Below are 70,828 nucleotides of genomic sequence, written 5' to 3' on the forward strand. Positions count from 1 at the left end.
TGCAGTGAAAGTTTTCTAGTTGAAGTGACATGCAAGATCTTTGATGATTTCATTGATGACTTATGGAGGAAAGGAACACTGGTACGGATACTAGACAGTACAACAGGGGAGATCAGTCTCCATCCTCAATAATAATAGGGAAAATAATCATAATTTATGCTCTAAAACTTCCAGGAAGAATTAGAAACTTTTGAAAACTCACAATTTTCCAAGTTAATAAAGTTAAGTACAAAGTTGTCAGTAAATGGACAATTTAAGTTAACCATTAGAAAAATTGCATCCTTAACAAATATAAATCTGTCTAAAAATGGCACTACATATGTCTTAAAAACACCTAACAGCGCCTAGGCATCCTTGTCTTTGGGAGCATAGTTGCAAAGCTAGATTATTGAGCACATCGTCTGCAGAGGCTAATTGAATAAGAAATCCATAATCAAAGGCCAAATCTATGGTCCCATTGGATTCATATTATCATAGTTGGAGAGGACTATGAGAACAAGCATAACAAATAACAATCCACAATTTGTAGTAGGCAATGGCTCCTTTTCACACTGATTATGAACTAAAAGGGGAGAATGGGGGTGGGGGCTTTCAAGATAACGTCTCTGGAGAAAGGGCAAACCTCTCTGGAAAGTTCTATAACTTGGTTGTCAATGCAGTTATTGTTCATGTTGGAAACTCAAATAACAGTCATGTACATTACATGTACAAAAGCTGCAAAAATATGTTACATTCTCGGTAGAGTTCGTTTGAACAACCACCGATTCTCAATGAAACATCAGACTTATCCACAAGTCAAATGCTAGGCACTTGATTCCAAATCGTCAGCGATAGGCAGAGCAAAAACATGAATGAATAGACACAACAAGATCCACCAAATCAAACAAAAAACATAGTAAGTGACCCTCATGAGACTTCAAAAGATGATGCACACACTTTTTTCTTTGACTGCAGAACGTTTAAGCTCATTTATTCCTACTGGCCTTGATATGAATAGAACTAACGAGCACTTCTCCATAAAACTAAGCAGAATAAGCAAGGCAATCGACAATTCACTGTCAACATACTTTTATATCATGATAAATCTCTACTCGATGCTATGTCACCCATAGTTTAACTTGTAAATTAGCATGAAGGTTTCCATGAAGGAATTCATGCAATATCTTGATTTTCAATTGGAACACCCACTATAAGGCTAAGTACAGCAGGAGTGAAACATGAGTGCAAGTTTAAAATAGGAGCACATGCATAAGAATGCTAAAATTTTTCTAAAAGAAAAGCACCTCACCTGTTTAAATTTATGGAGTACAAATTATATACCACAAGAAAATATGGTTTTTTATATCAGAACAATGCCATGGCCCATCGTCACTAAATCTGTCACTGTTGAGCTCATGTATAGATAGAAAAAAGACCATACTGATGAGGCAAAGACTTGTAGAATAGTAACAATAGCCTTAAGGATAGTATGAAGAATGAAGATTGAAGTAAAAAATATCAGCTAACAATGGCTAGCATTGCAATGCAGTGCAGCCTCTTTCAAAAGAGTAAACATATCTACACCAGACCTGTGATAAGGAGTTTGGAGTTCAGTGGGTAAGAAACATAGTGTTATACCATATTTGCAGCCAGTAATCGTCAAAGGATATCAACTAAACCCATTCTTTGTCCTTTTTCTTCTTTTGCATAAATATTTCAGATTAAACACAATTTTAATATGATTAAAACAAAACTAGTTGTGATGGAGAAGAAAAAAGAAGAATAGACTCAATAGGAACATGAAGAATTTGGAGACTAAATGTCAAAGTTCATGGATTCTCATGAACTAGGACATGAAACTTATTTACACTCGAAGCAATGAAGTGCCAACCAAGGATAGGAATCCTAAGATTAAGCTCATAAGGTAGCTTGCGGAGGTCCTGAAAATATTCAGTGGGAAGGTGCCAATAAGTTTATTGCAACATGTTATTGCCTGATCTCATTAAAGAAAAGCAGAAAGCCCTGGATGCCCTTGTTTTCAGACCAATAGAAACAATTGTGTTTCCAAAAGAGCGCTTCCTCTAGAACATATCACCTTGAAGCTACTTTTTTTCTTTTGAAGGTTCCTTTTCTTGTCATTTGCCTTCTAATTTTACTTGGAACTTCTTCCTCCAGTTAACCTGCTTCTGTCCCATAAATTTCATGCCCTATTAAATTGGCATCTAACATTTTCAAATTTAAGGCAATTTATGGGATACTGCAGGTTAAGTGTTGCTACGATTCAAGCACAATCTGCTGTCTCTCCAACAAAATGTCCAAGAGGTGGAACTTTTAGGTGTCAAGCAAGCTTAATACAGATATTATTCTTGATAAATTTTGAAAACTACTTGCACTTTAATAGATGTTAGATTTCAGTTCTCTCACTACTGCTAACCAGAGCTTCGTATATTTGCAAGGATAAAAAGTAACAACCTCAACTTGTGAAAAGTTTGTCATAGAGTATCATCTTCAGTAGTAAAAGCAGAACACTAGAAAAGACATCAGCCTAATTCTTTCAAACAAACATGAAGGAAACTTACAGGATTTGGTTGACCGTTTACTGAAGTAATTAATAGAGGATGAGTATGCTCCTTCACAAATTTTGAGATAACCCATCTCCCTGGTTTCTCTCTCTTCACTATCATCCTCGCCATGCATCCTTCTCGTTTGCTCTCTCGCTTTCGTATCTGAACACGTCCATTCTTTTGTCTGTTGAGATTAAAACCTTCTTTGTTACATGCAAGTCGACGATGGATGATTGATCCATCAAGCTCAGACTTACGGGACGAAATTATTCGTGTCAAAAATCCTACCCGCCTAGCATATTCATCATAGAAAGCTTTTGCAGCTTGTACAGATTCAAATAGCATACCCTCATGTGGTTCTTGGTTCAGGTTGAGTTCACATAAACCAGATTCATCTCCTGTACAACTTTCTGTAATTAGAAATGTTTCTTCTTTGTTTGTGTCAGCTTCACATACATCAGATTCACTTTCAATACAACTTTCTCTTATCACAATTTTATGATCCATAAGGTTCTCCTCTTCCACTGCCAACCCCGACAAAACAAGTTATCATATGCCAATAATCATGCACACAAACACAAACAATCATAGACACAGATAATGAGAAAGGCTGCTCGCAGAAAAATTAATAGTTTTATGGCATTCAGGAAGTGCCAGGTAATCAGCCATTTTGATAGTCTAGTTTCTTACATTATCAAGTAACAAGGTCTACAAATATTAATACAAGTGAATAGCACTATTTATACTTTTATATGGCCTAAGAAAAGGGTATAACATACAATGTTACTTGACATCATAAGCATAAACTCCAGAGAATTGTTGATAATAACAACTTAATTCACAAATCAACTGTTGTCCATCATCTCATGTTTTAACGATAATTAAGGCATAGAACCCTGAAATGAAACCATGCATTTTTGTAATTTTAATGTTTCTAAGAACACCTTATTAATTGGATAAACCACAAAAGGACATGCGCATGCATGGACATGCACATGCATAGGCAAGCCTGCACATACACTTACATGCATAATGCAAAATTTAACATAAAATTTTTCCTTTAGCTGCTTGGAAAGAGGGCAAAGAAAAGTGAAAAGCAAAAGAAACTTATATTAATTAAAAGATTTAATTTCTTATTTGATCGAACTAGCGAAGATTCTTCGCATTTTCTTTTTTTTTTTTTCATTTTTTCCTCTTTGGTTCTATCTGTGTAAAATCAACAAGAAATTTTCAATAACGTCTACTTTTCGTTCTTTTCCCACCGAACCCAACGGTACTTGTGTACTAGCAGCAGATAAAATATATATATATATATATATAAAGAGATCATTATGAACGAACAATTACTCCATTTAACTAAGTCAATCTTTTCAACTGGTACTTGACGAAAAGTCTGTTTTCTCGAGAATCAAACAGAGGGATACCACATGCATAACCATTAAAAACCCAAAATTACAAGGAACAATTAGAGAAAATGGAAAAAATAAATCGCCAAATCGAATTTAAAGACCCTAGAAAAGAACAGCAAACATGAAATAGTTACTATTTAAAAACAGAAAGGAATTAAAGAAAGAACTTACCTGATTTTTTTTTTCTTCCTATTTTTCGCTTGTTATTATTTGTTTTAGCGTGGCTGCCATTTTGAACAGAGATAAAGCGAATTTTCTTTTTCCTATTTTCATTTGTCTCTTTTAATGTTGTGCTTGTTTGTTTTTTCTTCTCAAAGCAGTACTTTATTTTTATTTTTAGGTACTTTTAAACATGAGATCACACATTAATCAATAAATAAATCAAATAAATTTTTTTATTGAAATATATTAATATTATTATTATTAAAAAAGACGGAAGCTTATTTTGAGGCTGGTATGAGCTTCAATCAGTAATTAAATTTATTAAAAATCTTAATTTACTAATAAATGTCTCCAATTTTTCAACAATTTACTATCTATAATAATTTGTTTGGTTATTTTAATTTCATTCTTTAATATAATAAAAGCTCGATAATAATGTTAACATAGGAACATTTGATCCAATAATATATATGTCTTTGTTCAAAAAATAAAATTCAAATCTTCTTTTTTAATAAAAAAAGATTTTATACATTAATTATAAATTTTACAAAAAAACCCAAACTAAGAAGAAGCCAAAAATCCCAGTCGAAGAAGACCCCTCGAGTTAGAACAGAACAGGAGCAATAATGGTAAAATCAAATTTTTTTACTTTACCAAGCAAATGCTAAAGTAACATCACTCTGGTTTTTAATGGTAACATGACTTTTTTTTTTATCTATAACGTGATTATAATATAACATTATATTAATTAATTTTTTCTCTTATCAAAATGAAAATCATTGCAGTTCACCACTTGTATTCTAAAAATTATTAAATAAAATTTTACATTTTAATCAAAATTTCAAACAAATCTATTAATTTTTAAAATGAATAATTCATTCAAAAAATATTATATCTAAATCTAACCGTTGATCAATCATTACTATTTTTGTTCATTTAATAATACAATAATATTAAAAAATAATTTTATTTTTTATAAATTTTAAAAATTACTATTATATAATTTTTTTATAAAAAAAAATTCAAAGGAGCACCTCGGATGCTCTCCTCTCTGGCACCGATCGGTGCTCCCCACGAGAGAAGCACTAGATCTCGATGCTCCCCTCTCTTGGGCCTTCTCTCTGGGAGTATCTTGATTTTTTTTTCAAAAAAAAATTATACAATAATAATTTTTAAAATTAATAAAAAAATATTTTAATCTATTCATATTTTCTGTTAACTATGTTTATACTTTTTAGACGAATTATCTATTTCAAAAACTAAATAAAATTAAAAATTAAAATGTGAGAATATTTTGCCCTAGTAACTTCCCTAGTACCAAAAGCTCCCTTAATTCATATGCTGAATTTGAGCCGGTAGGTATTGCTTGAAAGGGTACAAAGAAGACAATAAACAAGTTTCCTTAACTAGAGGCCAAATCAATCTGGTTACCACTAACAAAATTACAAGGAAAAGGTCGATATCATGTACTCTAATGATCTCAGTATTGTGGGAAAGATCAAGAATTCATCAATTCCATTACCTCCCTTTTCTGCAGTAAAGCATCTAGATTTTCTCTAATACCCCTAGCTTTTCAACCACAAACTAATCATTTCCAGTAAAGAAGAGATTTCATGAACAAAGAGGCACAATCAGGCAATACGGAAAGAGAAGATATGGTATACTCTGCATGCGGAAGCTATGCGGAAGCTATCTGCCGTGTAAAAGCTCATGTACTTTAGCATCAAGCGTTTTCAAATTGTCCAAAGTTGCTTGAACTTTCATTGATATGTGATAGTTGTGGTCTTCAACTTCTTTCATAAATGCTACTAGCTGTTCACGGTATGATGCACTTAACCGCTTCTTAACCCGCAATTCTGCAGTTAATTCTTGAATTTTCTTATCCTTCTCTTCATCCTGGAATCCAGAAAAACAATAATAATAAATCAGAAATACCTTAAATGGTGCATTGTCAAGGTGTAATTAGTTACCTATGCTAGCTGTATAAAAAAGATATAAACATATATTATCTATGCTAGCACCAGTCTCTTCAAGCAAAAAAGGGGGAAAAGGGAATGGGACATGGACTGAAACAGTCCTCATTTTGAGGACAATATTGTCATGCATGTTAGCAAGTTTAACTAAGCTTCACAAATTGGCATATGACATCCTACATGGTGAATTGGTTATGTCAATTTTCTTCAGAATCCTACATGATGGTGTCAATTTGTTAACACAATATGTAGACTGTGAAAAAGCTTTGGTGCATTACAGATGGTGATTAGAGTTTAATCATTTTTTGTTTCATGTGAAACCTACTTCATGACCACAAATAAAGAGGAAGGAAGAGGGCGAAGAGGGAGTCTATTGTTTAAAGTTCTAAATCCCACTCTCAAACAGCACTAAACCAAAGACCTCCTTTAGGAAAATGGAGAAACACCAGCAAACTATTAAGGCGGTTCAAGTATAATACAATCTAAATGTTGCATTTGCCAGTTAATATTTATCTAGGATATGAACAATCTGAAAATAACAATGAAAATATTCCAAAAGTGAAAATAAACTTGTTAGCATGTATATCCTATTTATCTATCATTCCTATCTTTTAATCATTACAACATTTTCACTTCCAGCAGAAATTCATGTAAAAATACTTAAAAGGAGTGGATTTTCCCTTTTCTGCATTCTTTATACATCTAAGTAGCAGTAATACTTAGATATAAGATGAGGGGGGCGGGGGCACCTCTAACACGCTCCCTCAAACCAGAGATTAAACCCAAGCCCCCCTATCAAGAGATACAGTAAACAACAGATTTTTAAGACAAATAAAGTGTGACATATGTAAAAGTTATTTTCACTAACTAGTTGTTGTTTATGGCCTTGCAACATATGAGTATCATGTTTAGGGGTATGTAAGGGAACTTAGGCTTTGGAATTAGGAATTACAACCATAAAGCTCATAGAAGGACCATAAGCTTTGTAATAAAAACTTCAATAGATTCCTGAAAAGGATTACTTTCAACAATGTCTAAGAAATTTCTTCCCTGTCCCATTCCTTTTGCCCTTTTTCTAAAACCTCAGCCTAAGGACAAGAATTTACTTCCCTTCTCTTTCTATCTTCTATCTCTCCCCTTAATATTCTATCATGTTTTTTCTTATTCACCTTCTATGTCTCTTAATTCATCATAATTTAAGCACTGTTGTCATCTCAAAATTTTCCTTTACAATTATATACTCCAAGAAGCTAGTGAGAACCAGCAGCATCTGTATTGACAAGTGATTTTTATCTTTAAATAAAACAGGAAATTTAAGGAAAATTAGGCAGCACTTCAATGTCTTCAGAAAGGAGGGAGTTTTTAATTGCACGAAACTAAGAGTGGGATTAATTGCAATTAAATTTCATCACCAAATAAATATCTAATCATATAAATCAGCCTTTAAGAATCCAAGAAATGAACTACATACTTGTGTTACTCCAATACAGATATACTGAATGGCAGAAACTATACTTTCAAAAGAATGTAGTTTTTTGCCAAAGACATCTGGTGAAAACACCATACATTAAAAAACAGAAGAAGAAGAAATTTCAGATGTTTTTCACCTCAGTGAGTTATCTATGAATTAGGATTTTGGAAAAAGTTTAAATTTGAATAACATCTCCGAAAAGTCTCAGTACCACAGTAATGGAGCACGCAGTTAATAACGTACAAAAGTTCGAGACACCCTCTTAAAGTTGCAGAAAGCAAATGGAAACTGTAGATCCCTTATCACAAAGAAATAACTGATTGACAGTATTAAACTTTATGCAACATTAGTTTAGTAAATACACTTATCCAAGTCCTCCAGCCCCAAACAGATAAATTATCAAGACATATTAACAGAAGTAGAAGAACATAGATAAGACTATCTGCAGAATCTTAGGAACTAAAACTTCACAGCAGATAGCAAGAAAAGAACCACATATATTAAAAAGAACAATATAATGAGGATAATAAAGCACTCCTAGGAAGAAAATGATAAGAAATATGTCCAGTTGGGAAAAGGAGAGAACTTCCAAGAAGCTCTAAAGAGAACCAAATAATGACAAAGAACAAGCACCCCAATAATTATAACAACAATAAGCACTGATGAGAATAAAAAATCCACAAAAGAAACCCAAGTACCAACGCTCCTATCTATCTAAAATGATTGGTAGATTTCTAACCAACAAAAACAAGAAAAAATCAGTCCAATAGTAAAGTAAGCATTTTCATTTCACTAGTAATTGACCAAGTCATGAAAAGCTTACAAGTCTTCTGCAACTTTCTTCCAACCGAATCACCAATGGATGATTATGGTCCCTCACAAATTTCTTAATTACCCATCTCCCAGTCTTATCTCTCCTCAAATGAATCATTGCTGAGCAGCTTTCGCGTTGCTTTTCCTGCTTCTGAAGGTGAACTTCTGACTGATTATCAAAGTAACCCCTACATCCAAGTCCACGAGAGATGAGTAACCCATCAAGCTCTGACTTATGTGAAGATAGAACACGTGTGAAGAATCCTCTCTGTCTTGCATAATTTTCATAAAATATTTTGGCAGCTTCTTCTGATTCAAATATCATGCCCACGTATGGTTCCTGAATTGAGTCATACTCATGCATATCTGATTCATCCCCGGTAGAAGCTTCTAATCTTCCATCTACATCATCCACTAGTTCATCCACTGTTGCATAAGAGAGTGGTTGGAAATAAAAACTAAAATTCACTAGTACATAATATGACATCTAACCAACTTAAAAGAGTAGTCAATGGCTAAGAAAGTTATACATCTCCCAGTTACTCTCCTACACACATGATTAGAAAACGATCACAAGCTTAAACTGCAAACATTTCAACCTACGAGAGAAAAAAAAAAAACCTGCACCAATAAAAGAAACATGGCATCCAACATGCATAAATATAAATGATAAGGAATCAAATTTCTCAACTACACCCACCCACTTCCCCTTTTCTTTTTGGAGTATTGTTACGCATATGTTCAGGTAATGGTGTACATTTTTTTGACTCAATAAGTCATAACTCTCCTTGTACAAAAGTTAAAAAGTTAAAACATAATGCATCACTCAAAAGAACAAGTAACAAAACCAACAAAACTACCATATAAAGATGGGGAAAAGTTAATTGCAACATAAATTGGTCACTGCTATATTGAGCAAACTGCAATATTGGACAATCTTCCCATACGCATAGCACCAATTAGATAATACTAGCAACATTAACACATACTAGTTGATCTAACATTTCTTTAACATGATACAAGAATAGCTCTAGGTTTCAAATCTCGATATTCGGTAGCAATATTAGCATATATACATATCACAGGCATCACATTTATCAAAAAAATTAGCCAAAAAGCATTTCCAATTACAAACAAAAACAGAAAGACCGATTAGATTCGACAAAACAACAGTCCAAGTCTCAGTACAGTACTAGTTCCTCTAAAAAGAAAAGAGGCAAGCGATGGATTTTTAAGTAAACCAAAATTAAAGATTAAACTTACTCGAACTAAGAGGGTTTCTTCTGCTCCGTTTGTTCTGAGAAAATTAGAGAAAACGGATGGTGAGGAATCAGAAAGAAGAGAAAAGAAGATGACAAATTCGAAAACTGGACCATTTTAAGGAAAATACACGTGGCAAATTTCTGGACGACTGAAGCCACGATGTTCTTTTGCCGCTCATACACTACCCGTGCTACTAATAAGTAATAAGACCACTTGCCCATATACCTGCTCAAAGGCCGGGCCACCTCTCCAGTTCAGTCCAGTTAACGGGCCTATCCTCCTTCGGCCCAAGTTGAACTTCCAAACGATGCTGCCTTACAAACTAAATTAATTAAACCTTTTACGAGTGGAGTGCTCATGGATAATTTTTTTTTTATTTAGGCTTTCTTGGAAAGTTCAATATTGGAGGTTACAATTAGAATTGCTTCCCCTTTTATTTGTTTTTCTAAATATTTTGGAGATTATAATTTTCTTAAATCATTTTTTATTTATGATTGATTTATTTTCTCTTAACTTTCTTTTTGCCATTACATTTTTGTATTATTATGTACAAATAATTATGTTGCAGCAATCACTGGTTCTCAAATTTTCTTCGCTTCAAGGATTTTCCATTTTCAAATTCTCTCTCAACTCTTTCTACCTCTTCTATAGTTAATTGAATTAATTATTTGAGAAAAAATATATAGGATTCATAATAATTGTTTACATTTTTTACTGTGTTTCTAAGATGATTTTTTTTTTTGTTGATTTGAGATTTTTTGTTTTGGTTTTTTATTTGGACTTGTGATTGAATTATGTTTTTTTTTTTGTCATCTATTTATGAATGAATTTGTTGAGACATCTCTACAATGATAGAAATGATGGGAATAGTGATGGAGTCAGGATTTCACGTTTGGGAGGACAAAGAGTCGAAGATAATGTTTATATTAGAAGTTCAATATTTGATAAAAATATAAAAATAAATAAATGGAAAAAGTTCATACAAAATTATACAAATAAATCTTGAAAATTACTCCATGAAACTAATCTTAATAATTTACTGAAAAAATTAACTCGTATAATCATAAATAATTTAATAATGAAAATAATCTCAATTTTTAGATGAAGGAAGTAATCCCCTACAAAATATTAAGAACTATCAATAAACAATTCAATGAGGAAACAATTCTTTAAAATTAATTACAAAAATTAAATACAATATCAATAAATAATTTAATGAATAAGTAATCTCGAATAAAAAACTTAATTGTTCACAAAAATCTAAACAAAAAAACCTAAATAATTTGTAGGAAAGTAATCAAACAATCCTTAAATATATAAGTAATAACTAACTTTAGATGCTTAACCAAATCCTTATTTTGTTACATTCAACAAAAAATGATTAAGACGGTAAATCTTAAATCAAAATCACTAAGTAGAAATTATTAAATAAAAAAATTTAAAGTGAAAAATATTAAAAACAGAATAAGTAAATAAATTAAATTTACCAATTATCATGACATGAAAATTGAGTTATTGACTAAAAATTTTCTATACAGAAAATACTAGCAAGCAAAAAAATGTAAAAAAAAAATATTTTATTTGCTTCTACAGCATTTGGTAAAAAGAAAAAATAACAATAGGTGGTGGTTTTGAGGTTTTGAAGAGGTGGGGTTTGGAAATAATTTTATTGCAATAGGTTTTATTTTAATTTTGTTAAATTAGTTGTTGATGGATTGTTGTAATATATCTCACCAAATAAAAAATTATTATAGAGATAAAATTATAAATTTCAAAAAAATAAAATATATTAAAAATTTTTAAAAACTTTTGGAAGGGACGAAATTATAAAATTTCAAAAAAATAAAGATAAGTTATAAAAATTTTTAAATTGTTGTGTGGGCGGGGGCCCACTGACTCCTTACTTTCACGTTAGATGATAATTAATTAATGCTGTAAGTGAGAGGGTGATTGAATGGTATATATAAAGTTGATATTGAAAAAAGATTACAATTATGAGACGGAATGACGAAGCTAATAAGAGCTCCGCCTCTTAAAAGTTTTCAAAATTTTTTTATTTTTTTATTTTTTTTTATTTTATCTTTATTTTTTATAAATATTTTATAGTTTTTTTCCTACAAACATTGAAAACATTGTTTTTACCTTTACAAACTTGAAATCTTAACTACGATACTAATAAATATGATATTGGTGATATAGTAAATAAGAAAAATGAATATAATTTTTTATTAATATTCCTTGCCTAAGTGATAATTATGTTATGTATAAGGTATAAGGCAGATAAATAGTAAATAGAGAAAAAAGAAAGTTAGAGTTGAGATAGAGATAATAATTTTAGATGTAATAGATGGTGAAAGAGTCAATGGAAATGAAGATGAAAAGTTACTTAATAGAAAATATAAAATAGTAAATAATGTCATTAATTTTTTTAAAAAAAGTTGGATAAAATAGTTAATACGTAAAAAAAAATAAATAATCGACAAAAAGAAACATATAGAGAGAAGAGGAGGCAAAACAATTGAATAAGGAAAAATAAGTAATAGAGGAGGTAGAACAAATCATGGATTAGAAAATACTTGGAACAAAGGAAGAACAAGTTGTGAAACATATAAATTTTGTAATATTTAGGTATTCAATATGCAATTAATGAAAAAAAAAGAAGAAAGCAAGCATTGTCGCAAAATTCTTGTTGTTTTTATTATTATAACAAATTAGAATATTTGTAAAGTAAATTTGTAATAAAAATTATATTCTTAAAAAAGAACATAGTAAAATACGTAATCTTTAAACTTGGTTGGTAAGAGAAAGAGAACATTTCATAATAAGTAGGGGATGAAGTTATCTAATTTGAAAAATAAGTGATGAAAATTCATAAAATTAATTTTGAAAACATATTCATGCATAATTAGAATTCTTTTATTATAATTTTGTTTTTTAATTTTATTTTTTTTAATTAGTAATATTTTATGTTTTTTACCATCATATTATTTTTTTTTATTTTTACAATAGTAATACTAGATTTGTAAATTTTTACCAAATTTATAAAATTTTATTTGATTATTTTTATTTATAATTCTTTACAAGCTTTATAGATTTAGATAATGTCTTTAAAAAAGATAATGATATATTAGATAAAAAAAGTAATAAAACAAATGATTTGTGATAATTACGAAAACAAATTGCACAATCTCAATATCTACCTCGCACGATCTAAGCACATTCCTCGCACGACCTTGGTAACTACTTTGCACAACCTCGTTTTAGCTTGACCTTCATATGCAAACTTACTCAATCCTTATGTCATTGTTTACATAATTTTATTTGACAATTTTTTAAAATTATTTTGATCACGAAAATTTTTTTTTTAACTTATATTGTCTTGTGTATGTTATGAATTAAAATAATATATTCAAAAAATAAAAGTATATATTCGATAGTTTAGGAAAATCTATTAAGTAGACAATTTATACTGGAGATAGATTTTTCAAACTTCAACCTTTTGTTCTAAGCCCAAGCAAGCTTTTCATTTCTAGTAAGCCATGCTGCATTACTTTGTTGCAACGTATTGAAAAAAAAGTCTTTCAAACTTTAATGTCCGAACAACTTAAAAATCTTTTACTAGTAGTAGAAACTAAAATGTTAGTTAAAATGTTAGTTAAGATGGTAAATTTTAAATCAAAATCACTAAATAGAAATTATTAAATAAAAAAATTTAAAGTTAAAAATATTAAAAATAAAATAAGTAAATAAACTAAATTTACCAATTATCATGACATGAAAATTGAGTTACTAACTAAAAATTTTTTGTACAGAAAATACTAGCAAGCAAAATGATGTAAAAAAAATTATTTTTTTTTGCTTCTACAGTATTTGGTAAAAAAAAAGAGAATAATAGGTGGTGGTTATGAGGTTTTGGAGAGGTGGGGTTTGAAAATAATTTTATTGCAATAGGTTTTATTTTAATTTTATTAAATTAGTTGTTGATGGATTGTTGTGTGACATCTCACCAAATAAAAAATTATTATAGAGATAAAATTATAAATTCCAAAAAATAAAAATATATTAAAAAAATTTTAAAATTTTAAAATTTTTATAAGGGACGAAATTATAAAATTTTTAAAAAATAAAGATAAGTTATAAAATTTTTAAAATTATCGTGTGGGCGGGGCCCACTTGCTCCTTTCTTCCGCCTTAGATGATAATGAATTGATGCTGTAAGTGGGAGGGTGATGGAATGGTATATGTAAATTTGATAATGAAAAAAAATTATAATTATAAGCATCAGAGACGGAAGGATGGAGCTAATAATAGCTCCGCCTCTTCAAAGTTTTCAAATTTTATTTTTTTATTTTTATTTTTTTAAAAAAATATTTTATAGTTTTTTTCCTACAAACATTGAAAATATTGTTTTTGCCTTTACAAACTTGAAATCTTGATTCTAATACTGATAAACATGATATTGGTAATATAGTAAAAAAGGAAAATGAATATAATTTTTTATTAATATTCTTTACCTAAGTGATAATTATAATGAGTATCAAGGTAAAAGACAGATAAATAGTAAATAGAGGAAAGGGAAAGTAAGAGCTGAGATAAAGATAATAATTTTAGATGTAATAGATGATGAGAGAGTCAATGGAAATGAAGGTGAGAAGTTACTAAATAAAAAATAAAAAATAGGAAATAATGTCATTAATTTTTTTTGAAAAAAAAGTTGAATAAAATAGTTAATATGTAAAATAAGATAAGTAATTGACAAAAAGAAACATACAGAGAGAACAAGAGGTAGAACAAGTAAATCGAGAAAAAGAAGTAATTGAGGAGGTAGAACAAATCATGGATTAGGGAACACTTGGAACAAGGGAAGAACAAGTTGTGAAACATATAAATTTTATAATATTTAGGTATTCAATATGCAATAGATGGAAAAAAATAAGAAAGCAATGGTTGTTGTAAGGTTTTTGTTGTTTTTATTATTATAACAAATTAGAATATTTGTAAAGTAAATTTGTAATAAAAGTTATATTCATAAGAAAGAAGATAGTAAAATCCGTAATCTTTAAACTAGGTTGGTAAGAGAAAGAAAACATTTCGTAATAAGTAGGGACTGAAGTTATCTAAATTGAAAAATAAGTTATGGAAATTCATAAAGTTAATTTTGAAAACATATTCATCTATAATTAGAATTCTTTTATTATAATTTTGTTTTTTAATTTTATTTCTTTTTAATTAATAATATTTTATGCTTTTTATCATCATATTATTTTTTTTATTTTTGCAATAGTAATGCTAGATTTGTAAATTTTTACCAAATTTATAAAATTTTATTTAATAATTTTTATTTATAATTCAGTAGGTTATCAAAGTTTTATAGATTTAGATAATATCTTTAAAAAAGATAATGATATATTAGATAAAAAAGATTATGAAGCAAACAATTTGTGATAATTACGGAAATAATTTGCACAATCTCAATATCTACCTCGCATGATCTAAGCACTTTACACAACCTCGTTTTAGCTTGACCTTCATGTGCAAACTTACTTAATCCTTATGTCATTGTTTACATAATTTTATTTGACAATTTTTTAAAATTATTTTGATTACGAAAAGTTTTTTTAAAATTATATTGTCTTGTGTATATTATAAATTAAAATAATATCTTCAAAAAATAAAAGTATATATTCGATAGTTTAGAAAAATCTATTAAGGAGACAATTTATACTCATTATGGAGATAGAGTTTTCAAACTTCAACCTTTTGTTCTAAGCCCAAGCAAGCTTTTCATTTGCAGTAAGCCACGCTGCAAACAAAGTCTTCCAAACTTTAATGTGTGAACAATTTAAAAATCTTTTACCAATAGTAGGAACTAACATGTTAGCTGACATCCACAATGGAAATTTTGAGTATATAAATACAAATAAAGAATTTCCAGATGCAAGTCCCAATAGAAATTATCTGTATAAAAATTCAAAGATGGATTTTCCTGATGTCCTAATTGATCTATACTTTCTTGATACCAAGCTTTACGTGGGAAACATTACAAATTTAGAATATCTCTCAAAAGCTAGTAAAACAACCTTATTTCCTCAACAGATTACAAACTCAATTCCCTTCTCGATTCTGAAATTTTTAAATGTCTTCAAAATTTTTTCATTCAAAGCAAATTCAAAGGAGGCTCACTTCCTTAAAAAAACTATTGAAGATTGTGAAAGACCGAAGATGGAAAATGAAGAAAAGTTATGTATTACCTCACTTTAATCTATTATTGATTTAAATGTCTAAAAGTTAAGAAAAAATACACAACTTCTTTCCAATCAAGTGAAAAAGAAAATAGAAGTACACAAATTTATCATTACTATGGGAATTAAAATAATAAGAGAACGGAACATTTTTTGTTATAAAATGAACTATCCATATGCCGTTTTCTATTGCCACTCTTTTGTTAATATAAGAATATATAAAGTTACATTAGTTGGGACAGATGGAATAAGAGATGAGGCATTAACAATCTATAATAGAAATACTTTAGCTTTGAACCCCAGTACGTGGGTTTTCAAATTCTTAAAGTAAAGCTAGGAACGGTTCCCATTTGCCATTTTCTAATTGTAGACACTTTTGTTTGGTTCTCAACTAACATCTGCAAAATAGGGTACTTCGTATATTAGTTGTGTTAATGCTTTAAATTTTGTATATTTATTTTAATATTTTAATTAAATTATTATATTTAAAAAAAAAAAACAATCAAGCAGTAAAAAAGTCTTCCACCTGATTTGATTCAACTGCCATATAGTAGCTTAACTTCATATAAATAAAATTTTGAAAAAATGATACTATGCGAGCCAGATACCGAGATTGTACAAGGTAGGTGCTTAGATTGTGCATAGTAGGTACTGAGATAATTTAAAACAGGTGTTAAGACCGTGCAAATTGTTTCTATAGTCATCACAAACTGTTTCTCTAATAGCTTGTCTCAAACAATGCAAAATATTATTGTAGTTTTTCAAGAGAATTATATAATTTAGGACAATTCTTTTGATTTTATTTCGTAATGTAAGTAGGTAATTTATTTCTATACTCGAATGGTCGAGAGAATAATGAATAAATATATCAGCATTCATGACAAATATATCTTTAAATAACGGATAAACTAAAATTAAGTCATGTGAGGCAAGTACTTAGATCGTGAGACAGGTGATGAAATGAATTATAAATAAGAATTTTTGAATAAAAATTAATAAATATAATATTGTTATTGTAGAAATACTAGATTTAATAAATAATATTCCTAATAAAAAATAAAAATAATATGATAATAAAAATATAAAATACTTACCCAATATAAAATAAACATAAACTTATAATAAAAAAATTCTAATTATAACCGAATATATTATAAATGAATTCCCACCACTTATTTTTCAAATTGAAATATTTAAAAGTTTTGATCTCATGCTTATTATAAAATATTTGCTTTCTTTTGACAATTTATTTTTGGAGATAAAATATTTTACTTCCTACAATCATAACACTTTCATCTTCAAACAATTTTTTTTTTAGAAAAAAGTTTCAGAAATAACGAATTAATCACTTTTTCATATTCTTTATCAATAAACATTTAGAGTATAGAAAAATTTCTTCAACAAAAACAATATAAAATAAATCTTTAAGTGCTCTTACTTGATTAATTTCTGACCTGATAGTATTCTCCAAAAAGATAAAAATACAAAATGCAGAATATAATAATAATAAAAAAATGTTTACTATTAACAAATTAATTTAAATATTATATGCTAAGTTTTTTTAAACTTAAATTGGTAATATATCTTTTACCAGCAACTTAAAATCTTTTGATTATTATATTCTTGCATTTTAATGAAAAGAATAACAATATAAATACAAATGTAACAAAAATAAAATTTAATATACGTTTTTGTTTTTCATGGTTTATTTTTTACAAAAGCATCAAAGTATATAGGGTAAAATATAAAAAACCCCTCCATACACCTTTAAAGTGCACTTAGTCCCATTTTATTTGAAAATGCATTGTTAGAAGTACATAATTATTTACAAATATGAAAAATAATAATTATCCTTATAATATTAAAAAATACAAAAAATATCATAATGTAATTTAATTAAATAATAATAAAAATATTTTTATTCAATGTTTATCAACTTAAAAAAACACATAATGATAAAAAATTAAAAAATAAATAAATTATTTAATGTTATGTATATATGTGAATATCCATTGACGCTCTACTAAGCAAACGTTAGTAGTTATATCTTTCAACCATTCTGAAATTATTGCCCTATATGAAGTTGGAAAAAAGTATGTTTGGTTGATGTCCGGTAAAACACATATTTATAATTCTTGTTGTTTAACATTGGTTACAAATTCCTCACTATAATTTATGAAAATAATGCTACTTGTATTGCACAAATTAAGGGAGAATATATTAAAGGTGATGCAACCAAGCATAGCTCGTCGAAATTTTTTTACACTCATAAACTCTAGGAAAGTCGACAAGTTGACGTTAAATAAATTCGTTTCACCAATAATCTTGCTGATCTTTTTACCAAATCATTACCAACGTCAACATTTAAGAAATTAATATATGACATTGAAATACGGAAAGTTAACAAGATAAAAGATTAATTTGCTCCTGAATTGACAATATGACTCAATTGAGGGGAGTAATTATGGACCATACATTGCACTCTTTTTTCCTTCTTACAAGTTTTTGTCTCACTGAGTTTTTTTGGCTTAAGGTTTTTAATGAGAGAGTACAATAGATATTAAAGGGATAGATTCAGAAGTGGCAAAATGGATCAATTGAGGGGAGCAATTATGGATCATGCACTGTACTATTTTTCATTCAATCCAGTTTTTGTCTCACGAGGTTTTTCATCTTTTTTCTTTCTGTCTGATTTTTGTTTCATTGGGTTTTTCTGGCTTAAGGTTTTTAATGAGGCAGTACAATAGACATTTATGAGGAGTGTTATGAATATATGTAAATATCCATTGTATTTCATAATATCCAATATATCTCTCATATCCAATGTACATATTTATGTTAGTGCATCCTTATCTCTTGATTTCACTCAGTATATATACATTTCTATCTACTAAGTTAATTTCTCAATTTATGTAAATTCATTTTCCCTCCATCTATTTGTGCCTATAAATAGAGGCATTATAGTTGATGGTTGATATACTAAAACAAGAAATGAAATAAAAGATGTTCTTACATTCTTGCTACTTCTCTCTAACATTCTCTTTCAAAGTTATATTTCACAACATTTAAGATTATTTTATTAACAATTAAAAAAACACTCATAATTTTGGAGTGAAAAAAAATCTAATTTAAATAATAATATTTTAATTAAATTAAGTATAAATTTTTTGTTTTTAAGAAGGTTGTTGTATGTTTTAACCAAGCTCTCTGTGATCAATTTAAATTTAACCGGCCAAGCTCTTGAGAATTTATTAAAACATTATAAATTTATTAAAATTTTGTAGTTGAAAAATTCACTATAAGATGATGGTGCTTTGGTGAAAATAATTTCGGATTATAGGCATGGTGCTGCGTGGAGATTGAAGGAGGGAGAAATTGCGAAAGAAGGAACCATTAAAATTGAATGAAAGAAAGAGAAACTAGAAAGAAAAGGAGAACAATTAAAAAATTATACTTAATTTAATTAGAATATTATTACTTAATTATTTTATTTTATTTTTTGCTTCAAACTTGTGAGTTTTTTTTTTTGAATTGNATTATACTTAATTTAATTAGAATATTATTACTTAATTATTTTATTTTATTTTTTGCTTCAAACTTGTGAGTTTTTTTTTTTTGAATTGTTAAGAAAATAATCTCAAATAATTTTTTTTAATTTTTTCTTTTTTCATTATTGTGGGTCTTTTTTATTTTTAAGTTGATAAACATTTAATAAAAAATATTTTTATTATTATTTAATTAAATTAAATTATTATATTTTCTATTTATTTATTTTTCAATTATTTAAAAATAATTATGAACTGTTTACTAATGGTAACAAAAAGTCAAGAGTCTAACAATGCAATTTGAAATAATAGAGACCAAAAAGTATTTAAGAGGTGAATTGATATTTTAAATTTGTTTTCATTCTTTTATTCTCATGTTTGTTGATTTGTTCTAAATAGAAAATAAAAAGGAAAAACAAACAAGGAAAAATGAGTAAAGTAGAGAAATAAATAAGAAGAAAATGAAAGAAAAAAAAAGGACAAAGAGTTTTATGAGGTTCATTTCATATTCATTTTTATTTTATTAAATTTTTGTATAAGAGGACATGTGATGCCTTTAACCTGGACCAAAATTATTTCTGCAGCTCTTTTAAGTATATGGACATATTTATCATCTTTAGTGAAAAATTGAAGTTACAAGCAAAGTCACGCCATCCTTTGGTACTAACGGCTGAATGATTAGAAGCATTTTTTATTCTACAGGAAGCAAGTCTCAAAAAATAACATGGTATGCAAAACCCAGGCACTACCTATTGTTCATTCACCAAATAAGCAAAGCCACTCAAATCAAGTCTCCTCAATAACCCACACTTGTTCTGTTACAAACAGGCAAAAGAAAAATTAAAACAGCATAGCTTGTGCATTTAGGAGTAAATGAACATACAAATAAAAGATCAATATATCATTCCAGAAATAAGTATTTTCCAATACTTTACATGATTAAACACAATCTGGCTGGAGAATCAAAATGTACCAAAGGTAATTCAGGTTTTAAATCATTGTGGCTAAAGCATTATTCAAAGTTTAACAGAAAAATAGCATATGTAGTCAGGACCACATCATGAGGAAGCTGTGAGGAAAAGCATACCTCTTACTGTCTTCATCACATTACCATAACTGTAAAAGGACCTCCCTTCAAATACTCAAGAATGTTCTTTACGCACAAAAATTGTTGGTTCCCTTACTCAAAAAAAGAAAAATGTCTGTCCCCAATTGCAATGCCTTCACTGGGGCACTCTAGATACAACCCTAACCCTCACTAACTTTGAATTAAATAACAGCTCTTCTCATCTCTGTATTTGCACTTGGAAGCCCTATGTTTACACAGCTCTGCTACACCCACAAATGAAACATAAAAAGAAAATCTAACAGTTATAAATGAACAAATTATATGACACATTCGGATCAACTGATCCGGAAGTTTCTATCAGATGATATTTATCAACTAGATATGATGACAGAGCTTTAAGTAGAAAAGGGTGATGGCATACACACACAAATGACTGAGGCTATCTATGTTGCAATAGCTCCAGTTCTATAGATTCGTATTCCTTCAAGTTGTTGACTACATTTTGTACTTTCTTTGATAGTTGGTTACTATGCTCCTCAACGATTTTCATAAATGCAGTCAGTTGTTCTTGATATGCTGCACATAGTCGTTTCTTATTCCGCAGCTCAGCAGTTAGTTCTTGAATTTTCTTATCCTTTTCATCCTTCAAAGTTGTATACAGAAAGCACATTGTTAGAAACACTTGGAAAGCAAATATTTGTTCCATATAGATATAGGATCATTTCACATCACATTTTTTGGAAAATATCATACTAATGAGCACCAAACCATAAAAAAAAAAAAGGAATAATGTGCCCGCGAACATGCCTTTGTATGCAAACTACTGTAGATGCCTGAAAATGAAGCATACCAAAACATTAAAAATGCTCAATTTGTTAAGACATATTAGGGAAAATAGTGGAAAAAGTAAAAACTGTTTATGAGATGAAATATTATATTACTGAGGAATAGCACGAATGAGCAATTAATTCATTTGATTGCGTCACAAATCAAGTGGCTCAAGCTTTCAGCTTCAAAATGATGAAACTACAACCAAATGGGGTACTTTTACTACCTAAGATTACTTTGGAAGTATTCAATTCAAATATGCCTAAATTGGGGTAAGCTTCACAAATTTGTTTTTCCCATTCCACTCAGTCAAGGGCATATAATTCGAAAAATTTCAAGAAGCCAAATCATCATTTATGATTTCAACCCATGACATATTTGGATTCCTCAACCAATTTTTATTTTTTCTATGGGGATCGATTTCCTCTTACATAACCAAGCATTGCTAGGTCTATGCTGCACAAGAATAAACCATCTAAATTAATCACTCCTAGGTTTATCCTTAACTAGTGCCACCTATACCCTCTCATGAACAACTTCATTTTTATTCTATCTTTTCATATATGAGTAGACATTATCTCAATAGCCTCACTTCAGCTTATACTCATTCAGCGAATGTGTTGTCTTCTAATTGCATAATATTTAATACCAAATATAGATGTTCAACAGAAATATTGCACAAATGCATGGCATAGTTTTATCCTCAGAAGACATCATAGTAAAAAATCAAGTGTCTGGCAGCATTTATAGAATTTCGGAATAAATGCAAATAGATATTAAAGGCAAGCATAAATGCATAGAAGAGAAGTATGGAGAATTTGGGTCTAAGGATGAATCTTGGTTGAGCTTTGCCAGTCTAATCTTGAAAGTAACTGTAGTTCTTAGGTTTTTTCCTAGTTCACACTTATTGAATGTTTCGTTGCCCCATATTAATGTGGTTATCACCTGTCAAGTCAAGATCAAAATAAGAAGTAGAAAGTCCAACAACCCAGGGCCTCACTGATACCACTCCTAGCTCATCGATAAGACAACCACAACACCTATAACTTGCAGTACAGCTGAGAAGAGGCTGCAGGCGCTTTCTTGTTTCTTCTACAAGTTATATCTGACATACCCTTTTCACCCAAAGTTGGTATAGTCCTCGTATTAATGTGGTTATTAGTATTATGTTTGAGTGCAGTTTCTATTTTCACCCAAAGCTGGTATAGTCCTCATAGCGCATGAACATGCAAACTACACATCTTCATTTGGCTAAAATCTCTTTTAAAGTAAACAAACGCACAGGCTACTTCCCTCTTTCCTTCTTCAATTAAGCAGCTCTCAGTCTAGTAGTTAAATAAACTATTAAAAGTAAAAAAATTCTACTCTTGTAGAGACATAAAATACTTTAATATTAATCCCAACTACTTTTCAAAAATACATTGGTTTCATGCCTTCTAAAGGAACATGATACTCCTTTGTTCCTAAACACCTTATTATATAATTACATCTTCATCCAATGGTTTTTGTTCTGCTTAAAGAGCATTTATACGATATCATTTACATAGAAATAGAAAAACATGATACTGGAATATAGATAAAGATTACAGGGAAAAACTTATTTTCCTACAAACAAAGGCAAATTTAAGTCTGAAGAGAAAACATTACTCCATAAAAATTTGAAAATTAGATAAACCAGACAGAATATAAAACTAGAAAATTTAACCAAAGTTTTGGACAGTCAGAATGGAAACTACACAGAAGATTATAGTTTCAAAGAAGAGGAAAAGGAGGGGAGCAAAGTGACCAACTCACCATTGTTTGACGAGCCTCACGTGGAGCGACTACAAGTGGATGATTATGGTCCTTTACAAATCTCGTTATCACCCACTTTCCAGACTTATCGAACTTAATATGAATCATTGCCTTACAGCCTTCCCTCGTGCTTGGCCGGGGCTTTCGGACAGGGCCAAATTTACCTCGAATACTAACACAATAACCCTCCTTATTACATCCAAGCCGACGAGCAAGAATCCTCCCATCTCTTTCAGATCGACGGCAAGACATCACACGCATAACAAAGCCTACCCGCCGTGCATATTCGTCATAAAATATCTTGGCAGCATCTTCAGATTCAAACTCCATACCTTCATGTGGTTCTACAATTGAGTCTCCTTCACATGGAACTGCCACTGTCTCCCCTCCTGTAAAGCTCTCTATTGCTTCAGCACCCTCATCCAAATCCACTGCCACACAATAAGATTAACCATTATTCATAAAAATTTTGAAAAAAAAAGGGGAGATATAAAATACAAATTTATATCCTCTACAAGAGGAAAATGTGAGAACTGTTGCTCACAACAGCAATTCAAGATAGAAAAGTACATTACAAAACATTCATTTTTAGCAGTTCAAAAAGTTCTTAAATACAAAAAACAACAACAACAAACTAAGGCTTTTCCTACCATGTACTGACTACTATATGGGTCACATTGCACCACTGTGCCAATGTCCAAAATCAAAAAAAGAAAATTCTAAGGGACCAAAACAACTAAATTGAACGCCTTCAACGAGACACTTCAACTGTTAGAACGTGAGGCTCTAACTTGAAATTCCATGCTCGAATCCTACTAGGGAAGGGCAGGGATTATGGGATGGGAAAGTACCATCTCCTATCGTGTAACTCATATATTATTTCAACGTCATCCCTTTAAATAATTCATCGACTAAGGAAGAGCAGACATTATTTAAGGACTCTTCAATAAACAACAGATTTCCTTTAAACCTCAAATAAGAAACTGGAAACTAAACCAATCAAAAACTGGAAATTTCGATTAAATTCCAATATAAGTTAGACACATGGGGAAAAACAATCAAACCCATTAAAGTCAAATCAAATCCGTCCTTATACTTAATTCACAGCATATTTGAATGGAAAATTAAGCCAAATTAACAAAAGGGTCAACGGAAACAGAGGAGAAAAGGAAATGGGGAAAGAAGTTGCTACTTACTTGGTTTAAAGGATGGAATAAGGGAAACGAAGATCTTTCTTCCGTGTCTGTTCTATCCAGAGGACGAGTAAGGAGTACGGCGACTAAACTGGGTTGCTAAAGATAATTTTGGAGAAAGTTCAAAGTATTAAAGGAATTGAGGGGATTTACTTTTAAGGAATTTGAAGTGGAAGTGGAATCAGTTGATGCCACGTGTATAAAATTGAAGGGAAAGAAGAATTTGGGAACTTTTTCATTTTTTTAAGTTACTTATATTTAATAATTTACTTACTGAAATTAAACAATTTTCTAGTATTTCACTTTTATTTCATAGTTTTAAAATTTTTTATTTTTGATTAATACAATGAACTTCAAATTTTATTTTAATTCAAAATTTAATTTCAAGTTTGTATCTAATCAAATATTCATGTCTTTTTTTTTTTTTTCAAATAAAGCAACATGAATCAACCACTGAATCAAATATTTTTATATATATCCATGTTTTTTTTTCCTTAACAAACAAGTTACTGTTTGGTGGATAATCATATCATTTTTAACTAAATAATTTTAATAAATAATTACAGCTGATTTCAAGTATTATAGAGTGCATTTTTAATTGAGTTCAAGTTCAAATACCGTAAAATAAAATTATAAGTATCTAGGACTCTACTCATGGCTTTATTGATAAGAATAAGTATTTGATTGGTTTTGATTTTAAATTTTCAAAAACTGAATTAATCAAACCCTCATAGAAAATAATTGAAATCGACTGAATTATACTTTAAAAGCAAAAAGAACAAAAAAAAAAAAAACTAATGGAAATCAAATTATTTTTATTGATTCTAATTATTAATAATATTTATATATAAAATATATTTAAAAATTTTTGCTTAATGTTTCAATAATATTTTTTTAATAAAACCTAAATGTGTTTAATTAATTGCATATATATCTATATATATTTAAAATGTTAATACTATATACATGTATATATATATAAAACATTTAAATATAATAATTGATCGATTCAGTTATAAATTTTAGACAATGAAAATTGATCAAAATAACAAAACAAACAGTCATTTCTAATTGATTAATACCAATAGTGAAAAACTAAACGAAATTAACCAAATTCAACCAGTTTCAATCGACTAAATTGAAAACCCCAACACTATCCCATCCGAGTATTTGAATCCTAAAGTTTCAATATAGTCTTAATAGCTGGGAATGGGATGCCCCATAGGGAATGAACAATTGCCGAAAATAAATAAACAAATAAGAAACAGATGAGCACAAATTACTGCCATCTCACTTTTCTTTTTGAGAACCTTTTTTATGCATAAGTGATTGTGTTGCAATCACAAGGTAAGGCTGAAACAATTCAGATTCTTTCGAGTTGTCCATCTGTCACATATGGAAATTTTAACATTGTATAACCTTTTTCAATCCCAGTAAACAAGCATATCTAATCCAGAGGAAGAAATGGAAAATGGTACAAGCAGGACCCTCAATCAGATGAAGCTCATTTAAATTTCCTAAGCTGTTCACAACCAAATACTGAGTCTGCTCTTCCTCCATTGGCCGAAAATGAAGGAATGGAAAACCTCTCAGGTGTTCATGGAATCCTTGCATCAAAATTTACTTTGGGGCCCGGCATTGTTTGATACCCTTTCGATCCAAACTGAAGCATTGGCTTGAGGCAGACAATTCCCACTCCTGGCCAAGGTCAAAGGGGCTTTCTACTAGTTTCAGACAAACTGTATTCGACCAGACAGTGTAAGCAATTCAATATGGCCAAATCTTACACAAAAAGAATCATTATTCATATCATCTTGCAACTGGTGGTGCTAGGCATAACAAAGTTTTAGTTTTAAGAGAAATATTGCACAACTTAACAGATTTAAACGAGTTTTTGTGAACTTGAGCAGTGAATGCATAAATGCGGTATAAATATCTGATTCAACAATCCAACTGAACAAACCAACATCAACTTGGTTTACTTTCTGACACATAAAATCACGAAAAGTGCATATTGATTTACTATGCCCAGTTTAATGCTTGCTCAGGCCAACTTGTTCACCAACTTGATTGACACAAATGAGAAACTCTAATGAAGCATGAATGGCTTTGTTGGTCGCATGGCCAACCAAAGAATCCAGGTTAATTGTATCAAGATGTAGAGGTAAGGGGAAATGTGTTTTCGAATGAGTATCTCCTTGGTTAAAAAGTAATGATTAACGCAATGAGGTAAATTATCAGCTTCACAATGTATAGACCAAATTCATCAAGATGTCTCCCATCAGCTCTAAATTTGTCAGCAATAATCCTTTTGCAAACAGCCTGATGCTTTTATTCAACTTGAGATATGGCAAACTTTAAAGAGGCCTAAAACCCAAATAAAGCTCAAAAACAAGAGTAACAAAACAAAAGTAGTGGACTACCCACTCCAAAGGCATCTCTGCCAAGTCAATCATCCAATCACAGATTAAAAAGTACATGTCGTAAAGCAAGTTTTCCAATCTATTCCAAGTTATAGGTTGTTCTGAGACCAAGATTCATGCCAAAAGATTCTATGCCATATTATTAAATTGCATAGAAAAGCAAAATAGCAATTCATGGTTCGACTGTATCCAATTTGAACTTACAGAAAAAATAAAATAATAAAAAAAAGAGGAAAATAATATATTCAGACAGAAGCAAAGTGATTCAAAATTTCAAATGCATGGGTACATAAATATATACATACATATATATATATATATGTATGTATGTATATATATATATATACACATACATATACATATACATATATACACACACACACACATACATACATACATACACATACATACATACATACATACATACATACATACATACATACATATATATATATACATACATATATATATATATATATCCACAGGGAGAGGAGGAATGAAGAAGAAATGTCAGGCACCTTTCCATATTAAGGATCAGTGAAAACAGCTACTTTTGGTGCTATTGCCAGGCGACTGACCTTGTCCAATGTTCTATCTAAGGCCATAGACATTTTACATTCCTTCGTCCATTTACTCGCTCTTGCAGTAGTCTGGTTTGAGACTAAAATATGTAACCGCCTGAATCAATTTAAAACACATTTTAAGTGGCATTCAATTAAAAGAGAAAGACAAATGAAAACTTGCTAGAGTCTAGTAACTCACTTCTGGTTCTGAATGAGCCAGTCTTAACCCAGCTGACACCATACAAAGAACAATCTGCGTTTAGTTCTGCTTTCTTGTTGCTTCATTTAGTTCTGCTTTCAGCTTGGGTTATTAACCAATCATCTGTCAGTGGCTTTGTCAACTAAACTAGTGGTTCCATAAAAGACTTCATATTTTTCACATCTTCTTTTGATTCTGTATACTTTTGTGGCTTAAAAAGCTTCCACATCCCAACTGGATGCCGCCTTTGATGGCCAGCATCTTCCACAAACCTCCCAAACATCTTTTCACATTCTGGATATGGCTTGACATACAAATTATAGAATCTAAGCCTACTTGGTTTTATCAAACTCTTCAACCCTATCTCAAGACCCAGTGCACCATTTGATTTCAAATACTCTATGACATTGTATCGAGGAACAATCTGTTTGTCAAAATTCACACCCAGATACTCTGGAACCTCAACCAAGCAACCGACACCATACTTCATTCTGTTCACCAAGAACTCAATCTTCTTCTCAATCTCCTCAATCTCATACAAAACCAATCTTGGCTCTTTCCATAGGATCTTAAATGCTTCTCTATGAATCAACCCATGTTTGCACAAGCAATCAACTCTAAGCTTCACTTCCAATCCAGCTCTAAATTCTCCTTCACTAACAATCCTGTCCTTAATGGGAACGCGACATTTCAGAGTCCTCAACAATCCCAAACACCTTGACATTTCCCCTAATGCCATGCTCAAAACTCTTGGATCCCTTACAATCTCCTTCCTAAACTCATTTTCACTAAAACCCAATTCCACAAACTCCTCAAGCAATGGCTTCAACCTATTTCCAATATCAAATCCTAAAACCTCAGGAAACAAATAAAAAACCCTTTCAATCCCATATCTTGGAATCCCAATTCCTTCGAAAAATTCAACCTTTCTACAAATTTCATTTTCCTTCATCATGATTACCCTCGGAAACCCTTCTAAAACCCTAGTCAAAACCCCACCATTAAACCCCAAACCCTTCAAAGCACCAATCCTCTTCAAAAACCCATCCGGGTCAATCTGAAATCTCCTTGAAAGTGCCAAAACATTGCTAATAACCAACGGGGAAATATCCAAGTTTCCAAATTTGGAAATCCCAATTTGCCATTTCTTCAAAAAGTTAGAGTCCAAAACTGCTGGACAGTCAGAGAGTAAAGAAATAAGGGAATTCTGGGGAATTTTGAAAGATAAAAGAATGTTTAGAGAGTTTTGAATGTCGTGCAAATCGGAATGATTGAGCAACGAATGGTTTCTTGCAAGGAAAGTGTGGACTTGAGAAGGTGGGAAACCGCACCTTTGGAGGAGATTGGCAAGAGAAATCTGGTACCTGTATTGGGGAACTTTGGGAGGAACTGTGGAAAAGAATTGGGTTGATGAGAGACGACACTTGAGAGTAGTGGCTTTGGTTAAGGAAGTGACGGCCATTGTTTTCCTTCACCGGACACTCTGATGTTCAGCCTTCAAGTATATTTGAACACCTAGCTTTTCTTCTTATACCATGTTATGTTATATTAATTAATTTAATTAAAATAATTCTATTTATAAATTACTCAAATAAAATTATTATTCTAGTAATCATCAACACTAGTAAACATGTTTATATATAGTTTTTTAAATAATTATTTGTTACTTTTTAAAATTAATTATCATATTCTATCATAATTTTATGCACATAATTTTTTAAGATTTACCACCTTAATAAAAGCTGTTTTATATTAAAATAGAATGAGGACTCTCTCTTAATCAATAAAAACATTTTTCAGCAATAAAAAAATAAAACAAATGAAATTTGATAAAAAATAAACAAATTGTAACACAAAAAATTCACACCTCTAAGTCATACACTAATGTAAATATAAATATAAAAATATATGCATATATATATATATATATATATATATATATATAAATAAAATATAATAACTTTTAAGAAGTTAAATATAATGTCACGAATATGAATCTTAAATTTATAAATAATTTTGTTAATCTGATAAATATATTTTTTAAATTAAAAATGTAAATCCATAAGAATAACAATTGGACGGAGAGTGTGAGGTTTTTTTTTTTTTTTGGTAAAGGAAAAATTTCTTATGAAAAAAAATGTATGTGTTTATGGGATTTGATGTCGACCGTCAGATCTTAACCCACCTAAAATCTCTCTTTTCTCCAACTCTCTCAAAATGTCTGTCCCTGTCTGAGAAACAGAAACTCAAAAGTTACTCTCAAAGACGAAAAGAAGCAGTTCAAAGATCATAAAAGCAAGCCCTGTTCTCCACTCCCATTTTTACTACAACCGTGAGCTTCTTTTCTTCTCCCTGTTTTTCATTTCTGGGTTATACTTTCTTATGGCAGTTACTGATTCATTTAACTTTGAGCTTCTTCTTTTGTTTTTTTTCTTTTTTTTCCTCTACATTTTTTATGGTTGGGAAATTTTAGACGGGATATTTTGAGTAATTGGTGAACTGGGTTTGATCTGAATTCTTGAGAAAGTGAAACAAAATTTGACTTTTCAGCTTGAAAATAAATGCATTTACATGTTTAATTGACATGGGCAAACATAAAAATGGAAAAAAAAAAAAAAAAAAGGAAGTGGCGGTCCTAAGTTGAGGAAATTTTCCCCTCATTGGCCCTACTTTTAGCTGGGTACTAGAGGAGATTTTTGAGGCCTTGAACAGGGAGCTTTCATTTTAGTATTATGTTGGAATCATAATTTGGCCTGTGCCTTTTTCCTTTCCCTTCTGTTTTTTTTTTTAATTTATTTTTGGTTATTTAACTTGCTTGATCTCTCATTTATATTTTGAAACTTATGAGGCAGCATGATGGAGCGGAATTAGATTTTTTATGAAAGACAAAAAAGTGGGAAAAAACTATTTTGCTCTTGCTCTTCATTTTTTGTCTACAGATGTTTATTGACTTTTTTAACGGAGAGATAAAATCCAATTTAATTTGAAGAAAATTTTGGGTGTATTTCCAGTTGATAGTAGATAAAATCCATTTAATTTTTGTTGCAAATATGGTGTTAACAACTTTTTTGGACACATATTGACACCTCAAAGAATTGAATGAACCTGTATCAGATACATAGTCATGTCTGACAGTCAGAGTCCAAGTGACATTGGGGATATGCATTAACTTACCAGAAAATATGTGATGAACTGATGGGATAGTGTATACTTTGAGAAGTAGATATAATTGTTACTATCTTTCAGACTTGCAGGAGTAATGGCAGGGGCTGCTGATCCACATGATTTTTCAGATAGTGATAGAAGCTCAGAGGATGAAACTGCTGTTAACACTGCTGAGTATGAAGGGATGGGGCCAGAACTATTGCAGGGGCATAATGTAATGAATAATGAGTTCATTGCGTTAGAACAATCTGGCAAAGCTTTGGATATAGGAAACTTGGAGCCATACAATGGGATGACTTTCCAATCCCTAGATGATGCAAGGGATTTTTATTTTGAATATGCTAAGCGCACTGGTTTCACCATACGAACGAATCGAATCCGACACTCACTAAAGAACATGGCTATAATTGGGCGGGATTTTGTTTGTTCTAGAGAAGGTTTTCGAGCAGCAAAGCATACACATAGAAAAGACAGGGTTCTTCCTCCAAGGCCAATTACAAGAGAAGGTTGCAAAGCAATGATAAGGTTGGCTGCAAGGGATGGAGGTAAATGGATTGTTACCAAATTTGTACGAGAGCATAACCACAAGCTAATGACACTTTGCAAATTTCCGGGGGAACTGCCAACTATTAATATGCTTAGTGAGGTAAGTCTCTGATACTTGATGTGCTCTACTGGGTTGATTTAACTACCACCATTATTATCATAATTAGGCTTTAGATCTTGGTGTTGAACAAAATTATAGACATGCAGAGGTGTCTGATTTGAAGTTGATGTTTCATATAGCATCAGTACCTGTTATCATGACTTATGATTTCCCTGAAGCATATTTCTGAAATAGCATCCTCTACTAATTTAATGACTTGGTGATTGACAGGGCAGTCTGTTTGTTGCTTTTGCTAATGCCTGAATTTTCTTCCCTTTGAAACATTTTTATTCTTGGAAAGCTTATGCAAAAGACAATTGTAATATGAGAGTTTAATACCAAATCCTCAGTCTGTTTTGAACCAAAACTCTAAGCTGAGGAACTCTGTTTGCCTCTCAAAAGTTTTGTGAAGAACTCTTTGACCATTGTTGTACATGCAGGTTCTTATACTTTGGTTTGTGGACCTAGGCATTAGCCATATTAAAGGGTAGCATTCCAATATTGCATTTTAGCTAGGGTAATGGCAGATGGGTCTTGATACCTATAATGTTTGTCTAGAGTGGGATTTTTTTGTTCAATACATTGAGCTGTGCCCAGGAAAGTTGCAAACTGTATAAAAGTTTCCCCAAAGGTAGCCCGTATGCTAGTCCAGAGTTGAATCTTCATCTTTTCCCATTGTTGTTTATGCATTACATTTGGGTTCAAACAATTATGGAGAAGTTCATATTAAAAAGTGAAAAAAGAAAGAACCTATTGAAACGTGATGTTTGTCAAGTTGCTTAAGTTTTGCTGCATTTAGTTGCACAATCATTTGACCTCTACTATGGTTTTACTAAATTAGGCGTTTGCTCACACTTTACTGACTCTTATTGCAGTTGTTAGTGCAATTGCCTACTCTAGCCTTTGGGGTAGGTCCTTGTGGAGAAGTTATGGAGACCTTTTAAAACTTTGTAGTTGATTTACTTAATGTAACATTTTCTGCCATTTTGGGCTTTGATGGTGTTTCAAAATGCACCTTTGGAATCTGGATGTCTAACCTTAAATTCTTGGTAGATCTTTTGCACATCCTATCTCATATTCTTCCCCCCACCTTTAAAAAAAATTATAACGACTAGTGTTTTCTAACTTTCAGTGATGAAGAAGTGGTGTTAACACCCCTACTGTGCTTGCAATTTTCTATTTGAGCTTGTTTAAGCTCATTTATTTAACTAATAAAGAGGTTCGAGCATAAGTTTTAAACTTGTTGAATAGATAACTGTGTTTAAATATAAGATTGCTTGGCTTGTTAAGCTTATTAAGAAAGCTTGTGTGTAGCCCCTAAGATTTGCTTATGAGATCAGTCAGATGTGCTTATAAGCTCATTCATTGGCTTGTTATATGAGCTTTTGTATGAACTTATTTAAAAGTGATAGAAGTAAGAATACTACTTATATAATTTTAAGATGCTTTTGTTTCTTGTTAGCCGCTTCATTTGCTTGTTATTGTACTTGTGAATGTGAACTTGTCTTAATATTGATGCTTTTGTTTGACATTAATTTTAATATTTTTATTAGGCACATTTAAGGATTTTGTTTTTTCAAATAGTTTTTTTAGATATTTACCATGTTTGAAACATTGTTATTAAGATATTTAAATGATGTTAGAAATGAAGAATTCAAGGTTTGTTTCACTTCCTCAATATGAGAAAATATATATGATATTTTAGATGAAGCTTTTTTTTTTATCTTCATCTTCTATTATATGTTCGTTTTTCATTATTTATTCTGATTCACCTACTTTTTTTGGGTGTGCACTAGTCCAATTAATATTTGATTTTTATTGTAAACACTTGTTATTCAAATGTGAAAGGAGGGGGAAACTTTCTATTGGACATTATGCATAAATCCCTACAAAGTTTATCCGTTTTATTTACAAAGAATAATCTCATACTTGTCTTCAGATACAGTAATTGCTATTGCTATACAAGACTTCATTTTTATGTACATCTACTACCTGATTAAATAGGAAATACCACTTATTAGTTGTTAGTATTTAATGTCCTTTGAAATTTATTACTCATGTAAGATTACATTCCTTATCAAGTGAATTTGATTTCATTTAACCTAAAATGTCACCAATTTTTTTTTTTGGGTGGGGGGGGGAGGGGGAACACTTTCTTTTAAGACTATTTCTAAGACAAACAATATTATCAATATTTTTTTTAATTTAAAGTGGGAATAGTGGAAAAAACTCTTCTTTCAAAGATATGGGTGTCAGGTAAGATTACCTCTACTTTTTCTGGTCAACCCCTGGCCTATCCAAAATAATTGAAGGTGAGAGAAAACCTCACAGCAGATTGCATACTGTCTAGAAGTAATGAATATTTGTGTGTTTTAGGTAGTGGGTAGGTAACATTACAAATTCACAGGTACTTTTGTAGTTGCTCCTGGACTGAGATATCTGATGCTGCGGCATGCAAGAAAAGAATATAACAGCTTATTTGGCAAGACTAAACAAAATCAGGTGGGAGGTATGGGCCTTGATGGCAGGTTGTGTTGTCTCTGGAATGTCCATTATCCTCTTTAAAGGGCAGAATTCAGCTCAAATGTTGCTTGTGTTAGTCAAACTTAGTTTATCGATTAGTCCTTAATACACATACATTACTTGCTTCAATTATAACAAGATGCATAACTTCAGTCCTTATATAAGATATAGGGGTTCTGCTCATGGTTATATTGGACTACTCTTTTGTCAACAATTTGGGTAGATAAAATAAATGTAGGGAGAGCAAGGGCTCTAGAAAATGGGAAATGTTCTGTCTTTAACTTGAGAAGTAGTTTCCAAAAGTAAGAGAAGCAAGGAAAACAAAAAAAAAATGCTAGTGGCTTAAGACAGGCAACGGGATTGATTAAATGCTTTTGAGACTTCGAGTTGGTGTAAAGACCATCTTTGTGGCCCTGATACTATGTCACTATAAACTTCTATCATCTAAAGCTCTCAGAGTCCTGTTCGAAAACTTTTATTTGTCAACCCAATGCATATGCTTCCCAGTTCCCACAAGTGAACTTAGCAAAATGAGCTCTTGACTGCTCAACAACCAATGTATTGACATTATTCTTTAATTTTTGGTGACTTTCTTGTTTTAAATGGGAATAACAATACCTTTTGTTAATTCACATTTTCTTGTTGGAAGTGGAAGTTACTTAAATAGTCTATACTTTCGATCTCATTGCTGGCTAGGCCAAATGTTCTTTTTCAATTAAGCTGTTAAATTAAAAGATTTTGGCAGATCAACAAGAAGTTATATCAATTAATTTTGATGAAGCACAATATTAAGTCCTCTCTTTGAGGAAATTTTCTACTTATTAATTTTGCATATGATGCTACTTAGTCCTCAACAATAAAGTACTTAGTCGATGCTTTTTCAGCTGACTTCAGGTTGATACTTTTGCAGGAAGAGAAGGATAAGAAAATACAGGATCTAACCAGTGAACTACAACGTGAAAAAGAACGGTCTGCAGCATTTCGGCAGCAACTACAGAAGATTCTCAAAGATCTCGAAGAACATGCTGAATTTATGTCAATAAGAGTTGAAGACATAGTTGACAGCCTGAAAAAGGTTGAACTTGATGATGTATAGCTTTAACTGGCCTTGTTCGCCTGCAATTTTTCATAGGATGGGCCATAACTAAACCTAATTTTATAACACTAGGATACTACTAAATTCAATCCTTGGATTCAACATTTTAAATGTTCTGAGGCTGCCATTGTAGTTCATTAGCATAACACTGTATCTTAAAAACCACCATGATAGAGAAATATTTGCTGGGGATTTCTTTGGCATTTTCCTCTCAGTGAGTTCTGTTGTATTCAAACAAGTGAAGAATATGAAAACGGTTTTAACATGTTAATTTCCTTAAATTTCAATGATGAGTTCTTTTCACCTGAGCAAAACCACCTCCCCTGTTATCCCTGCTTCTTTTCCTCTCCCCGTTTTTGGGTGTGTGCATGCACTCATATAAAGCATTCAGCCCCTATACTTGCAAGTGAAAATGAAGATGACTCTTGACATGTTGATTTCTTGAAATTTCTTTCTTTTATTGCTGCACCTCTACAGATCCTCGCTTCACAGACCCTTGTGTCCTAACTTATAAGCGTATTAAGACCTCACATTTTCAGGGAGAATTCAACGACCTCCATGACTGCAACATGAGAAAGTATTATATCGTCTTGTGAGGTCCAAATATGCGTGATTGAATATATTTTCTTTTCTGTTCAAACTCTGCGTGTTCAACCATGTATCAGAAGACTACCCCTTTCAAAGGTTCATTGTTAAAATTACCCTTTCATTGGTTGCTTCTGTCAATTTCTTCTTGTAGTTTTGATTAGTAACTGGTAAACCAACATTTTTTTTTGGTTATAGTTAAGAAATTCTCAAAGATGGAGGGATTCTAGTTAATACTAGGGATGTTGGTCTCTTTGGTTGGTGCTTAGATTGGCCTTCAGAACATATTTCATCAGAACATATTTCAAGCAATTACTTACTTGAACAGGGTGGAATGCTCTCCTTGGAACCTGAATGCCTTCTGTTTCTTATACATATTAGAGTTCCATTATAGGTAAAAGGTGTGAACGTGTTTCAGGAGCAGCCGCTGACTCTGTTACTTATTCTTTTAGAATTTGACCAGGAATTCAGAAAACAAGACTTTTGCGCCCGCCTTGACCGCAAAAACTTTAGAATCGGGAAAGGTTGAACCTAGAATTCTCAATGTTGTGGTCAAAGTCTACTGTGAGAAAAGGGGAAAAAATTGGTTGGTCATAGATATTGAAATAGTAGTATCATCAATACACCAACTAGCAAAAAGGCAAATTCTTCTCTTTAAGATCATTTAAGCAAATCATATTTCAATATACACTAAGAAAGAAGAGGAAAAAAAATGAAGACACATTAGAAAATGATCACAATGGGGATATCAGAGACAGAAACAATAACACCACCTATCCCAAACCAATCTTACAAGCCTGGAAATCAAACAAAATAAAAAAAACCCAACAGCAAAAGACAAACTATGTTCATCCTTTGGTGATAAAAATTGTTCCTACCTCCCCATTGCACCCCTTTCTCCCCTCCCTTCTCCAAGTTAGTGATACCAATGATTTTGGTGCCGTGTGACAACTGGCAGCAATCCATCGGCTTGTAACCCGCGGTGCACACACAAGATAGAACCAATGCAGTGCAGCCACGAGGCCAAGCTGAGTTCACCTTGATCACAACTCTTAAGATTGATTGTCCAAAAATATCTACAAACCCTTAATAGAAATCTTGCCTTGCGAGTTAAGTCAGAGCACTAAAACCACCACCTTTCATCATTTGCTTGAATTCCTTAAAATTAACCCTACCATCACCATCCACGTCAACTTTCATTATCATCCTCTTGCAATCCTCAATGGTTTTCCCTTGTTTAAGGCCAAGAGAAACCAGAACAGACCTCAACTCATCAACAGAAATGTAACCATCTCCGTTCTGATCGAAAACGTTGAAAGCTTCCTTCATATCTTCCTCTTCATCCTTATCATCCATAATGGAATGATACAACTCCCCAAACTCATCAATATCAACACAATTATCGCCGTTGACATCGATCTTTTCGATCATGTGGGTTAACTCCCCATCAGGGATAAAGATTCCCAAGTTCTCCAAGGAGTCATTCAACTCTTTCTTCGTAATCCTTCCATCCCCATTCTTGTCAAACATTTGAAAAACCCGCTTTAACTCTGCTCCGTCCATCCTTTGGGGGCAACAAGCTGAGGATGCCGGTGCAGATGCCGATTCCGGTGCCGGTGAAGTAGACGTGTGTGTTTTGCTCTCACTGCCGGTGGAAACAAGGGTGCGGGTAGGAATCCAGGAGGAGGGCAGGAAGGTTTTGAGTTTCTTAGGGACCAAATAGTCTAAAACAAGATTGTATACTAAGAAAATCCTTAACAAAACAGTTGGCATCGGAAGGAAAAAAGGGCACCGAACAAAGATGTTTGTGGTGTGGGAGAAAATTTGGGAGCAAAAATTGGAGAGAAGTCAGTTGCAAAGTTTGGGAGGGGAGCCGAAACCCTTTTTAGAGGAGTAAGGTTGGGGGTGGAGACTATCAAACTTACGCGTGACAATAAATTAATTAATACTTATAATGTTACCAAAACCGCGTTGTTATAATTGCCTGGTCTTTTGTGAATTAAAAGAATCGGACCGTTGATAACGGATCTTTAAAAAAATTTAAGAGACGTTGGGGACTGGAACGCGCCAACAATAAAGGATAGGGAGGGGCCGGCTGATGATTTCTGACCGTTGGATCTTTAATGTTTCCTCAACGGGTTTGTTTTCGCGTGATTGGTGGGGTGGCGACACGTGGCCATTTATTGTTTTTTTAATTTTAAACATTTTAGGTATGGAGGTTTTGGTGATTTCTCGGACGGCATTTGAAATGGACTGGAATTGGTCATCCATGGTGGCGTCATGTCAACTTGATTTTCATAGATCATTATATCAACTTACTATTAGGTTATAACTAAAAATTTCCTATAAAAATTTATTATGTCTAATATATTAAAACTTTACCTATATATTATTGTATTTAATTCGAATATAATACAAATAACACTTTAATATAAGTATTTTTCAGAATATTATATAATATTTTTGCTGTAAAACTTTTATCTGCTTTTAAATGTATGTTTGTTTATAAGTATATATAAAATTTTTGATAAGATGATAAATAGAAATAAGAATCATATAGTTTTAATTTGGTGTGAATATTTAAATATGTACTAACAATTTATAAACTGAATAATTAGGACTAATGAGTGAAGATTTTGAGAAACATTTAGAAAGAATATCTCAACAGCAAGTTAAACTATTTCTTTTTGACTTAAAACAGGTATAAAACAATTACCTACCAAGAATAATATATAAAAAAAATGAACTAAATAATGCCTCACTGTATTTCAATATTTTATTAGGCTAAATACTATATTTGCTAGACAAAGCCTATGATCTTGCAATAATCTTATTATTTTCAAAGGTGTGAGCAGGTTTTTTAAGCTTTACCCTCTAAACTAATATAACATTGAGAAGCCAAAGAACAATGAAGGATTAAAATGGAGAAGGAAAAAAAGTACCAAAATGTGGACCATGGAACCCTAGGTGTGTACATAATTGAAAATTATGTTGTACATGATTCTCACAATTATGGAGTAAAGGTGAAGCCAGGCTTATATCTTTATATTAAGCTTTGGTGTATGGAAATGAATTGGCAGTTGGGTTTCCATAAAAACTTCACCAAAGTTTCTCCAGCTAAGGTTCAGGGCCTACATTTGATCATAATTTCTAGTTGGGGCATTGCTTGTTTGGAGCATGACCTTATTCATCGGTGCAATAGATTGTGTTGCAGAAGACAGCTGAATTACTGCTGATAAAGGCTGCAAGAAGGTATACCAAGGCTGAGGTTTGGTCTATAAATTTAGTGAATGGAAATTACATATAAAAATGTATGGAACCTACCAAAAATTTGGTTTTATGCTTGTCATCATTAATTCCTGGGCTGGCTTATAGGCTGTAAACGATGGAAAAATGAGCAGTGAAGTAGCCAGTGCCAGTCTAGCTTCAATTAATGGAAAACCACCAAAAAGGAAGGCTGCAAAGTCTGACCTACCATATAGAATCCCACTTGATGCTCACCAAGTTTCAGCCAGCTCATATATCTTTGAAATTTTCCTCCTAATTCAACTTCATTATGTTTGTCTTAGGCCCCTTTGAGAGTAATAAGTCGTCTATCTTTTCTTTTCTTTTCTTTTCATATTAGTAGAAAAAGGTAATTTTTCTTTTGACTTAAACCCTAAAATAACTTTTTAATTTTACTCTTTTCTTTAACTAAAATTTTTATTTTTTATTATATTTGAACAAATTTTTATAATTTATTCTGAATCAAATAAGTTTTTTTCAATAAAAAATTAATCATGACTCAATACAACTGATTTTTTTAAATAGAAATATATATATATTTTAAGGTATATCCGATATTTATTCAACATAGTTAATTTAAAAAAAAAAAAAGGGAAAAGAAAGCAGAGTCAGAGTAAACTAATCCACACAAGACTTTAGCTGCTTGAATCCTGGGTATCATAATTAAAATAAATGCCATCACCTCCTAAAAGTTGTTTATAGATCCTCATTGCCAGATTCAGTAGGAAGAGAAAAGAGTTACTTTCACTTTTGACCTGGCTGGACTAGGTACTGTTAGTCAAACAGTAGTAGATTTATAATTCACTACTGCAATGGTATCATCTTATGCAAGTTGTGCTGAATAATTAATGCCCTTATTATAAAAATGGAGATCCTAAATGATTGATTATGTTAGTGAAGAGTTGACTAAGCCACTGAAATGCTCCATCCAAATGGGACAAGTAAACTTGCTGTCAGCCATTTTAATCACAACTAGTCATTTCTTTAGGAAACACTGTGTGCCTGCAACCCTCTTATCTGTCTATGAGCTGGTGTCTGGTGCGTGCCGGTTTATACTTGAGAAAAAAACTGCATTAGATCTAGCTAGCCCCTTCAATCATGCCTTTGCACACGCTGCAATGAACTGAGAGAAGTCAATGGCCAGCTTTCATATTATTCCCTTTTGTGCCTACCTTTCGGCAAGCCTAAGGGTAGCATCAGCCACACATGTTGCCATGTTGCTTAAGGCCAAGGCTTTGGAAGGGGACTTGGTTCAGAGTATCAGGGACTGGGACCTTGTTTGATTGTTGAAAAAATGATTGGATCAGAAGAAAAGTTAAACTTCTGTCGAACCAGATGATAGAGAGGGTTTCAATAATTGGTAGATGTATCTCTTAGTATACCGATTAGCACAATCCTATGTGAAATGTTTTTGTTGTAGATGGATAATACTAACAGATATGATGAATATGGATCAAACGTGTGATCAAATGCTTGGCCCAAAGAACAAAACAAAAAATAAAAACGCGTGATCCATGATGATTCAATCAATATGATTAGCATGAGCAGTATTATACTTGAGCTGAGCAGGTGGGAATTAAACTTTAACATGACTAACATGCGATGAGAGACTCACTTTGGTCGGTGTGGAATGTAATTCCTCTCTAATCTGGCATGAGTTGATGAAAGTTGAATAACTTTAATGAACAGCTCTCTTCGCCCCATAACAAAAGAAGGCCTCAAACCTATTTAGCTGCCAAATAATTTGGCATAACTCATTTTCTTCTATTAATCAGTTCTTGCTGATTCTCTTTCCAGTTCTCCTGAGCGACAAGGAATTCCCAAGATTCCATTTTTGGCAATTAAGTTAACTGCATTTATCTGTGAACATAAACTAATGGGTTTATATCTAATGTCTACAAATTTGTACTACAAAAGCAGTGGCCAAATTTAGGCAGCTACCTAATCACCAGACTTGATAAAAACCATTTTATATTTCTCATCCCTGGCATTCTGAAATACCAACATTCTTTTGCCCCTGCAGGCTGCAGTAACAATCTGCAGCATGCTTTCTTGTAATCTTTAGATTTGACACGGGTGATTTTGATTTTTGAACCAATCTTGGAGAAAGAAGCCAATGTTCTTGCACTGCTCTTTACTTTGGTATCTAGCGGATGTTTTATATCTTACTACTGATTTTCTGTTCTGGACTCTGAGGCCTAGTTTAATAGCAACAACAAGAGCATATTCCATGGCTCCTTATTTTGTATTTGCTATCAGATTTCAAAAATGAACCTAGGGTTAAATGAGGCCAGCCATACTTACAAAGGCACAGTTCGCTGTATTTTTAAAATTCATCAAGCAGTTTTGGATATTTAAGACCTTGATTCCCACATCAACTGACTAAACATGTGAATGGTTAAAGCTAAATTGATACATGTGGGGACAGAAACATCAAACATGTGATCCATGATGATTTGATCACAGTGATTAGTATTGACAACAATGTCATACATGAGCACCATACTGCCCAACATATCAGAGTTGGTTTTGTTTTCTGTTGTGAACAGATTGCTAATTAACAACTTGGGTCATAAATTGGTTTGAAAAATATCCATTAGACTTTCAGGTATGTCAACATTTTTAACTTGTGAAAAACTACATCTCTTTATCAAGAAAATTTTTTAATTGCTTGAATCTGAAGGTCATATGCTTCAGTCAAGTTCTAATTTTTACAAAATAGGAAAATTACAGGAAAAGAGTAGGAGTTACACACCTCACCCTGGAGAAGGAAAGGACAATCAAAGAACAAAATGAAAGAGTAGGAATAGGCTTTGATTCCATATTCATTCCAACAGATACTTCGGGTCAAGTCTGTCTTATTATATATCTTGAGATAAAAAAGAATTAGATATATGTGCTGGAAGACAAATTTGGCCAATAAAACAAGAACCAACTGCTCTCATATCTCTTTCAATGAGATTAATCTCACCCTGGAGAAGGAAAGGACAATCAAAGAACAAAATGAAAGAGTAGGAATAGGCTTTCACCCCATATTCATTCCAACATATACTTCTGGTCAAGTCTGTCTTATTATATATCTTGAGATAAAAAAGAATTCGATATATGTGCTGGAAGACAAATTTGGCCAATAAAATAAGAACCAACTGCTCTCATATCTCTTTCAATGAGATTAATACTAACTTCAGTAGGGATAAAACTGTAAAAGGGGCATTCCGAGAATCGAACTCGGGACCTCTCGCACCCAAAGCGAGAATCATACCACTAGACCAAATGCCCATTACAACCTAGTTGTCGATACTTAGCAGAAGTTAGTAATGGCTATCACTATGTCACCTTTATCTGGAGATACTCTCTTGGCTCTTGCAAACATTTTAACAACACAAGATAGGGCATCAAACCTGTTTAGCCACTCAGCACTTATCTTTTCAAGCTACAAAGTTTGTTAAGGAGCATCACTTATTTCTCATAGTGGCATTTTGAGAACATTCTTTTGTCATGCAGTGAATATCTGCAGCCTGATCTCTTCATAGTCCTTAGCTTTCACATGGAACAATCTTTCAGAAAAAATGGCTAACTCTATTCCAGCAAGGCCCTTTTTCTTTAAAATTTTATGAGTATGTCCCTAAACCTCGGTACTTTATCTAATGCACTTGATTCAATGCTATGGTGTACCAAAGAAGATACCGATGGAAGTAAACTAAGGGCATGTCAGAATGCAGAGTTGGCAAGATTGAGATCATTTTGGCAGGCACCAAGCATCACTACTGATTTTGCTATTTTAGCTCAAATCTTGTTGGACAACAAGCAAATTGTAGGTAATATACTAAGATGTCCTAATGGAACATTTTTACTTATTTTTCTCCATGAAAATTTTTGTCAGCTGAACCATCAACTTTCCACGCTTAGGACCAAATTTTTGTTTCTACCATTAGATTTTGTATGCTCAATGAAATGAAACAAAAAGATGGATTCTCATATCATGTGTATTACTATCAACTGATTTTGGGTATTGAAGATGATTTTGTCCCAATTGCTAGATCATAGTTCAAAAGGGGTAACATATCAGCTGACTGAAAAACAAAGAAAGAAAACTAGAGAGAAAACAAGCCAATGAAAGAGGCCATCATGCTCCCAAAGAAGCATCTGACATCCAAGTTTAAGTTACACTTAATCATTCGCCAGGAAAAAACTATAAACTGCCAATAAAAAGTATAATATGACAACACATGAGAGGTCTGCAGATACACATTATAATCAGGACCCAGCAGGATATGCCCCAGCACAGACTAGCTACACTTGAATCCTTTTGTTTCAAGTTCATAAGTATTAAATATAGAAAGTCAGAGAATACATGTGAAGGATTAGTTTTAAATTGATATGGATAGGAATGAAAACATCAAACATGTGATCCATGATGATTTTGGTCACGGTCCTAACTAACATGTGATGTGATGAGATGGTGTGTTTTCCCTTTGTGTGAATTCCAAATGCTAATTAACAACTTTGGATGTGATTTTCGTGATAAAATACATCTCTCTCAAGACAAAGGTGTAGTTGCTTGCATCCAAGGAGCAGGCCATTAGTAAATTTCTAGTTTTAAGAAAAAAAGAACATTGCAATGAGGGAAACATATACAAGAAAGAGGAGGGTGTACACACCTTTCACTGGACAAAGGAAAGACAATTATAAAGCAAAAAGACAGATTAGGAACAGACATGTCCCGTATTCATTCTACCAGATCCTTCTTGCCAGGATTGTCTTATTATTATTATATCAAAAGCCTCATATAAAAGGGGCATTCCGAGAATCGAACTCGGGACCTCTCGCACCCAAAGCGAGAATCATACCACTAGACCAAATGCCCATTTTATTCTCATATTGGCACTATAGTGGTCTCCCTGACTAGACATCTAATATCACAAGATAAGCATGAAATCTGTTCTAGATTTCAGCAATCTGAGTTTTATCAGTCAAATATTAACTGGTGCTGTTGAAGGTGCCAATGTCGAAGAGAAGTAACTAATTTTGTTCCAGCAAGGTCCTTTTTTCTTTCAAATTTAATGTGAATGCCACTAAATCTTGGTATCTAGTTGAAGTCTTATGTATTACAGCTAATTTGATTGCACTTGTTCCAGCACTATAGAATACCAAAGAGGGCACTGATGGATGAAAACTACGGATGTGTAATTGGCGAGAATAAAATGCAGTAAGATAACCATGTCAGGCTTCACTTAGCAGGAAGCAATCATTGCTGTTGTGTATTGACCTGGCAAACCTAACTCAAATCTTGTTAAGACTTCGACAACATGTAGGTAACATGTCTTGTTAGCCGAGTTGCTGCCAGAGCTTTCATGAAAATTGTCCATACACACTTTGCTACATGAAAAATGTTTTTGCTGGATTTCAGGCTTGGCACCAGACTTGCAAACATAACACCAGGTCCAAAGTTGACTACCTAAGAGTCTCAAGATATAGACCTGGCCTTAGTTGATGGTCATACGAAATAGAAATTGACTGTTCTTGGTATTATATTGAATGATTATCCTACATCTTGTAATTACTAAACTGATAACAAGTAATTCTCCAAATAGGCAAGCAAATATCTGTCTCTCTTAATTTTTTTATGCCATTAGATTTCATATGCTCATTAAATCCATGCAGTTTAAGCTCTGTAATGAAGGAGGTTGAGCTGATCAAGGATATAAGTAAATTGTTTTGATATGCAAATTTCACCAGGCAGTATCCTTTTGGAATTCAAATATTTACATTTTCAAACATAGATTTATATTACAAGGTAGATGTAAGTCCAGAAAGATAGAATTATGTCTGATTAAACACAGAGAGCACAACGAAGATTGACCATAAAAATAGATGCAAAAGGGGAAGTCAGGAAACTTGAGAAAGAAAGAATTCCAATTAACAAGCTACATGGTACTAGAATTTGCACCCACTTTTTCTGTAGAATGCAAAGGAAAAGGAATAGAAAAGGACTGGCCTTACAGCTGCAGCTAATGATTCATTCTCATATCATGCTCTCTGTTCTTGCAGGCAACCTCCTGAAGAAGTTTTGGGGCAGTGATGGAATGCTGATTCGGAATTTTGGATGCCTCATAGCGAAAAAGCCTACTCCAAGTGCAAATAAGCGCCAAGGAATGAAATAGAAACCTATACTAGCCAATATACAAAAAGCTAGAAACATAGGTGTGGCTCTGGGATCTCTCCAGCTTAGCATAGAATTAAGCCTCTCTGCTTGAGTTGCCAGGTCCCCAATTATTGTCATCATCCTCCCTGCAATGCTTCTCAAGCGATCATATCTCTTTTTAAGAACTTCACCATTCTTAGAAGTTGGAAATGTATCAAACTCTTCATCTAATTCATCAGAGTGGGCCGAATCTATTAGGGACAATTTCGTATCCATGTGAGCAGGATGTCTTGGCCTTTTCCTGTACTGAGAAGCTCCATACACAATACACATGAGAAAAACTAGGGGTAAAATCAGATTAGGGAAAAGAACAAAGATCATATACACAAAGTGAACCACCATTGTAGAAATGGGATTCTTCCATTTGCATATGTGATCAAACCATTTCCAAGCCTCAACAAGTAAATTAAAAGTAGCCAGGAGTCTTTCAAGATTAGCTCTGCCCCGTCGTAAGCTCCATACATTGGAGCCCACATCCAGCATATACTCCACAACTTCTCTCCTTAATGGTGGTTCAGCGCGGCTCAACCTCAAGGACAGAGTCTGCGTGGCTTGGTGCCTTAAACTCTCAACTTGATACACTGATAATGGGAGAAGATAATGCATTTGGGGGAACAAAGGGTGCGTATAAGATTGAAACAAATTCCATGTAGACGAGCAAGTAAATCGCACTGCCAATTGAATTTCACCCATCTTCTTCACTCCATTGGGTTGTAAAACTATTAGTGGATAAGAATGTGTATAAATCCTATCAGCATTAAGTGTAGACAGTCGAATCCTAACCTTCCCAATTCTTGGATCCTTTGAACCTCCAGCATCACTGCCTTCTTGCAAGTGACAGTTATCGAAAACTCCAATTGTAATGACTGTATAGGGATCATAAACTTCCCAAGTATACTGTTCATTCCACTTTGGAGCAAAACTATCAACAATTGTCCTTGTTCTTACCCACTTAGGCCCATATTTGGCCACACAATAAGCATCAGTAGTTCCACGTCCATCTTTGGACTTCATTGGCAGCAAACCAGTTGCATTCAAGATTCCTAACTCCAAGACACCAATGGTAGGAGGCCACAACAATTTGGAAGTGGCCCTGAAATCACTACTGTAGTAAATGGACTCATCGAGAACATGATATCCGCCATCCAAACAGACCCTCAAATGCAGCCTGCTAGCAAACTTTACCTCCATGTTGTTTTGATTATCCTGTACAACCTTCTCAAGATTATACCAGTTAGCACCAACAGGTATGGGCAGGAACCTCTTCTCCACTTTTGATAAATGAATCGTGCACATTCCAAGAATATGCTCCTTATTATTACCCAACTTATCCACCACACTCAAGATCAAGGGATCATCAAAAGGTTCTGCTACTACAAACATCAAATCCTCATTCCAGGTAGGGTTGATATTCTTATCAGGCGAAAATCTGCTCCTCAAAACCATATTCCCAAGCATAGCCTGGACATAAACTTGGGGGTTCCTATTCCTACTTATAGGCACCAAGTCCTGCGCTTGAATTATATTAACTCTAAGATACCAAAGTCTTGGTGAAATATACACCTTTGAACGAGTATTTGCAATGCTTTCACCACTAACAGTTGCTGCATCTGAGTGCCAAGCATCGGGAAACACCTCATCAGCTTGAGTACCCATCCACATAGCTAACATCAATTGTCCTCTTCCACCCTTCCTTCCACTCTCATCCTCCAAACTATACCACTGGGGCGCCAGGGGACTATCTGGGGGAACACGGGTCGGAACATCTGCTATATCAAAAGCGAGTTTCCCAACAACTTCATCATTGATAGTCTCCTTGTTCCTCACAGTTACCTCCACAGTTACAGCCTGAATACGTTCTTTTGCGAAAGCGAAAACTTGATTCCACTCAGGGTCATGATCCATCTTAAAGTACTTTGTTGTGCCTTTATAATTACCAATCTTTACTTCAACAAAAGGGTTACGTGTCCTTGGCAAATCTCTGACCCTTACCACTCTTACATAAAAAAAATGCATTTGCTCAACAAGGTCGAATGATGATGTGAGCTTTTCACTGCCGGAGACTCTTCCTCCACCAATATTTGGTGCAGTCTCCTTCAATGAAAAGTCTACGTTTGCTTGTGGCATTGTGCAGATTATCTGCATGAAATGTTTCATACAATTGAAAAATAAATAAAATTAATGTTAAAAGAAAACATTTGTAAATGCTAGCGAGCACAGCAAAAACCACATGCAAATCACAATTATAATACATCATTACATTCATTCTCGTACACTGTATGGTGCATATACAAATTCATTTTCCAAATGTATGCTAAAAACTGATCAAATATTATATAAATTAAAAAAAAAATGAGACTATTGCTTGCCTGATTGAGACTTGAAGAATGAAATGAAAACTACTATGTTTCTGTTCTGGTTAGGAGTGCTAGAAGAGGGTAACAAGGAAAACTTTCAAGGGAAAACAGAAGGGAAGAGACAGAGGGGAAATCAAGAGATGGTAACAGATTAATATCCTATTTAATGCCAAAATTTCAGTGTTCATATTAAAATTTGGTAAATAATCTCGATTACATTATTGCTTGATTTCGAATTTGAATGACTTTAAACGGAATATAAATTATTACCATTTATGTTACTTTTCTTTTTTCCTTTGATATACATTATATTACATTTAAAATGATTTTTTTTTCCTATGGAAATAGTACAATAAGAGTCTATTCATTTTGATTGATAATAATTTCTTTAATAAACATTATTAGCTGGATTCATAAATCAGAATCGGCACAACCCTCTTACATATTTGGTTGATTTTTTTCTTTTTATGCAAAGTAACTATTATCATTCATTAAATGGGAAAGTAGAGGAAAATAATCCGATTTCACTCTTTCTTTTGTCTTTAATACGATAGGAGTCAATTTAATTCCATTGGTTTTGAGTTTTAATAAATTACAATTGAATTGATTCATTGAATTTTTTTATTTGGATTTTGAGAAATTAATTTATACTTTTATTCAAAATAAAATAAACATTTTAATATATATGTATATATATATATATATATCAATATTCAAATTTGAATTTATTTTAATTTTTAGATTTAAAAAAAATAAAAATATAAAAAAGANAAGGTGAGAAATATTACATCAATTAATTATTGAATCAAATAGTTATAATATATTTTTAAAAAAATTAAAGTATTTAAAATAAAATTTAAATAAGTCATTATTTTTTAACAAGTATTTATATTTTTATTTTGAATTAAATAGATTTTTGTAATTAAGAGTTAATTGATTATTATTAATTAAAACATCATCTATCATTTTTCATATTTAAATAGTGTTTATATTTTGTTTGAAAAATCACATAGTGCTGATATGAAGATAAAAAATACTTCAAAATTATGATATTATGCCACATGATTATTTCATGTCATTATCTACCATGATATTTTATTATCACGAGATATAATGTTATTATGTTAAAACGATTGATTCACAATTAATCATAAAGTTTTATTTAATTTAAAATAAAAATATAAAAATTTAATCAAATATAGTAAACAATAATAATTTATTTAATTTTTTTAAAGAATTAAACAGTTTTTTAAATATTATATCAATCAAATATTTAAATACAAATTAATATAATTTTTTAATCACAAAACTAAATCATTAAATCAAATTGCAAGAGTTTTAAACATTGTTAAATAAGAAAACCAAACGTGCAAAGCGTGCGAAGGTAAACAACACACATTTAAAAACGGCCAAAAAATATTTTTTCAACGTAAATTAGGAAAAAAAAGAGAGTAAAAAAAGTCCAAGCAGAACAAATTCAGACAAAAATAATCTGTTACTTACGGGACTGCCATTTCTATGCTGTCTGAATCTGCTGCAAAGAGCGAAACGAAATCAGATTTTCAAAGCCCGTTGCAGACTGTAGCCGTCTCTCTTTCTCTCTCCTTAGCTCCTAAGTAAAGTTTTCTTTTCCTTCATTTTTCACCACTTTCCGGGAAAATCCTCCGGATCAGGTAAAATTATCTGCCCTCCGTTTCGTCCTTAGTCCTTATCCTCTTCTTCTTTCTTGTCTAATGGAATAGAAAATCAACCAAACAATAAAATACATACTGAGGTCTTTTTCATCAGTTTTCATACTCCGAAAATGTTGGAAAATAAAAAATAAAAAGTCACGCTCTGTCTTATCGAAACTCGTTTCCTTTCTAATATTTTGATATTTTGGCTTTGTTAGGTAAAACTTTCCGCTTAAGCTGAATTATTTCTTTTTCATTTCTTTAAATTCGAGGTTTTGCTTTCTTTTCTTCTATTTTCCGACGGTTTCTGAGCAACCACATAGGGTTCGTGAGAAAACGTAACTTTATTTCTTTCTTCTTAACAAAATCTTTGGTGTTTGTTTGGTGTTTGTTTGGTGTTTGTTTGATTCGTAAAGTGAAATAGTTTTAAGGTAAGAGGATATTGAATTTGATATTTGAAAATTTTATCATCATTTTTTTATATTCTTTCTCGACATATACTTTTTATTTGCGTTTATTGATGTTTGAAATTTAAATTTATGTAACTAGTTAGAGCAAGAAGTTTCATTTGTTAAGTGAATTGAATGAATCAAAATTAATTTATAAGCTGTTGTTCTTTGTAGATTTAATTAGTCCAAAACGGATGGCAAATAAGGAAGATGAGGGTTTTTGTCATAGCCTTTCAAGGAAAGAGCTTCAAAGTTTGTGTAAGAAGTATGGTTTACCTGCTAATAGGTCAAGTTCTGAAATGGCTAAATCACTGACCTCGTTTCTAGAGGTAATGTATTGGAAAATTGGTAACTAAGAGTTATTGATCTGACGCATATCATACTGCTTTTTGCTGTTAAGCAGCTATTAGATATGTCAACATACATAAGTTTGTAGTTTTGTTCTGTTATACTTATGTACCTCACTATATTGTATTTGATCTGGTAAGTGTTTATGGCATATTATATTTATAATTGATTTGCTGTAGTTTTAGAACTTTTGTAATATGACCTACTATAGCAGGGGGAAAAGGAAGTTTCGAGTTTCAAAGAGGAAAGCAAGGAAAAATGGATAAAAAAGGATTGCAATAATTTTTCTATTGAATATGTCCTTATGGAAGGTTAAGAATACTTATATTACCACTACTAAAATTGGGTCCAAATGGGAAAAGGAGATAGGAAAAAAGGGGAAAATAGAAAAGAATATATAAGAATTCGTAATTAAGATATGCCCAGGAAAGCATTTTAAATTCTACACTTGTTATTTTTTATTCCTGTTTTGTTTTTGTATTTTAATAATGCAAGAAAAATCGTAGAATTGGCATGCTTAAAATTTTTTAAAAAGCTCAACTAAGATAAATATGATGCTAGCTAGCTCAGTAAAGGACGAATTCAGCTAATGTCTAATTTAATTAGATAGCAAAGGGTATCTCTGTGGCATAAGTTGCCATCACCATTAATGAATGAGAAAGTATATTATGAAGCAATGGCTCTAGCTGATGTGGTATTACATTCCATTTATAATTAGACACATCATTCATAATAAGTGACAGGTGTTTCTTTAACTATGGAAAGTGGTGATCTGATGCGAGAAAAGAAAAGTTATGATGATGAAATAACATGCCAATGTGGAAGAATATCTTTTTGATGAAATTTTAGTTCATGTACCAAAATGAAGATTTTACAACAAGATTCTATTGAAATTGACATCTCTAACAGTATTGCCTTGTTATTTCTACTGAATGAAAGTGCTGATAAGTATCTTAGGGTCTATTTGAGGGATTTCAATGATTCCATCTTTAAGGTTAAGTATAGTGGCCCCTACCAAACGACAATATCTTGCAGCCCCTATGAAGTAACTATATCTGTCAGACGCCAAGAAAAAAAGATTAGGTTTGTGTCATCCTATTTTTGGATGATCATAGTCTTTATATTAGGCTTTATTTGTCTTAATTCATGGCCGTTTATGTTTTTTCTTATTGTTTGTTGAGGAAGTTTTTGGCTTCTGGTGAAATTGTTTGTCTTTGCTAATAGACAACTCTCTTAGCATCTCTCATCTCAATCATGGTTCTCATATGTATCCACACCCACACACACAGACTAATGATGTTTTGACTGCTTATTCGTTGCATGTTAAAGGCATGCGTCCATGTAGTTGATATTTCTATGCAGTATCACATCTACTAGGTTTCCTTGTCTTTTCTTCACCTCATTCATGTATTTGCGGAATTACCATCTTTAGTAATTTGCATCTGGAGTCTACATTATTTTCTTACAGTTGCAAATTTGGATGTAAATTGTTCCAGCCTACCACATGCTAAACAAGCTTTGATATTTCTTTATTCTTCGCATGACTTGTTCATTTGCTAAAAGCAAGTTCCTCAATATACATGAATGTGAAGATCTTGTTTATCCCATCATAAAATATCTTGGAAAAAAATATGCAGAACCAGAGATTGAGTTCAATAACTGCGGGGGAAAGGTTATATGGAACTCAAGAGGCTGGACTTCCTTTGTCCCTGAAACTACAAGTGCAGCCTGGAGCGTCGTTAAACTCTTCCAGGGATGCTGGAAAAGGTGTACACTAATTACTGCTTGCCTAATAAGTTTGTGCTTAGTTTTCTCAAATTAATTTATTACTATGATTTCCTTACTATAATAAATGCATTATATTATGAATAACATATTGTTGCTTCTGCAGATTGCTATGGACTCATCTCTTGTCCCCTAGACAGGTGTAATGGAGGGAATTATTCTCAAGCTGTTAAAAGCAATGAATTGGGTTGTTGCACAGGGAATAAATTTTGTGACAAGGTTTGCTTCTTTCCATGGATGTGTATGTTTTCTGCATGGATATTTGTTGACTTCTGATGCAGCCACTAAAATCCCATATGATTCCTCTCTTCTTCTTCCCTATCTCTCAATCTCCCATCGGCCATGCGTTATGTTAATGGAGTTGTTCCTGATGAAAGATGTAGACCTTTTATCTATCTAGAAGTGAGAAGATTTTCTCATGAACACCCCCCTTTACAAAAAAGGAAAAAAAAAGAAAGGAAAATACAATGGTGCACTCTGTAGTATACTGGCTGTCGCTTTTTTCATTAATTCTATGGAAGATGAAAATACTAACTTGAGACCAGCTTTTAAGTAAATGTCTGCTGGCAGAAAGATGTAGATATTTTAACCTTCAATGCTTAATTGTTTGCTTTCAAGAATCAAAAAGTTGTCTCTAATGATATGTGTCAATGCAGGATGACTATGGTGGCTCTATTTTTTTCCAGCAAACACCCCAATCTCAGTTTGTTTCTCAGTATGATGACAATGGTTTTAAGAATAATGAGTTCCCGACAATATGCTTCAATAGAAATTGTTTGAGTCTCATGAGAGATGGAAGGATGAACAATATGCTGCCCCAAATTGAACCCAGAGACTCGAATGCTGGTGCATGTTCTAATGAGATTGCCTTTCCTTCCTCCATAAAAACTCCTACAACTGTTTTCCCCGCTACATTTCAGTTTCATGTCAGTTCAGAGGAGGGGATCAATCTTTACGTTGATTTAAATTCAAACCCTTCAGAGTGGGTTGAGAAAATGAAAAGTGAGGTTTCTATATGCCAGAACATGTCCCATGGCAAGTCTCGGACTTTTCATAGGGAGCTTGGGCGCTTTGGAGAGAGTAGTAAACAGATGAAAAGTTCTTTTCAGTTGAATGTAGATGCTGGGAAAATTAAGGATGGCCATGAACACACTGGATTATCCCCAAGTTTGATCATAAAAGAAAATAATCAATTGCAGCTTGATCATCCAGATGGAGATGATGGATCCTTGGGCTCAACTGTAATGACACCATCTGGCAGAGCTGTAGATGTGTCAGAGCATTTAGAAGGAGATCAAGGACTGACCTTAATTAAAGCTCATCCTGATTCTCAGGACCAAATAATTTCTGGTGGTGCCAAAGATGGGTGTTTGATAACTCCAGATTCAAATATTAATTCTCATAGGGAGAAGTTAGCCAGTGATGCTGTATTAAATATATCGGATAGTCCACTAAATCTTCTCACAACAGAGCAACAGAATTCTAAACTTGAAAACAAACTATGTGAGAATTCTAGCCTGCAAAATGGTTGTAATCTTGTCAGTCCTAGTGGAATAATTCCTAGATGCCTGGCGGATGGTTCATTGCAGATACCGATGCCCCAGGATGTGGTTCACCACAACGATGCGTTACATTCACCTTCTGAAAATGGTGAATTTGTGGGTATGGTTAATTTAGAGCACAATATCTATGCAGAACAAGGTGGACTTGCAGGCTCAACTGAGCTTGATCCAAAGACATATAGGAACCGACTGCCTACATTAGTTGAAGAACAGGTAATAATTCACCTCCTCTAGCTTCCAACTTCAGTAGTACTATAAGCAAACTATTGTCACTATGTAGCCATATTTGGTTGATGTTTTGCCCCCATTTTCATTTGTTCTTGGTAATTTGTCAATATGTTGCACTCTTTGTTGCCATATATGGTGAATGCCAGTCATGCCAAAATGAAAAATGTACCAAGAAAATTATTCATTTTGTACCAAGAAAAATGTATTCATGCCAAAAAGAGAAAAAGAGTGCTTTTCACTTCTTTCAAAGCAAAAATAATGTGTTTTAGTTTATGAAGTAATTCTCAACATAAAGTGAGTAAATAACACAAGTTGACTTTTGTGCTCTATTGTTAACCAAAAAAGGTTCTTGATGGTTGGAAGAATTAGTGTTGTAACTAGAACTAAGGTTTTGCCGAAACTAGAACTAGGGCTTATAAGCCTATTTATTGGAACTCATAATAAAAGCAAGCTTGCCCTTAAAATAACCGTCGATTAAGAGCATAGTTAAAAGAGCTTAAAGAGGATTAGTACTATAAGAATACCCTACTGAGTGATGTGGATATCTCATTACTTGAATGATAAAAGACCCTAATATGGAAATAAGATCAGTGACCTCTTAAACTTGTACTATAAAGTTAAACTAGAATTCAATGTGATTTCATCTTTATGGTAACTTTAGTTTTAGACTTGCACAATGGCAATGTCCTTTCTTTTTTTGATTATTAGTGGTTATGATTCTCCCTTTTGTAAGGAGCCTTCAGTTAGTTGTGTGCTGTAAGAGACATCAATCTATTTTGCTCTTTTTATGTGAGTTTTTTTTTTCCTTTAATAGATGGATTATGAGCTTTTTTTCTCTCCTGTTCTCTAAATTGAACTACCTATGAGCAAATAAACAACAGTTATTTTAGTAAGTATTATAAATGTTATTAGTTTCAAAAGCTGCAATATCTTGTATTCTATTTTGGTGATCACTTTTATTTTGGTGAACCAAGACCTTAGTTCATCATGTATCTTTTTTGTGGATGTTAATTTCTCTCATCGTAGTTTAACTTTTGACATGTTAATTACATGGTGGTTTTTCCCCAAATTTGTGGTTTACATGATGTTTCGACCCTTTCCCTTCCTAATTTTGTTCTCTTCTCATTCTGTTTTCCACAGTGTTACTCTTCTATTAATACGAATGTCAAGTTACTAGTTAGCTATTATTTTTAAGGTATTGTTTGTGACATTTAAATTTGTAGATTGATAAGCCATTTGAGCATTCTTTTAAAACTATGGTATCTCTAGTGGGTTCATCTTATGGGTAGAAAAATCTTACTATATCTTACTATGGTATCTCTAGTGGGTTTGTCCTATGGGTAGAAAAATCTTCTTTGGTTTTCCGTCTCTTTTAGATTAAATTTTTTCCTTCCTTTCGTACACCCTCCGCTGCAGCATGAACAAAATCGTCACTGACAAAAAGAGAATTATCAAGACTTCAAGGTTTTCGAAATAATAATCTGAACAATTGAAGATCTAAATACATATCTGTTTTCTCTCAGTATACTCAATGAAACAACTAAAATTTTACTGTATGAAACTGTTTGCAGGGTAGGAGCAAAATTATTAATGGGGGAGAGAGTTCGGAGTAATTATCCTTCTTAATTAAATTATATGATAGAGAATATTTATTTTATGTGTTGATTTGATTGCATAATTGCCCTTTCCAGATGCTCACAAGATGAGTTATTTGAAAAGATTTGTGGAGGGCTTGATAAAGTTGAATCTAATGGACTTGGCAAAAAGAGGACATATATAGATGGTGATCAAAATGATTGTAGCATGCTTGATGCCAAGATTTTAAGAAGCACAAAGCATCTGATTAGAAAGGTCCTTCCAAGAAGATCTATGCGGCTGGTTTCCAAGGTTTTGTTTTTGCTTTCCTTTGTCTGTGCAATTAATTATGGCATTTGCCACCTGCCCACTCATCAAAATACAATCACAGATATTGATTTAGAACAAACCCACACCACCCTGCCCCATACGGAACTAGAAAAACATTCATTTGTTAATATGAGAAAAGGATTTGTTGCACAAGAATGGGATTCTAGATGTGCTGTTTTTGACGTAGAGTATTATATTATATTTTTGTCACTAGTAAGCATGTGATAAGATGTTAGATTGTATGTGGTGAATTTATTCTGATAATTATGTGATTGCTCACCACAAATGCTTGATTGCATTTTTTTTTTTTTTGAAGATAATATTGAATTTGAAATGTAGGAATTGTGTTTAAAACTGATTTTGGACCCTTTTTCAATTTAAGAAAACATTTTCTTCGCTGGGATATATCTTTTCTATCGTGCCATCATCATTGTCTGCAAAGTCTATTAGTCTTGGGCTTGCTTAAATGAAGGTCCTTATACTTATCAGGAAAGAGAATGCAATTAGTTGATCTCCTGGCGTTTGACTAAAACTGGTGACTAGTTGATTTCCCAGTAAGGACAAATCAAGTAGGTTTTAAAGCCACCCTTGAGTACTTGGACTTTTAGACAAAAAATGAGACTAGAATAATAATTTAACTTTAGAATGAGCTCTTTAAGAATTTTTTTCCTTTATTCTTCTGTGGGGACTGAGATAGTTTCTTATCCAAATTGAGGTCCATTAGTGGCAGAACTAGTAATATGTTTGTTGCTATGAACAAATCAAATAAAACCTCTTTGATACTTGGAAAGTATCCATTACTTTATTTGGCAGCTTTCCTTTACTATGCTGTGGTGAAATATTGAAGTTGCATGTGCGTTTTAGCTTTTCTTCGCAGTTTGTCTAAATATGTTCCATACTTTCTTTTTGCCTCAGTGAGTTTATGAAGTCTGTGCGGGTGAAATTCAAAGTATTGGTTTCAGTTCACATTAGAATTCATTATTGCAAAGCCAAGTACTGTTTATAGTAAGTGTGAAGTGCTTTCTCCTTCTCTCTTCTAAACCATGTCCAATGACAACAAAGTTATCTAGAGCTAAGTAGCCAACTCCTACTTTGAACAAAGTAGCCGAAATTTAAAATGCAGTATCCTTTTATTCATGATGTGCATTTCCTGCAGGTTGCTTCATTCTTTGGAGAACAGTTTCTCCCACAGACATAATAAAGTGGCAAGGTATCATTCAAGTTGTTTGGTGCCTTCTAATTTTGTTCTCTTTCAGCAATTTCCAAAGCAAACTGAAATTTTTAAAAATTGATACATAAATAAAGTTTATCTGTTGCTGCCATTGTTGTCGTTGTTGTAGTCAAATATATTCTCCAGATTCATTTGTTAAACCTCTTTATTTGTATATTTGTTAAACCTCCAGATTTTTTCAATATTTTGGCGGTGACATTAACTTTGTTAGTCTTGTGAATTTGATGTGTTTAGTTTGCTTCAGTTTGAGAACAAGTTGAAATCTTATGCACAGCATGATTTCATGTTTTAATTCTCTGTCCATTGACTAAAATAAAAAAGACTTGGTTTTCTTTTCCTTTGCAACTTTTGAGTACACAGCAGTACACAGGGATGGAGCAAGGGGGTGGCGTGTGGTGGCAGCGGTCACCCCTCAATTTTTATTTTTTTTTTATTATTATAGGTATAAAATTATATATATATATATATATGTATAGTATTATTACTCTTATAATTACTTTTTAATCACTTTTTATTCAAAATCTTGAATTCGCTACCAATAGTACATGAATTCACATAATACTTTTATTTGAGTCTAATTCAACAAGATAAATGACAGATTAGAACCTTTGGGTTTGAATTTCGTTTAATCCTAAGATAGAAACCTTGGATGTGAGCCTTAGAATTCAAGGAAACCTTTTTCGAGGCAAACATCTGCCATCCACTCAAGTTGGACTTACCTATAATTTTCTCCTTTTGCTGTCAGTTTGTAAATTTAGGGAAAAGACGGTTAGAACATGTTCCTTTCATTTTCGAGGAAATGTGGTTGGCATGAGTTCAGGCCCGCATTCGCTAAAATCTTCTCCTTTTGGTTTAGACAATGAATTTATCACCTGAAAAATGTAGATGACCTTATTGAGTTATTGAGTTAGGGATCATTACACAACAAAGATGTGATCTTAGTCAACTAATTACTCAGTTATTGTTCTAATATTAAATTAGTGACTTTGAGATCTAATAGTCTATCTCCGAGTTTACATAGAGTTTTCCTTTTTTTAAAAAAAAATTTTATGTCGAATCTTTTTTTCATTCGATTATACATTGATTCTCTTTCGTATGTTGTATTTGTATTTATTTGTCTCTCTAATTATTAATTGAGAAATGTTAAAGTGTTGGATAGAACTTTATCATTTGTAAATAGTTAGATTATTCAACTATCAAATAAAATAGTATTAATTCGAGAAAAATATAAAATGTCATGGACAAAATCGATTCTTTTTGTTCATTTGAGCAAAGCTAAGGGGAGAACTAGGAGAGTTGCACCTAGTTCTTGACTAGGTCAAGTTGAGGTCGTTTCTAAAAAAAGCTAATGAAAACCAAACTAGAATTGAATTATTAGTACAAATATTTTATGTGCTAGCTAGGCCAAAGTTACTCATATAATCAAATTTTAATTTTTTTTAAAAAAAACTGAAATACATACATGCTTTTTATGCTCATGGCATTAGAAAAGACAGGTTATGTTTATGCTCATTAAATGTAGTCATTCAAGAAATTTCATCACATATATTATTCCAAATAGGACCACAAAGTTGCTATTTTGATCTAATAATTTCACATCATTTTATTATACAGATATAAATGTGATTGTTAAGATTTATATAAGGTTTGAGTCAATCATTATTAATAATTTAAAATTAAATTTTTTAAAATAATATAATTTAAGTTCAAAAAATTACTAGGTTAATGATATTTGGACCAAACGACATTGTCAAAATTTCATGTATACTGTTCTAAGCTTGAGCATTTAAATTAAAACCTTACAAGCGAAACATTTTTACTCGAAAATAAGAAAAAGAAAAAAAATATAGTAACTAAACTATTGATTAAATTGTTTTTCGGTGTAGTATATTAAGAACGGAGATTAAATATAGGAGGAGGAGGAGGAGATTATTATGTGTTGTATAGCTCAGTCATTGAACATGAAAGAATATCATTATCAATGTCTATAATTCCTAAAGTAAAATAAACGTGTTCAATATCCTTTCTTCAACCCGTTCATGTTCTTTTCAAAAAAAAAATGACATATTTAACCTTTATTCCTTGATTTATTTTTATCAGATTTTTCTTGATCTTTGTAGATTTCAGGAATAATTTCTCTCCAGAAAACTAGAAACATATTTCCAGAATTGAAGGAGCATTGCGTACGATATCATGAGCAAAAAGAAACCCCAATCCCATGCACTAAACCCTCCTTGGACAAGCTTGTTATCATATGCATTTGTGCCTTGAGGGGCTCAAGGTCCTTGATTGGTTTTACCACATAAAATATTTCACAAAGTTCCATATCCATTACCTTCCTCCAAACTAACATATGGTCCGCAGGAGATGATTCCAAGTTTTCCTGTGAAATGCTAGTGATGTGATTAGCAATTATTATAAAATCAAACAGGTTTCGTGGGGGATATTTAATTTCCCAAGGATGATGATGTAAACTTTGTGTCCCATCTTGTTTGTTTGGAAGGTAGATACAATTATTAACTAGAACTAGCTTACATCTCGGGGTTCTTATCCTAAGTCACAATTCCTTATAAATGTGGCACGTGGCTGGTGTGGTTTCTGCCCATTTATATCTATTGTCTCTGATTTAGCCATACTAAGGTCACTCCCAAGTCACAATTCTTGTGTTTGGGAAATTTAATTTGTTGTCTTTTTTTTTTCTTTTCAATGTATAAATTTGATTTAATAATAAACAAATATTTTTTTATTCAAAAAAATAGATTAAAATCTTATAAAAAAATATATTTTATCAATATCAATATCCAATTGAGACAAGATTTGCCCCAAGTTACTGCATTTAAAATCCAAGAGAGGATGCAAATATTGAAGTGCTTCAACTCCCTCCAAGGGTAATATGGGAAAATGAAAACCCAAAGAAGAATTGAAGCTCTTCCAAACTTGGCTTTCCCTCCAAGTGTTTGAAGTAGGGTTATCATTGTTAGTATAGTTGGAAATACCCTAATATATGTAAGAATATTTTTGGTTGAATTTGCTGCCTAAAAGCATGTTACGTAATTCCCATTTTGATATATATTCAGACCTAATTAAGGATCTAAAGCCTACTTGATGAGTCTTGATTATAGTCATTAGTTATAAGTAGAACAAACATGGCTGGCTGACCCAATTTAATGAATTTTCTTCTTTAGACAACAATTTCTTGCTTTTAATTTACATTTTTTTTTGGAGTAATATTCCTGTGCCACCTAACATTATGAACTTTATTTTAGTGGAAACATAATAAATAAACATAAATTAACACCTTCATTAAAATTAAAAAAAAAAAACAACTCAAAATTAGCCAACAAAAACGGTGATTGCATCACTCAAGACAAGGGAGGACCATGGAGAATGTAATTCGACAATCAATGTAGTGTGTGAATTGTCTCTCCTTTTAAATTTAGAGAAAAAAAATAATTCTTTATTGGAAAAAATAGGACCTTATTTAAATGTATTATTTGAAATTTAAATATTCACCAAAAGACTTATATCATCAGTGTATAGAATAATAATAATACTTAAATATTACAATTTCTTAATGAAAATTATGTTGATATAATTACATAGTGTTTAAGAATTTCGTTCATTTCTTTCGTAGAGAGGACACTTGCTATTGTTCAATTCCATAATTAAAATATGTTACGATCATTTGTCAAAGGAATCTTATATAAGATGGACATTTTTAAGTTGAAATCCGTTCATATGTTAATGTTAATTAAAAATGTATCAAAAAATAATAGAGGAGAACCGAATCATAATTACTATAAGAAAATAAAAAATTTAATATATAAAAATAGTATGTCAAATTTAAATATTATTACTCGTGTTTTTTTTTTTACAATTGGAATAAATTATTGATTTTTTTATTTTTTTTTAGTTTTGGCCTTTCATTCTATCAAAATGTAAGCAGAAGTAGGCTTGGCACCAAGAAAGAAACAAAAAATTCGAAAGATTTTGTTACGTCGTTGTATGGAAATTATAAGCCTTATATGTGGTCCTTAAAAGTCTTAATCAAGGCTCTTGTGAGCATTATAAAAGTATCCCAAGAAGTATATAGGGAGCATACAAATGTCGGTAAAGGGATACCATATATATACATATGATAATACATTAAATAACTAAAAGCAGAAGACAAATTTTGAACAAAGATATGAATTAATTAATGTGAAAGGTCAGTAATATGCATGGGGTGACCCTCTACATTACGTGAGAGTAAAACTACTTAACAATGGGAATGCATTTATTTATGCATGCATGGTCCCTTTCTTTTGTGGTTGCTAATCACCTATCTTTTCTTTAACATGAATGCATACATAGCCACATGCATACATTGTGATCTTTATGTGCTCCTCTTGTACTTAATTACAGTAAATCTTTAATAGTGTTGAAAATTATATATTAAGATTTTTTACATATAACTCTATATGGATTAAATCAGTGAAGTCAAATCCTACTCTTCCCTAATTTTTTTCAAGGCATTTTTAGGGACTTAAATGAGTCATTAACATTGTCACTGAAATAATGAAATATATATGTCATTAATCTCTTTCACTCCAAATTAGCAAATTAATCCAGTGTTAAAAGTACTATAGGGAAAAAAAATTTCTACTTATATACCTACCCCCCCTATCCATTACCTTAATAGAAATATATTGGGACAATCATTGAAGGATTGCAGTAACCTTTTACTGTTGCCCATATTAGATATTAGGGACAATTAAAAAAAATATATGATTATAGGAAATTATTAATGACACCGTGTCAATAAAATTATATTACTTAAATTTAATTGGTATAATATTTGAAAAAAAATTTAATCTTTTATTACATTTAACCTAAACTTTAAATCATAAATTCTAAATGTTTATAATTAATGATTGATTAATTATTATTAATTAAAATATCTTTTATTATTTTTTATATCATATGAAATTAATATGAAAGGTAAAAAATATCATGTGATCGTGTAATCGTTTATTGTGATATGCTAATGTATCATATTTACGTCACTTGATATAAAATAATAAGTAATATTATATTAATAAATTATATGTTTATTATATATACTATCTTATTACCTATGATTCAAAAGTTTTTTTTTTTAAAAAAAAAACCTATATCTATAAATACACTTATGTTATAATAATAAAAAAAACCCAGTTCTTTGCTGAGATGAAAAGAATTAGGGCTGCGGATCAGGGTTAGAAGTCAAACTTTAGTGTGTTAATTATTATTATAATAGTGGAGAAGATATGCAATCTCACATGGTTAATTAAAGGAAGAAAAAGTAAAGGGTGGGGAAGTTTGAAAGAGATATGCATGTAAAGTTGTAATCAGAATATCAAATGCTTGTAAAGTTTGAAACTCAATGGATGCTAAAAGCAAAGATGAGAAGGAAAAGGAACAAAAAAAAAAGAAAGAAAAAGGAAAACAGAACGAAATAGGTGCAGAAGTAAGTAGTAATCCAGGCATGAAAAAGATCCAATGGCATTAACTTCTCATTTATTGCACTCACCAACATTGCCCATTTTGAGAAGCTGCAGTTTCATCCACATTTAATGCTCTTTCCCTTTCTCTTTCTCGCTACATTCTTAGCTGCAACAACAGCAACCATCATCAACAATCCGTCTGCACTAGATTTGTTCATTTTTTTTTCTCCCACTTGCACTCTTTGTAAAAGTAAATACATGCAAAGCAAAGCAAACGTATGAGCTAGTAGCCAGGGTTTTTGCCAGCCAGGAAGTTCATATCTGCTAAGCTAGTTTGTGGCTCCAAATGTGATCTACTGAAAGATTTTTTGATCTCAAGTTGCAGAAATCTTTCCGGGGGTAAGTCTTTCTAGACAATAAACGAGACACAAACTTACCTGATAATTATGCTTCCTGAGAAGAACGGTGAAAGTGGTTTGGTTTCCATTCAAGACTTGCATAAATAAGGAGTGTCTTGATCTGGGTTTTCGGTAAGGAGCTTCTGATATTTGGTTTTGGTCACATTTTCTACTCCATTGGTATTTTCTTGATGGAAATCATTATTTATACTGCTGCTTACTTTTTGCTCTCTTGAAGCATGGATGCAAATGGTGCAGTATGAGGTTTCAATGTAGAATTTAGCTTTTGCATAGGCATTTGACTGTTTTCTTTACTGATTTATTATACGCATTCTGGGAGAATGCAACTTAAAAGCATTAAAGTCTTATTCAAATTCTAGTTCTGGTGGCCAATTATCTAAATATAGTGTTGATGTGGGTGTGGATATCATAATCTTTGAATAGTTAGGTTCGTGCTGTGCGATGGGAGTTGTCAGCTTAGTGCTGAGAGATTCCTCTCTCTGGGTCTTAAAGTGGAAAGTTGAATTTCTTGTACAACTTGTGGCTTTATTAAATTTGTGGTGGGTAGTTTCAGGTTTGGGCTCAATGTCTACCATTGCCATTTCTTATGGTGAGAATGGTCCTGTTTTCTGTGGTTTGAAATCTGATGGTTCTCATCTTGTGACCTGCTATGGATCAAACTCTGCGATAATCTACGGGACTCCTTCTCATTTCCCGTTTGCGGGTCTAAGTGCCGGTGATGGCTTTGTTTGTGGACTGTTGATGGATTCCAGCCAACCTTATTGTTGGGGAAGCAGTGGCTATATCCAAATGGGAGTTCCTCAGCCAATGATCAAGGGAGCTGAGTACTTAGAAATCAGTGCAGGCGATTACCATTTATGTGGTTTGAGAAAGCCTTTAACAGGAAAGCGTAGAAATTATGCTTTGGTTGATTGTTGGGGGTATAATATGACCAAGAACTATGTATTTGATGGGCAGATCCAATCAATCTCTGCAGGTTCTGAGTTTAACTGTGGATTGTTTTCTCAGAACAGGACTGTTTTTTGTTGGGGTGATGAGACCAGTAGCCGTGTCATTAGCCTGATTCCAAAGGAAATGAGGTTTCAAAAGGTTGCAGCTGGTGGTTATCATGTTTGTGGAATTTTGGAGGGGTTGAATTCTAGAGCCTTTTGCTGGGGAAGGAGCTTGAACCTTGAAGAAGAACTCTCAGTGGCATATTCTCGTCCCGGAAATGTTGATTTGCCACCAAAAGATCCCATGCTTATGGTTGTTGGAGGGAGGTTCCATGCTTGTGGAATCAAGAGCTATGATCATGAAGTGGTTTGCTGGGGTTTTATTGTCAAACCAAGTACCCCAGCTCCTACAGGCGTTAAAGTCTATGGAATTGCAGCTGGAAATTACTTCACTTGTGGTGTTATAGCCGAGAAATCCTTTCTCCCAGTTTGTTGGGGTGATGGGTTCCCTACCTCTCTCCCTCTGGCTGTCTCACCTGGCCTTTGCAAGGACACTCCTTGTGCACCTGGTTCCTATGAAGTTAGTCATGAGGATGCACCTTGCAAGTCTCCTAGCTTTCATATTTGTATGCCCTGCGGCAATGGCTGCCCTGCTGAAATGTACCAAAAAACTGAATGTACTTTGAAATCTGATCGAATGTGTGAGTATAATTGCTCTAGTTGTAATTCAGTGGAATGCTTCTCAAATTGTTCTTCTTCTTATTCTGATGCTGCTAATGGAAGAAAGAATGAAAGGTTCTGGTCACTGCAATTGCCAATCATCGTCGTGGAGATTGCCTTTGCTGTTTTACTGGTGATTATTGTGTCTTTAACTGCAGTTTTATATGTTCGCTACAGGTTACAGAACTGTCACTGCTCATCAAAAGAGTCAAAGTCCAAGAAAGCTAACGGGAGTACTTCTTACCAAAAAGATAACGGGAAAATTCGTCCAGACTTGGATGAACTTAAGATTAGGAGAGCTCATATGTTCACTTATGAAGAACTTGTGAGGGCCACAGGTGGGTTCAAAGAAGAATCTGTGGTGGGAAAAGGAAGTTTCTCTTGTGTTTACAAGGGGGTATTGAAGGATGGAACTGTTGTTGCAGTCAAAAAGGCTATAATGTCCTCAGATAAGCAGAAGAATTCAAAGGAGTTCCATACAGAGCTAGATCTACTGTCAAGACTGAACCATGCCCATCTATTGAATCTGCTTGGCTATTGTGAAGAAGGTGGCGAAAGGCTTCTTGTTTATGAGTTCATGGCTCATGGATCTTTGCATCAGCATCTTCATGGAAAGAACAAAGCCTTGAAAGAGCAATTGGATTGGGTCCGAAGGGTCACAATCGCAGTCCAAGCTGCTCGTGGAATTGAATACTTGCATGGTTACGCTTGCCCACCAGTGATCCATAGGGACATCAAGTCCTCAAATATTCTCATCGATGAAGAACACAATGCTCGAGTGGCTGATTTTGGTCTCTCTTTGCTAGGACCTGCTGATAGTAGCTGCCCATTAGCTGAGCTACCTGCTGGAACACTTGGTTATCTTGATCCGGAGTACTATAGGCTTCACTACCTCACAACTAAATCCGATGTCTATAGCTTTGGAGTGTTACTTTTGGAAATCCTAAGTGGACGAAAAGCTATTGACATGCAATATGAAGAAGGGAATATAGTGGAGTGGGCCGTTCCTCTGATTAAATCAGGAGACATATCTGCCGTTCTTGATCCACTCTTGAAACGTCCAGCTGACCTCGAAGCGTTAAGAAAGATTGCAAATGTGGCTTGCAAGTGTGTGAGAATGAGAGGAAAGGAAAGGCCATCAATGGATAAAGTGACCACAGCTTTGGAGCGGGCTCTTGCACAGTTGATGGGCAGTCCATGTAGTGAACAACCAATTTTGCCAACTGAGGTGATCTTGGGAAGTAACAGATTGCACAAGAAGTCCTCCCAACGATCTTCGAATAGGTCAGCCTCGGAAACTGAGGTAGCAGAACCTGAGGATCAAAGGTTTGAGTTTAGAGCTCCTTCATGGATTACTTTCCCCAGTGTAACTTCCTCTCAGAGGAGAAAATCCTCAGTATCGGATGCAGATGTTGATGGAAAGAACTTAGAAGGAAGGAACATGGGCAATGTGGGGAGTGTTGGGGATGCTTTGAGAAGCTTGGAGGAAGAGATAGGGCCTGCATCCCCTCAAGAAAGCTTGTTCTTGCAGCACAATTTCTGAATTTGTAGTCTGTGTGTTGTTGAAGGTAATGGAAATGTAAAAAAGGAGAAGGGAAGGATGTAACTTGCATGGATTTCTCGTACCACTACCACGGCCATGACTACCGCATCTTGTTTTTGTAACTTGCAACTGCTTAATTTTGAGTGATTCTGTTCTGACAACTTGGTGTTTCTTTTTGCTAGGAAAACTAGATTTATCCCTTAATTGTTACTTTGAATTCTTTCTTGTGACAATTGTACGGATCATGGTAACTTCTTTGCTCAATGTCTCTTTTAACAGCTAATGGATGAAACTCCTGTTTGCTCTTCACTTGCTCAATAATCAGTAGCTGACCATTTTTTTTATCTAGCAAATTAAAGAATGCCCTTTTCGTGTTAGTATCAAATGTCAATGAAAAATTCCCTTGAATTTCTCCATTTCCTTTACTTCTTTCCCCTTCCTTATTCTAGTATAGTACAATAAAAAACGATTGATGTAAATCTTTATATAAATCTTAACAATTATATTTACAATTGATATGATATGATATGATATATAAGATACCACAAAAAAACATTTTACAATGTTCAGATTGGTGGTAAATAGAGACAACAAAGGTGCCCTATAACCTCCATTGTCCATCCTGTAATCGAGGATTATCATAAAAATTTAATGGATCATCATTTAAAATCATAAATTACTTTTATCAATAATTCGAGAATAATATCAATTTCGTAAATATTTATTTATTATATTCAAAATTTGTGATTAGGATGATGTCATTCAAATTTTTGTGATAATTTTGATAGACTCAATAAGCAGATATCTATAAACAATTTTAATAGAAACAGTTATACTTAGATGTCTAAAAGGTCGTCACCTACATAAACAATTTTCATCGACTCCATTGAAACTTTCTGATGGAAAGGTTAATTTGTAAAGATATTCACAGATGGGTTTGGGACATAAATAGATCAATGACAAGTTAGGAATCAGAGTGAAACTCAGCTAAAATGTTAAAGACCACCAATGCATTTAACCACTAAAGAATTACTAGAAAAGGCAAATGTGAAGAATTAAACAGCAGTAAAACAAAGCAAAACACCACACAACAAAATGTACCAGCTCGCTTGGTTAAGTTTCTACAGACTTCATATCCACCTCAGAGTAGAATCATAGAGAACAGATCCATTAAAATATGAGGGATCCTGATTATTCAGGACCCATATCATCACAAAGCGTAAACAGAGCACTATTTTTTGTAATATTACAAGCACTTAATCAAAACTTGGAAAGGACCTCAAACTCTTACCAGACAGGACAACTACACAAACTAATTCTTTAACTCCATTTTCAACAGCGGTTGCAAATGGAAAGCGAACTGGGGAACCACCGGTGTGATGTGTCGGATTCTTATTGGAATCCATGCAATCTGTATTATGTGCGTACACACACACACACACACATGCAGAGAGAGATTGGAGCGAACAAGGTCTTACCCAAACCAACAAATATGATGTATTATTGTGATTTTCCTCCGTGATAACTATATCATTGATAATTCATTTATGTTTTTTCCTATTCTATTGAATACATTGACCTGTGAGAGCTTACATAGTTACACTAGTTTCGACTGAATTATGTAGCATGTAATATAATTTCACTCATAGTACAACAAAAACCTAAAACTGCAAAAAACTTCTCAGCAGCAAATTCACGCAAATCGATGTACACGGTTTGCTTCATCTGGGGCAACAGGAGACAGCAGATAAGAAATCCTTGTCATATACCTATTGTTTGAAGGGTCAATAACATGCATTCAATTCACAATAAAATGAGAAAAGAAATCTCCTCTTAAAGCATCATGATTATATTCTGAAAATCATAGCTAGTAGGGATGAATCATGACTAGGGCCAATAAGAACCTGATATTTGATGAAGACAGAACTAGCTCCAAACTAAAGGGTTTCTAAATTGTGTCCCCATCGCATTCAAGAGAAACCTGACAAGATCTTTTCTCTGCACCTCTTTCTCCTTCTTAAGATCAAGATGACGAACCTAAAGATATTATCATAGATATGTAACAAATTTTGATTTGATTAAAACGATTGCAGCAGCAAAAAATTTAAAACGAAAATAAAAAATAGCCTCCCAAATTAGAATTACCTTAACAAAGCCAGTTTGAGATACACCCATGTCTGTTATGATAACAAGACATTTTATCTCATGTTCACTTGCATATTCATATTGCTCTGTGAGGCTTGGATCAGGTATAGGAACAAGCTCAGCCTGATGTATAAGAATGACAAATGAGTATGAAGCAACCAAGATAGTTCAAACAACAATATTGCATCGTACATTCAGGTTAAAAAAAAGGTACTATATCCAACCTTGATATTCTCCTTCCACAATTCAGCGACAAGTTCCATGCGTTCAATTAACAGACCACCTCCTCCTCTTGAACAAACAAGGACGCTGGTGGTAGCTTCATTTCTGCAGCAACACAAAGTTGATGGCCCAAGAGTATGGTCAAAGAATAAAATTTAAGACATAAAAGACGAAGATAACCAATAGGAAGAAACTGCACCTAATAGGCTTGAAATCTACAGGACAATGCTGGATTATAGTCTCAAGTGCAAGGCTGGTACCAACAGTACCTGGAGGATTCGTTTTCTGGATGGAGCCAGAAAAAAAAAGAACATTTATCGCTAACTAAATATCCGAGATGTGCTATTATGCTTGAAATTATGTAACTATACCAGGGTACTAGCAAACAAATACTAGTAAAATTAAGCAACCCTGGTTATTTGATTATGAATTACAAATGCAGTTAAGACTGGGAACATTGTCATGGATAGTAATCAAGATTGCTGGAATACTAATCCACTATTTATAGTAAGTATTAAATTAAATGAGAAATGGAAGTAAAGTGGTTATATAACTTTTATTTGATAGTTCCTTAGACATAAGACAGCACCTCATAAATTGACTTTTATTACGTATTGAAACCACTCTTACCTAGATGAGTAACTGTGTGTTCATTACACATTTATGTTGCATGGTCAAGTGCTTACGCATATACAAATGTATGAAAAAAATGAAAAGCAGGAAAGGAATCACAGGTGCATAACCTACATATTCATGATCCCACATTTGATGAAGCAGATAGTCATAGCGACCACCAACAGCAAGCAATGCACCTTCAGTAAGTGATCCAGGATGGTTCTCCTTTCCTAAGTATATCTGGGCAACAACTTAGAATATTAGTTATCTAGAATACTGGCAGTCGTGAATACTGGTAGAGAGTCACTTTGACTGTTGAGTTCAACACTTTCATTTGTATGGCAATGTCAACCTCAATTCCAACCAGTGATAGCAAGTTACAAATGGGTTTTGCAAACGCACATTTTTTAGTTAGTGATAATGGCCGCATCAGGTTAGCAGTTTCTCCTATAAAATTAAGTGACTGCAGATAAGAGAGAGTGTCAAACAGTAACTAAAACAACAATTGTCAGTGTTTCTCATACATAAATGGGTCGCACTATAAAAATCAGACCAATTGTCCAAATTTTCTTCACTTTGTACAAGCCCCTGCCTGGGCTATTTCCAATGCAATTCAAACAAATCAAATCCAAGAATCTTGAGATGATGGGGTTGAATAAAGCATTGGGATTAAAAATTTTGGGCACATTTCATGAGCATCTAAGTGCAAGATAATGAGTTCAAGTGTCCAAGATGAGCCACTTTAAGAAGGGGAAAAAAAACTAAAGAGTAACATAATTTGGAGTCATGAATATGCATATCAGAAAGTTAGCAATTACTGTCTCAAAGATCGATGCCTATGGTAACTATGATCAACAATCACTACTGTGACACAATGGTATGGTAAAGGTTATATAAACATATGCAAATGAGCATTCACATTCGACTACAAAGGACATAAACAAACATACACACATAAAGGTGGATCGCTATACCTGAAAAAACAAATCTCTATGATAGCTCTCAGTTGGTGGCATAAGTGCATCTATATAAACATGTTTTTCAATCCTCCAGACCCTCAAGTAACTAAAGAGGTCTGACAACTCATCCAGCGCTTTGCGGGTAGGTTTATCTGCAGGACAGTGGAGCTTGAAATAAGTATAATACCTCTCAATGATTCCTCAGATCAATAATAAAGACCATACCAGCTGGTAAAGCTCCCCTCAATCGAGGAAGGGCCTGGTCTGCAGCTCCACAGAATCTTAAACCAACAGTCTGCAATCTATTTACGGTAGCTTCTGCTAACTTGAGTTCCTGGAAAAAATGAAATTTAGAAAAGAACACATAAACCATTGAATTAAGTTACATCAATAACACAGGATTTTCCTATAATTCACTTCACGAGTTCTACACAATTGCATTTGACAATGATCAGGCTCTAGTGACCGGAAACACATTAATTATATGACTACTGCCAAAACAGTATCTATTACTGCATGCACAATCGAAAGTTACTTCTCTCCTGAACAGTTGACTCATAACATCCAAAGAATTATGAATCATCCTACATGAATCAGAAAGATTCATTTTTAAGTCAGAATTTGTTCACTTGGAATCTGGATTCTTCTATCAACGCACACATACTAAAAAGTGGCTTTTTATCACGATTGAATAATTAGGAGACAAATATTCTTACCCTACTTTCTCTTTGTTCTAAAGTAACTTCATGCATTTACATGTGCTAATGAGAATAAGAAGCAAAAAGTAAATAATTTTTTAAGAACGTATTAAATAACAGCCAAAATATTGCATTACATTTTACAAAATTCTCATCATTCAGCAACATAGCTCAGCCCTTTTAAACCAAACATAAAAGAAGGGAATTTACAAGACAGGGCTTTCGAGCATCATATCATGAATCATTGGTTCTAGAACAACATATCAAGGTCTTATGAATCATGTCATATAAGAGAAGTAAAGAACTTGGCAGTTAACCAACACAATCAAAGTGAACCTTGCACTTTATTATGCATCAACTATAAGAAAAATGTCCTGACCAGATAAATAATTGTTTCTGATTTTGGTGTAAAAGAATTTTGTCTTCTTTAAGGCAGCTAAAATTATCTTGTATGAAGTCCAAACCCCATGACCCTAATCAATAGCATTAGTTTGTCATAGACCATCGAAATGCAAATTCAACATAAGAGATCATTCTAATGAAACTGCTCACAAGACTGTCAGGAGGACAGGTACAT

General features: G+C 32.6%; 10 protein-coding genes and 2 non-coding genes across 22 annotated transcripts in view; 3 read left to right on the forward strand and 9 right to left on the reverse strand.

Moving 5' to 3' along the window:
* LOC18602481 (protein FAR1-RELATED SEQUENCE 5) overlaps positions 1–4,261 on the reverse strand; it is a 5,000-nt gene extending 739 nt beyond the window's left edge. The window contains exons 1-2 of the mRNA XM_018119225.1: positions 4,124–4,261; positions 2,559–3,067 (exon numbers count right to left, since the gene is read on the reverse strand). Coding sequence (XP_017974714.1) covers positions 2,559–3,050 — 492 coding nt within the window. The 5' untranslated portion in view covers positions 3,051–3,067; positions 4,124–4,261. The remainder of the gene's footprint in view (positions 1–2,558; positions 3,068–4,123) is intronic.
* LOC18602482 (protein FAR1-RELATED SEQUENCE 5) lies at positions 5,490–9,793 on the reverse strand. 2 transcript variants are annotated; one of them, XM_007033880.2, is made up of 3 exons: positions 9,635–9,793; positions 8,382–8,797; positions 5,490–6,010 (listed from the first exon to the last, which is right to left on the reverse strand). In XM_007033880.2, coding segments are annotated over exons 1-3 (624 nt in total). In that variant the 5' UTR covers positions 9,636–9,793; the 3' UTR covers positions 5,490–5,803. The 2 variants fall into 2 exon arrangements, with proteins under 2 accessions (XP_007033942.2, XP_017974715.1); XM_018119226.1 differs by having other exon boundaries at positions 8,382–8,785; positions 9,635–9,787.
* LOC18602483 (protein FAR1-RELATED SEQUENCE 5) lies at positions 20,262–24,444 on the reverse strand. The gene is made up of 3 exons (XM_007033881.2): positions 24,309–24,444; positions 23,113–23,543; positions 20,262–21,133 (listed from the first exon to the last, which is right to left on the reverse strand). Coding segments are annotated over exons 1-3 (636 nt in total). The 5' UTR covers positions 24,310–24,444; the 3' UTR covers positions 20,262–20,929.
* LOC18602484 (transcription termination factor MTERF15, mitochondrial) lies at positions 25,575–28,986 on the reverse strand. Of its 2 annotated transcripts, none has more exons than XM_007033882.2 (3): positions 27,491–28,986; positions 27,247–27,389; positions 25,575–26,044 (listed from the first exon to the last, which is right to left on the reverse strand). In XM_007033882.2, exon 1 carries the CDS (start codon positions 28,950–28,952, stop codon positions 27,633–27,635), a length of 1,320 nt encoding a protein of 439 aa, XP_007033944.2. In that variant the 5' UTR covers positions 28,953–28,986; the 3' UTR covers positions 25,575–26,044; positions 27,247–27,389; positions 27,491–27,632. The 2 variants fall into 2 exon arrangements, with proteins under 2 accessions (XP_007033944.2, XP_007033945.2); XM_007033883.2 differs by having other exon boundaries at positions 27,247–27,406.
* LOC18602485 (protein FAR-RED ELONGATED HYPOCOTYL 3) lies at positions 29,659–35,201 on the forward strand. 2 transcript variants are annotated; one of them, XM_018119222.1, is made up of 3 exons: positions 29,659–29,822; positions 30,737–31,301; positions 34,735–35,201. In XM_018119222.1, exons 2-3 carry the CDS (start codon positions 30,750–30,752, stop codon positions 34,918–34,920), a joined length of 738 nt encoding a protein of 245 aa, XP_017974711.1. In that variant the 5' UTR covers positions 29,659–29,822; positions 30,737–30,749; the 3' UTR covers positions 34,921–35,201. The 2 variants fall into 2 exon arrangements, with proteins under 2 accessions (XP_017974711.1, XP_007033949.1); XM_007033887.2 differs by having other exon boundaries at positions 29,669–29,822; positions 30,745–31,301.
* LOC18602486 (calmodulin-like protein 7) lies at positions 36,136–37,433 on the reverse strand. The gene has a single exon (XM_007033888.2). It carries the CDS (start codon positions 37,276–37,278, stop codon positions 36,616–36,618), a length of 663 nt encoding a protein of 220 aa, XP_007033950.2. The 5' UTR covers positions 37,279–37,433; the 3' UTR covers positions 36,136–36,615.
* TRNAP-UGG lies at positions 41,998–42,069 on the reverse strand. The gene has a single exon. It is a non-coding gene; the product is annotated as a tRNA-Pro (tRNA).
* TRNAP-UGG lies at positions 43,586–43,657 on the reverse strand. The gene has a single exon. It is a non-coding gene; the product is annotated as a tRNA-Pro (tRNA).
* On the reverse strand, positions 44,595–47,122 carry LOC18602489 (FT-interacting protein 1). Its single transcript, XM_018118850.1, has one exon. It carries the CDS (start codon positions 47,120–47,122, stop codon positions 44,816–44,818), a length of 2,307 nt encoding a protein of 768 aa, XP_017974339.1. The 3' UTR covers positions 44,595–44,815.
* Positions 48,800–56,825, forward strand: LOC18602490. 4 transcript variants are annotated; one of them, XM_018120125.1, is made up of 9 exons: positions 48,800–49,025; positions 49,649–49,803; positions 51,460–51,589; positions 51,714–51,826; positions 52,264–53,382; positions 54,969–55,006; positions 55,089–55,284; positions 56,218–56,307; positions 56,459–56,825. In XM_018120125.1, the coding sequence occupies exons 2-8, from the start codon at positions 49,669–49,671 to the stop codon at positions 56,218–56,220; spliced, it is 1,734 nt and encodes a 577-aa protein (XP_017975614.1). In that variant the 5' UTR covers positions 48,800–49,025; positions 49,649–49,668; the 3' UTR covers positions 56,221–56,307; positions 56,459–56,825. The 4 variants fall into 4 exon arrangements, with proteins under 4 accessions (XP_017975614.1, XP_007033956.2, XP_017975616.1 ...); XM_018120127.1 differs by lacking the exon at positions 48,800–49,025 and adding an exon at positions 49,106–49,243; XM_018120126.1 differs by lacking the exon at positions 48,800–49,025 and adding an exon at positions 49,304–49,456.
* On the forward strand, positions 62,149–65,921 carry LOC18602491 (serine/threonine-protein kinase-like protein ACR4). Its single transcript, XM_018120281.1, has one exon. It carries the CDS (start codon positions 62,859–62,861, stop codon positions 65,610–65,612), a length of 2,754 nt encoding a protein of 917 aa, XP_017975770.1. The 5' UTR covers positions 62,149–62,858; the 3' UTR covers positions 65,613–65,921.
* LOC18602492 (eIF-2-alpha kinase GCN2) overlaps positions 66,768–70,828 on the reverse strand; it is a 20,249-nt gene continuing 16,188 nt past the window's right edge. For 4 of the 5 annotated variants that reach the window (XM_018119961.1, XM_018119963.1, XM_018119960.1 and 1 more), the window contains 8 exons: positions 69,779–69,887; positions 69,569–69,705; positions 68,727–68,834; positions 68,179–68,264; positions 67,982–68,084; positions 67,758–67,880; positions 67,517–67,649; positions 66,768–67,381 (listed from right to left, as the gene is read on the reverse strand). In XM_018119961.1, the coding sequence (XP_017975450.1) occupies positions 67,539–67,649; positions 67,758–67,880; positions 67,982–68,084; positions 68,179–68,264; positions 68,727–68,834; positions 69,569–69,705; positions 69,779–69,887 (777 nt within the window). In that variant the 3' untranslated portion in view covers positions 66,768–67,381; positions 67,517–67,538. The remainder of the gene's footprint in view (positions 67,382–67,516; positions 67,650–67,757; positions 67,881–67,981; positions 68,085–68,178; positions 68,265–68,726; positions 68,835–69,568; positions 69,706–69,778; positions 69,888–70,828) is intronic. The other variant, XM_007033899.2, reaches the window with a different exon arrangement.

The sequence above is a fragment of the Theobroma cacao genome, chromosome 4, assembly GCF_000208745.1.
Source record: "Theobroma cacao cultivar B97-61/B2 chromosome 4, Criollo_cocoa_genome_V2, whole genome shotgun sequence".
Taxonomy (NCBI): domain Eukaryota; kingdom Viridiplantae; phylum Streptophyta; class Magnoliopsida; order Malvales; family Malvaceae; genus Theobroma; species Theobroma cacao.

Bases quoted from the DNA above. Each gene is read 5' to 3' on its own strand.
- LOC18602485 (XM_018119222.1), top strand. From the start codon at position 30,750: ATGGCAGGGGCTGCTGATCCACATGATTTTTCAGATAGTGATAGAAGC. The intron at 31,302-34,734 runs GTAAGTCTCTGA...ATACTTTTGCAG, and splicing joins CTATTAATATGCTTAGTGAG to GAAGAGAAGGATAAGAAAAT.
- LOC18602489 (XM_018118850.1), bottom strand. From the start codon at position 47,122: ATGCCACAAGCAAACGTAGACTTTTCATTGAAGGAGACTGCACCAAAT.
- LOC18602490 (XM_018120125.1), top strand. From the start codon at position 49,669: ATGGCAAATAAGGAAGATGAGGGTTTTTGTCATAGCCTTTCAAGGAAA. The intron at 51,827-52,263 runs GTTTGCTTCTTT...GTGTCAATGCAG, and splicing joins GGAATAAATTTTGTGACAAG to GATGACTATGGTGGCTCTAT. The intron at 55,007-55,088 runs GTAATTATCCTT...TGCCCTTTCCAG, and splicing joins AATGGGGGAGAGAGTTCGGA to ATGCTCACAAGATGAGTTAT.
- LOC18602486 (XM_007033888.2), bottom strand. From the start codon at position 37,278: ATGCCAACTGTTTTGTTAAGGATTTTCTTAGTATACAATCTTGTTTTA.
- LOC18602484 (XM_007033882.2), bottom strand. From the start codon at position 28,952: ATGGCCGTCACTTCCTTAACCAAAGCCACTACTCTCAAGTGTCGTCTC.
- LOC18602491 (XM_018120281.1), top strand. From the start codon at position 62,859: ATGGGAGTTGTCAGCTTAGTGCTGAGAGATTCCTCTCTCTGGGTCTTA.
- LOC18602483 (XM_007033881.2), bottom strand. The intron at 21,134-23,112 runs GTGAGTTGGTCA...ACAACTTTGAAG, and splicing joins GTGAGGCTCGTCAAACAATG to GATGAAAAGGATAAGAAAAT.
- LOC18602482 (XM_007033880.2), bottom strand. The intron at 6,011-8,381 runs GTAAGCTTTTCA...TCTGGATTCCAG, and splicing joins AAGAAAGTTGCAGAAGACTT to GATGAAGAGAAGGATAAGAA.